The following is a 72,089-nucleotide window of genomic DNA, read 5'->3' on the forward strand; positions in this document are numbered from 1 at the left end:
TACTTGCTGACAAAGTCCTTGCGTCAACAACAAAACTTTCAAAATAATGACTCCAATCGAGATCGTTGACATCATTTTTTATCAACTTCTTCCTCTATGGCATCCTATTACACCTCTGATATTATGCCTAATGGAGGTCAGTGTTTGCTCCTATTTTGTATTGTTTTATGGACTTTTGAACTTGAAAATGTTCACTGTCGCTATATATTGCATTAATCATAAAGCTTTTTTTCGATTACCGTTCATGCATCTTATGTTGAATATATTTCATGGATGAAGAACGCATGCTTAAAATCGAATTTTATGTTAAGGTAGGATTCTTCTCACATTTCTTGTATTTAAAAATTAATGAAATTTTCACAGAATCAAGAGGACAATATTACTAAGTGATGGTATCAGTGAGATTCAATTTGACCGTTTAATATTAGAGGCAAGGTCAGGTCAAGGTCATTACCTTTTTCCTGGACATGATGAATAAAAAATTACTGTTTCCAATCATGTGATCCCTACTTAAAATTCCAAAGATTGGATGGTGTTTTTTGCATAAAAAGATACTACCATATATGGCCTATAAGATGATATTACCAAATTGACATGGATATTTTAAATAAAATGGATATTTGCTAATCCGAACTTCCTCTACTTTTCTTAAATTTTCAGGATTTATTAGTTATTTTTATATGCTTCCTATATTTAACTTTTTCTAATTTTCACATATAGTAAAGTTGTCACATAAAGGTACAAAATGATACAAAAACTAAAAGTTTTGATCGTTTACTAAGAGAGAAATAACACTTTTTACGGATTTTTGGCTCAAATCTGTACTTAGATTTGAAGCATTTAAAAGACAACAAAGTTCTAAAATGTGTGAAAAATCTTATTTATTTGATTTATTTTGAAACTTTAGTCTCTTATTATTAATTTAACTTACATTTAAAAATTTCGTCTAGCCTTTGATTGGGTAAAAATTATAACTAAATTCAATGTTCTATAATAATTTTGAGAGGCAGAAAAGAAGATATTTTCATACACCACCATTCCGCCAAAAATATAGTCTCTGCTAGTTTTCAAACACAGTTTACCATTTCTATTTAAAGTTGTATAATTGTGATGAGGAAAGAAAAATATGGTCTTTTAAATCTCTTACATCTAAATATGTAAGACATATCAACAAATGTACTTTGAATATTCCATCTAGTCAGAAACCAGAGAAGAATCCTACCTTAAGCAAAATTGTGGATGAAATATATGGAAATAACGAACTGTATTCAAGTTCCTTTTTCAAGAATGATATGATTTGTGCTCTTTCGACATCCTAACTGTATCTCACATACATACTAATTGTTATTCCATTATTTTTACACTGAATTAACGACGATATTTTTCGTTATTTCCCGATCATGACAAGGACCACAAGGTCAGCTGGGGGTGCTCACTCCTTTGGTTTAACATGTACATGTAATATGTTCTTACTAGTAATAACATGTAAAAACTGAGAGCAAAGACAGAAAAATTATATACAATATTTTGAATTCATAAATGAATGATTTTGTTTACTTTCGTAACATATGTCATATACGCGCTAAAAAACGAATGAAATAAGATGAACTATAAAGATGTTTCTTTCAGAAGATGGGGATCGAGTTCGGGTCCAGGAATATGGGTTCCGGGCGGAGGAGATTATTTTCATTCTGATAGTGGTAGCTGTGTGGATCGTGGCTATGGTACTTTGCTACAAACAGTGGGACAGCATTAGGATCTTACAACCCATTGAACCGCGATACAAACACAGCCCAAAAAACCTAGAGAGTATACGAATAGTGAAGAGACCACAAGATAGCGTCATCTATAAAAACTACAGCCGAAAGCTGTCTATTACAATGGATGAAAGAGAGAAAAGGAGATTACAGAGAATGAACACCGAGCCCGTACTTCCCAGTGTGTCACGGTTCAGTGCATTACCCACAATTCATATGGAGGAAGCAACGACAGAAATGTGACATTACATGTGCCTACATTACGTCATTCCTCCCACATCATGTCCTTTATATCATGCCAATAATTTATTTTGTTTCCAGATTTCCAATCATATTATTAAGGACTCAAAAAAAACTGTCTTTGTTTTCCATCATCATATAAACATCAATTCGTTTGTACATATTTAACATATTCACTGACTTTTTTGTGTGTAGTTTTTTCTTCAAACAAAGCAATTGCAATATCTTCAAAGTGCTCTTTCTGCAGTAATGCATTTTGCCCGAATCAAGACTCCATCGATCGAATAAATAATTGTGTTAAGATTGAACCTCGCCAAATGCAGGTAGCCAGTGCGGGATTTAATCAGCAGAAAATGTTATATTGTATTGGCAGAAAACTAATTATGCTCCCCACAATCGTAAGTAATTTTATAACGTGAAGTCCCATATATACTATTCAGGCATTTTAAAGCTTGATGCTGTTGCATAACAATCATGTTTTTTCTTTTATATTTTACTACTGTTTGTATGCAATAATGTACATATAAATGTGCACATAGGAACTGATTTACGTTAGATCCGCTGGAGTAGTGACAATAAAACTAAATTACCCTTAACTATCCCGTATGCATGTATTGAAAAGGAAAATGTTTTAAATAATGACCGATACATTGTATTTGCTTTAACAATAACTTGTGAACCACCAGCCTCGATATAATGATATTAGAAATATTGCAAATGAATAGTTTACGTTTACACCTGACAGATGTAAACCTTTAAGAATCCTCGTCGATATAAGGAACAAACTAAAAATTTGTGTTCTTAGGAATACTAGACGTATAGATTTTCTTTTATATACACAAAGTTAAATATATTCTTCGTATGCTAAATATGCCTTTACTACATAAACTACTTGAAAAGATTATAATTAGTTTGTATATGTATAAAGTATATGTTTGGTGAATCCTTTCAACAACCCTTTCTCTATTTCCTCATGGTGCATCTTTACAACCTTGGCATTGTTACATGTGTACTATAATGATTAATTTAAAAAAGGCATATATCTGGAACCTTTCTAGATAAGCCTTATACAATATGTATATGTACCGCCTTCATCAAAATTGAATGTGATGGTACTTATTCTTATTGGCAGTCTTACTGAAAAAAACTAGGTATTGGTATATCGCATTTGCAAATAATTGGAAAATACCTGCGAAACCCTACACGATTTATCATGTAGTGTCTTTTAACACCTTTGCCGGTGTGTAATGGTTTAAATTATAACATTTTATTACATTTTTAAGTGGAATATTATAGCAAATTATAATGTGATTTTTTTATTACCACATTTTCTTTTTTTTTAATGAAACGCATATAGTAAATAATCGTATATAGAAATTCAAGCTCTTACTGTATATTCCATATTTTTTATATGACACAAGTATAATTTTCTGTTTAATATATTTGTAAATCACTGTCCAACAAGACAGTATGTTTCTCTGTTGTTTTGAATATGACAATAAAACTGTTTTAATGCGAAAGTTAAGAAATTTCTTGGTCTTTTTGCATTGGTTTTTTTTTTTTTTTTTGGAGATAAGGATCAGATAAACATTTAAGGATTAATCGTATTTATTATGAACAAAGGTAGCTTCTAACTCAGTATTTCTTTTGATGCTTTACGGGTTACTGTAAAGTATTAACCAAACATGCTCTACATATTGTGTAAGATACCGGTAAAACTAAACAAAGAGAGGTAATACTAGTTACAATAAAAATATTTTTTCTGAACATATCACTTTAAATTCAACTGAAAATCAATATTGATACGTATTGTTTCTTCCTTCCAAGGAAACATTCATAGCGATTGTTTTCAAAACCTTGCTGAACATATCATATAACACATAAGTATTATTTAAAGTAAAAGCTATACAAATTATTAAGTCATTGTCTGAACCTATTTAATTATCTTTCGAATTTTCAATATGCCTATCATAACAAGGAGCTTAAGGTGGATTTGATATATCGATATTATTTTAATGTTTTTTTAACTTAAATACTATTCTTTGATGTAAATTAGATGGGATTTCTTTAAAAGTTTACCGTTCTTTAATGTAAATTAAATGGGCTTTCCTATAAAGCTTTTTATAACTTTCAAAATAAAGAAAATACTTTTAAACCACCATTTTTTTACATTTTTATGGACTTTTATTTTGATTTATAATGACATTTGAGCTTGAATACTGTTAGTGATCTACATATGTTTCATTTAAAGGTGTTTAACCTCAAAAAGTTCAAATTTTCGTAACTATCAATACTTTTCTCAAAATAAATGAATAAGTATAAGTTTTGAAAACATAAGCAATAACTTCGGTAATAAAACGACACTTGCACATTGACGTAATGTTTTTTTTAATTATTTTTCATTGTCAGAATTACTTCTTTCAAACATTTATTCAACACAAAAAGTTGATATTAAAAGGATGATGGGATTTCTCATCGAAAACATTTATATTGTATCCACAGGTAAACTTTTCTGCCGAATAGTTTGAATTTCGATGGACACAAATTGTTATCCTGACCCTTATAAACCTTTTGATTAAATATTTCTATGAAGGAGCATTTAATATAATACTTCGTCCTGAATAAAGATAGAATGAATAAAAGAGAAAACAGTGAAAGTGGTCTGCAACCTAATATTGAACTTTATCCAAGACATTTGTTCTCTTTGGTGATATTTTAATCGAGGCAGTTAAGCTTAATTAAAATAAACATTTCATAAAGCAGATGTTCGTAATTGCATTCGTAGCAGAACAAACCTACTACTGGGTGGAGTTATGTCTGATTGTTTTTTTCAAAACCAAAGTTAGAACTTTGACAATGGAATATTTGGTCTGTTTGTTTAATATATAGGGCTCACGAGAAGTGTAAAATGTCAACGGGAATTCTTCCGACTTTTATACACTTTATCTTACATCTAGAATTCGTTTTTATATTTTTTTTAGATCGATGACTGTATGTTTTTATTTGTTTTTTTTCATCTTAAATTTTGTGTTGCTTTTGAAACATTATAACAATGAAACATATGGAGATAATGAAAAGTTTTCAAGCTCAGAAGTACATAAAAAATACAAAGCAGGAGCAGAGCAAACACGGACCCCAGATCTTCAAAGATGGGATTAGGTACCATAAAGAATTAAGTATCCCCTTCCGACAAGTCACATCCGACGTGTACTTCACGTCATGATTCGGAAATTATGGAAAATCTGTCGAGAATTCAGTGTGTATATACATGTAACTGCCCAGCAATTCGTGTGAAAAACGTCAGTACTAAGCATATGAATATAATATGAATATAAGGCGTAACAAAAAAATATGTTTGTTTACGGTTACCCGACCGACCCTAATTTTAATCGCCGACCCAAACTTTTTTTTCGTCGTAAAAATCCGGAAGTTACTGGCCGGTCAGTATAACTTTTACATTCATCTTTGAAATCGAAATTGAAAGTACAGAAACAAAACCAGTGAGTTCAATTTCTACATCGACGAGTTCGTGGTAATTTGCTTACCATTGCGCGGCAGTTGCAGGGGTGTACGACTAGCATCGCCCGACGCCTGGTGCTACCGTTTTTTGGGGTAGTAAAAAATAAAAATTATGCATATAATACATGAGAAACACAAACGGTATTTTCACTCACTGTTTTGCTATTTAATTTCCAACTAATGAAAATTTTCCAGGCAGCATGCTCCTACTGTTCTTTAATCACTTTAATCTTATCCATTTTGCAGTACTACCTGACTTATTTACTTAAAAAAAACGATCGTTTTTTCCTAATCCGAATTTCCTCCATGCCTCTGTTAGTGGCAAATCCATGCAGATATCTCTTTCAATTATTTACGATCCCCCAATCAACTGATAGCTAAGTGTTATGTGGTTAAAATTGAATATATATCAATTGTATTTAATGGTTTGAAATGAAATTGAAATGATTTTTCCTTCATTTTAGATAAGCAAGACTTGTGTATTTAATATATTCAGACAGAGGTTCAGAAAAGAAAGGATAATTTCTTAAAATTTTTGAACTTCAACTTTAAAAGGAATGGCTTAGGACCCTGACTTTCTCAACAATGAACTTTTTACAATATTAGTTTTTACAATTCTTTGCCCCTACATTTGGACTGGTCACTTTTAACTTCGGGCTAGTAACGTATATTTTATTGCTGTTACACGCCTGTGGGCTAGTACTTGATTTTTTAAAATTGCACACCCATGAGTTGTAAGGCAGTTGTCAAGAAAGATTATATTGTCTACCACTCATATTACAAGCCCAAACAAAAGTAAGGCACCGTACAATGGTAAAACTGTTTTGTAATTCAACCATTTCATGTACATGTAAATTTGTGTATAAAAAAATTCAGTAAAATAAAAAAAAATTCCTACCTACCGACCCTATTTTTTTTCAGCATGTAACAGTAAACGAAGATTTTTTTTGTTTGGCCTAATTATAAATTGTATTTCCTGACAGGGTCAGTGTTTCAAACTCGTCGAACAGTTTGATAACAATTATACTTAATGTAGTCAATTACATCATATAATCAAATAGCAATTTTTATCATTTGATAAAACGTGTACTTTATCAATTATCTTCAAATTAGATTAAACGGTGATTTTGAAAGGCTGTTAAGGCGGTGGACTATTTTAATTGAATCCTCTATAATATACGCTGATTTTTTTTATATCACAAGATCACATTTTCAGCGCCTTATTATCTTCTAAGTATTATTTACAGTATCAAAATCTCTATTCCTAAAGTTTAAGTTCTGTATTTTTGTACATCTCTATGCCAATGTTAAATTTTTTAACAGTTCCATATATTATTTATATTTACTTCCTTCATTTCCGTATTTTTAAATATATGTGTGTGTGTGTGTGTGTGTGTGTGTATGCCAATGTTAAATTTTTTAACAGTTCCATATATTATTTATATTTACTTCCTTCATTTCCGTATTTTTAAATATGTGTGTGTGTGTGTGTGTGTGTGTGTGTGTCTCTACTTCAGTTACTATGGCAACAATTCCTAAAACGTTATTCCCCAAGTGTTTTCCCAAGATTGTCCTACATGTCTCACACAGGGTGTTTCACAATATATGTCACACATCTACATAGGCATACTATGAATACTGAGCATGATACCAAAAATACCAAAACACTATATGTAAGCATATTGATCTAAAATTATGAAATTGCAAAGTATTAGGGGAAATTTTAGTGTACCATGAAGTAACTGATGATATAAGCAGTGATAACATAATTTCAGCTGTTTTAAAAATGGAGTTTAACTTGCAGCAACAATTTGTTGTAAACTTTTATTATACGAACGAAATCCTAAATATTGTAAAGGGTGTGATGATGAAAATTATCCAGACCAGAAATCCCTGTCTAGTTTCAATATATTAAGAATGATTAGAGAGTTTGAACTAAAATTGTAATGTAAAGATGAGAGGCAGTTAAATCCTACCCCCCCCCCCCCAAAATAAAAAAAAAACGGGGAAAATCAAGAAGAGATGAGAACAATATCAAAGTAAGGTCTATCATTGAGAAAACCTCATGAAAGTTAAATCTGAGTTTAGGTAAATGGATTGTAAAAATGCCGATAAGTATTAATTTAGTGTATTTAGAAATCTTAAGTTTGAGTTAAGTGTGTCTGCATACAAGATTTCACCTTTTAAAGCCAATTGACGTTTAGAGCTGGTTGAAGTTTGCAAACGAAAGAATTGAACACTAATTAACACATACTGGTAGTTATGAAACGACACATTTATTTAAACACAACTTTAAATAAAAATAGATATGCACTTTGGGGGTTCTAAAAAGCTAGATATAATGCAAGAAAAATCTCAAGTATCCCGTGAAACTTTAAAAAAAAAAGGGGGTCAGAAATTTCTATGCATTAGTCTCTTAAGTTATTTAGGACAATCTTGGGAAAACACTTGGGGAATAACGTTTTAGGAATTGTTGCCATAGTAACTGAAGTAGAGAATGTTGGATACTCCTGACCCCAAAAAATAATTTTGGATATATGCTGAATAAAATGATATATGAAATGTATGTATAGCTTTTGTTGTTATCTATCTATCTGTCTTTAGATGTGTGACATATATTGTGAAACACCCTGTTTATATATATATATTTGGTTAAGCGAAATATTTAAACTTAGAAACACTGATACCGATGGTAGATTTAAGCATAACATTGAGTAACTTACCCGTTCACGGTTGAAAGATAAACTACATGTAGTACACACGTATAGGTTGACTGGAGAAGGTTAAATGTTATGAATTCAAGGTATTTCCCAGTGATTAATTTCCTTTTTCGTAATGTACAATCTCGGTATTTACCTGTTGATTCTCCTGCTAATTCTTGATATATCAACCTCTGGGATTTTGTTTGATTACCGATTGAGGTGTCCAGATACCGCGGAGAAATGGAGGGAAAACAAAAACAGTTACATCTGTCATGGCGACACGGAGTATCACTGCATGCATGACCAACATGGGCGTTACGTAGTTTTCTGTGCATCCAGTATTTGGATTCAACCAGGTAAAAATATATGTATATTTTCTAAAAATTTGGTATTCATCAGAATGATGTTCTATTGTTCTATTTTTACGTCCTCCGTCCAATTAAATAATTCAACTAAATATTTACACCATGTGTTGTATCTTAAAAAAAACAACATTTTTCTAAATATTTTACAAATATTTCATTGAAAGGCATTCGTTAAAAGGAGGGTTGCAGTTTATCTGCATATACATAAAAATGTAACTCAATACGTAAAAAAAAAAGCACTGATAGGGGTATAAAAGAATCCTGACTGTTTAAATACCTCAAGATTAAAAATAACGTTTTCACAGTGAACATTGTGAATTCATTATCGTTTGAAAGATGTATAGTTGTATCATAAAACTTTGAGTGTCTGTGTTTTATGGAAAAACAAATAAATGTATGATAAAAGTTTTACTTCTTCCTTAATACAGATTACTGTCCAGAATTTAACGCAAAAGCTTCCCTGATTGATGTAATTCTTTGTCAGGGGGCAGTGGACGGATGTCCTGGGAATGTTTACCTGTCCAACACTGTATATCAATGTAGGTCAAACTTTACCTGTTATCCACATCTTCATTGATAGAGAGAATAACTTAAGTTTGTACTAATGAAATACGTGACACAAAATGTTAACGCATAAACTGTTGATAAGAAATAATGAAACCTGCATTGTTTATTTTATCAAATTAATGTATGTGATATCACCGTTCTAAAAAATGTCAAAATAGTAACTGCAAGTAACAAATCACGCACTGTTAACCGTATAACGTTCAACAAACAACAGAAAAATGCTTGTTATTTGTTTCAGTAGTTGTAAAATATTTTTTTTTGTTTCTTGAATTAATAATTGAAATGAACATTTTCTCTTCTTAGACCCAAGCTGCTTTCGGACTGTAATCAGGTATTTTTTTTAACACGAACTTTTCTTTATTGTTTTCACATTTAATTTTGAATGAGAAATCTATAATTTAACAAGGATTTAAATATCTAATTTGAAGCATAGCTTTTTTATTGACTAGATCCAACAATATCTGTTTTTCTTAGATCTACTACAACCACCCCAGTTTCTGATAACCGAACAGTAACAAGACTAACAAAGCTGAGATACACGTAAGTGGTTAAAGAAATTTACAAATGAGCGTATTTATATGTGAAAAGAATGCAATCAATAACATATTCTTTGATTTTAGGACCACGATGCAGACTAAACTCGGTAATGAAGAAAAAAGGTACATATATACGCCACCTATCGCGTATCTTTAAACGTAATTAAATGTTTTTTTAAAATAATGTTAACTTTACTATTTGCCTATCACTCTAGCCGTAACCCAGCTTAAGCAAGATGTCAGTTTAATTCACAGTCAATACAATTGAAATATCTTTCCAAATGATCATGAAAATGACATATTAAGTAAATTATATGTTTCAATTTTTCAATAAAATTTTCTTTTCAAGAGATTTGACGGTTTCGACTGGTGTTATTTTGGGGATAGTCTCTGGAATCATCCTACCGATACTTGTTTTCCTGGTAATTATCTTCCTCCTGAGAAGGAAAAGACAGAAAACATATAAGGAAGGTATTTAACACACATTGTTTATAATTAAGATAAAAATCTTAGTCTATACAGCTTCAAATTTTTTTGTTCGATTAGAAATGGTAACGAATAGTAACAAGGCTCCAAATCTTTATCTAAACCTCTTTTTAAAGTAACATAATTCATGAAATATTATAAGCCACAGTTTTCATCCTAATTTTGTAAGGTCTTTGATTTTTACAACGTTTGACAGCGGATTTTTCCGTTACGAGCGGGGTCATGGATCAACAGAAAATGAGTGCTATCCTAGGTACCTGATGAAACCTTTACATTTGGCGTTGGTCGGAGTATTACGTCAGGAACACATTGTGTGTCTTGAAGACTTTCAGATCCACCACTTTGTTTTCAATTCACCCTTTACATTCTCGAGCTAATTTTAAATAATTTTAAATATCTAAACATATTCTGGGTGTTTACATTTAAATACATGTATTTACATTTGCAAATGTTTCCTTCGGGCGTTATAGAATTTGATCACGTGACCAACTTCATGACATACACCAATGAAACTCTAAAAATGATATCTTATTTCTGAAATAAATATACGGGGTCAAGAGGTCATAGATGTGCGAATGGATAAACGTTCGACGCAATTTTCCAGTGACGTCATAAAGGGTCGACGCGCGTTCAGTGGATTACATACATGTCGTAGATTTTAAAAATAATGCATTTCACGCGTTAAATGTCACAATCAGGCAAATATAAAATATGAATTAGTCACAATTATAAATATAAGTAACAAGGTATCATTTTAAAACATCTATAGGGCTATAAATACGGGTTGGTACGAGATTAAATTCATCATAAAGCCCTTTAATACGGGTAGGTACGAGATTAAATTCATCATAAAGTCCGTATTTATATCCCGATAGATGTTTTAAAATGATACCTTATTTTATATATAACACTACTGAAAGTATAAAAAGTATGGCTGCATCAACAACTAATAGCAGATAATCGGATTCAATCCTTATTAAGTTTTAATGAATACATGTATCAACTTTTTTTTCCTTACAGAAAATAAATCGTACGTAAATTATTCCAAACCAGACTATTTGAAAAAAGAAGGAACTGAAATTTCAGATTCAGGTAATCATCACTCAGCTTATAACTTAAAGAGTGATATTGCTTACAAATATTTAGTTGATTTTATTTCACCTAGGCTCTTCTTAGTAGTTTGAAAATATAGCCCAGATTATTTATTAGACGCTGATCGGCTTTGATATGTTCGTTTTCCTTTGTTGACAAACTAATATTAATACACAGAGAATATTCCATTGAAAATCAAAATTTGTATCACACAAACTAAACCCGACAGTCCAATATCAGGCGAGAGGATCAAAAGTCCGAGAGCTGATATCGGTCGATAGATAATATAGGTTGTGATGTAGAAAGGGTTATAATTTATTATGATAGATACTTTCTTAGTAATAAAATACAACATTGATCAACTTGATAAGAGTACGAACTAAAATGACTCAATATTTATCAAATACAATAAGTAATCAATTACGAGCTTAAATTATTAAATCAAATTAGTAGAGATGAAAAGTACAAAAGCAAGTTATAATATTTTTGCTCACATGGATCAACATTTGAAACATAAGCAGACCACTTTAAGAATAGAGAAAAATAAGACCTTAAATTTTAAATTGTACATAACGTTCCATTTTAAACACTATGTACAATTATGTGTTTAACTTATATGTAACTTGTAGGACATATAAGCGCTTTAATGTTGTATTTTATGGCGGGTGTGACCGGTCGGCACGGGACGCTCACTCCCCCATGGCATTTGACCCCACCTCTGATGTTTTGAAGGTCCGTCTTTCCTCTGCTCCTATTTTATAATGTTAAATGGACTATTGACCTCATATAGTGTTATCTCCAATATTCTATCAAACAGTCCAATATTTTGATACCGCAAAAATATCAGGTCTCTATCTCAATGGTTTATCTTGATATTTTATTTGGATATTTTTCTTTTCTCTACTCAATTATACGTTTATTGTAAAAGTGATACACAGGAATACATGCTTAAAATAAATCCTTCAAAGCACATGAAGGGAAACAAAAGATTTACAGAAGCTTTATTTAAATCATGAAAAAATATTATCATTCGATTCTGGGAGTTAAAGTATAGTACACAGTCGATTTCATTTATTATATGGCACACTGTAGATTGTATATTATGTTCCATTTTAAACACTGTGTAGAATTTAAAAAAATCTTTAAATTTCCAACAATATGAATAAAATTTAATTTTTTTTTCTTGCAAAGAAATGTAAAGAACCGTGTTTAATTGAAATACGAAAGAATAAGATTTATTATATTAAAAAGTTCAAAAGATGGAAAACTTCGACGAAAAAATTTCTTCAAGAAAGATAATTATCATCAATATTCATTTTCTTTTCAAGAGACGACCCCATGTTTAGAAGATTCAACCAAGGAAAATGATGAAGAACCGAGAAAAGAAGGTAATATTTATCAGGTGAAATATAGTTTAAATAATTGTATTTAGGTTTAAAAATCTGCATGAAATACTTTCAAAGTTCATTATGTACATATTTATCTGCATGGGATTGACTATAAAAACGCTTATGCTCATTGAGAAATGAAAAATGGACGTTAAATTTAAACAATCGATAATGATTTACAACAAAATGATATGACTGCCGTCACGAGAAAAGGGCCCTTAAGGTCAAATTTTCATAAATTTTACTTTTTGGTAAATTTTGATACCCGGACTCTTTCTGAATGCAAATATACATAAATTTTGAAAATATCTCACTTTTTCAGTATTTTATAAGCATTTTAGTAAGGCGCACCAAAACAATTTTTTCGTTACTCACTGAAAACGTAATGACGTCGACTGCGTCAAATTCAATTTCCAAAAATTCTAAAAATAACGCTATTTAAATAAACTCAATCGTTTTGAGAATTATAAACTTGAGAAAATATTTATTTTTTTCTTCCAGGCGACTAGTATGTGACTATTCCTAAGGGATTTCGTATGTTATAACTATTTTCACACTATTTTAGAGCAGATCTATTAATATCGAAAAGGGGGGATGTGGGTCTAGACAGAATCTATAGGAACGGTTTATAATATATTCAGTAGGAAAAATTATACTTGTTTACATCCATACGAATTATTCTTTTGATATAAATCAATCTCACTCAATTTATAATATATATAAAGCACTGGTAACTCTTAAACATTAAAAGAGAGAGAGAGAGAGAGAGAGAGAGAGAGAGAGAGAGAGAGAGAGAGAGAGAGAATATTAGAAGGACGCCGCGCGCAAAACGGGACATCCCCTCGCAAAAAAGCACTTCGATCCCGATATTAAAAAGAAAATAATTTTCTTATCAGTTATCAAAATTCATCATTCACTCACCATTACACACACACGTAACTTTTTTTCCTAGAACTGTTACGATAGGATCAAAACAATATATATTTTTGGTATCACCGAAAAATGAGAAATAAATGCTGATACGCCAAGATATGTAAACTTAAAAATGTTTATTCCGTTTATAAAAAAAATATGAATGCATGAATTGATGTTCGCTACTTCCATGCAAGCGGATTATCAATTGTTTATTCAACTCATTTTCTTCGCCTGTCTTAGTTATGGTGTAAAAATATAATAAAAAGGCAAATGATGTCAAAGGATTGTCTTATGAATGGTTCATATACTTTACCTAAAATTGAAACTTTCTTTGAACTTCTTTTTTTTTAAAGTAAATCACGATTAAAATCGGTCACAAATATTTCAGCACATTCACCCTTTTTTTTTTTTTTTTAAATTTTGAGGCACCTTTACCCTGTTTCACTTGAACATAACATTTGTATATTTTTCTACGGCCAGTAAAGGTCATCTTTTCATCTTCCTCAGTGACATTGGTAATCTGACACCTAATAAAAGCTTTTCACATTTCGATGCGACTGTTTTAACCAATAATGAAATATTACGTCCAACACACGTTTATGTATTTTGTATGAGGCGATGCGGTTAAGTTATAATCCACCACTCTAATCCATTTCTTCTTAGTTATTAGTTCAAAACATACATGTACTACTTTCTCGATGTATCGAATTAAAATATATATGTATGACTCGATTTCGCCTGTTCCCTACAACTCAGTGACGTAGCATCGTTTGAAAAGGGGGGGGGGAGGGGCAGCCAGAATTAAACTTCAATTTACCATTAAAAAAAAAAAAAAAAAAAAAAAAAACGTGGAGATTTCCAAACACGAATCAAATTTAGCCGTTGGGGGGGGTTGATTTAGATCAGACTTTTTGCAGTATCATTTTTTAAATCAAGCGTAATACACTGCCTTTTGTCCTATTGTGCACTAATTTTACTATGCTGCAACAAAAAGTGGGGGGGGGGGGGCAACCGGACTTTCAATGAACCCCCCTTCCCCGATGCTACTAGCGTGTGACTGTAATATAGACAGTATTTTTCTTTCAATGCAGAAATATTTGAGTATGTTTATTAATTTCTTTCCTTAGAGTATTTCGATTTCAACGGAAATTTAATAAATGTCCAGATATGTGGGATATTTAGATACATGTACATTTATCAGAGTTGCAGATTTCAACGTAAAACAAGACTTATTTACTTCATGTCATGAATTCAGTAGTCAGTGACATATATCTCACGCTCCTTAAAGTTTTGCACGAACGTCCTTTTTTCTGCAATAAACATCATCAGTGCTAAAATTTATTTTTTCATCATTCGTAAATTTAGACTTCTTTGTTGTCTAGGGTTTGAAGTGGTTTATGATTTTAAACATTTTCATAAAATTCATAAAAAACTGTATATTTATTGCACACAAAAAGAGCGCTGTTTCTTTAATTTATTTCTCCATGTTTTAAAATGCCAGCTCAAAATATTACGAACTGTGTGTTCCTAGCATATTGTTTCACTGTTTTCACAATAAAACATCCCTTATAATTGTTGTTAATAGGCCTCCTGGCCCTGATATTGAGATCATCGAAAATTTCGTTTATTTATACTGCCATTTTGGTTTGAAAGATATTCCGTCCGACACACTTCGTGCAGATGCCAACTACAAGAGTACCTTATAGAGGATTAAGGTATTTTTTTTTTTTATAAATCTATCTTTTTCGCCATTGAGGTAAGAATTTGGAAGAATTAATCCAGAACTAAGCGCAACTTTTTGTGCGCAATAAATATACAGTTTTTACCATGGGTGGCACTGTAGCTCTCCGTTCTGCCGGTTTTTTCGGAAAGCTACACTTCTTCAGCTATCTTTTCGCTTAATCTATAGTGGGTTTTTTTTTCTGGTTTATAAATATCCCCATTCATAAATATCACTGTCGATGTAATATGTTGATATTTCTTCAAAATTGGGTATAATGTTTTCGGAAAAAGTCTACAATAGCTGTATATAATTCCTAAACATATTGCAATTCAGTTTCGAGTGGGATTTCATTCATTCATTTCATCGGAACAATTTTAAAAAATTGAAACATGTATTTATTGGATCATTTTAAATTAGTTTTTGAAACAAAATTTATTTTTAGCAAAATTTTCGTGGCATCCCCATCCACCGTAACGTATTTTTCCTTAGCATATTCTAGATCTCTTACTGTTGATTTAGTATAAAATTATTTATTGTTGATGTAGAAGGTTTAATTGGATCTCCCATGTTACCGGAATATATATCCAGTTAAAGAGGGGTTATGTTTTTTAACTTGAACTTTAACCGGTTGTCTTTTTATTCGGAGATTTGTTTTGGCTTGTCTACTTATCCCCCCTTTTTACACACATTTTAAAATCGACAGTTCACAATGGGCTGGATATTGGGGTACATGAGTATGATTCACTATGTATTAGAATTAAAATGGGTAAATACTTTTTAAATTAGGGTATATATTTTTCAGAAAAAAAGCGCTTATTAGAACGGTAATACTTTAAGTGCATAGACCTCTCGCTCTTTCTCTTCTCTCTCTCTCTCTCTCTCTGGAAAAAAAGTACAAGGACGTGTATGGAATAAACCTTTTGATATTAAGACTTCTTCACATGAATTCAAATTTAAGCATTTGGAAATTTCTCAAAAACCAATATGCAGCATCTTTAATTTAGTCATGAATAGACATCGTTTTAATCACTGTTCCTGGCAAGGTGCATGTCCAATGTCGCGTATCAATCAACATCAAGTGAAATACATGTACTTAAAGAGAATTGTGAATAAATTCACGTATTATATAGTAATAATATCATACAATATATACCTATTAAAAATGTCCGCATCAAATTTCAAATTTTTGTTGCACTTTGAAATCTAATTTTATTTCTAGATCACGAAACGCAGTTTACAATTTTTTTAACTTCTGTTTTTACAATACCGCGACTTTGACGTCGTTTTCTGAGTATTGTGACGTCAAAAGATAAGGACCCTTTTCTCATGACGGCAGTCATATATATTTTACTAGCATGAAATATAAAACAGAAACAAGAATTTCCAGTGTATGATAATAAATGACTATAAAATAACTGTTGGAGTTTGTTTTAGTACATAATAAGTGGATAAATTTAAGTCATAAATTGAACTTTATGATATTTTCTACGGAATATAAAAAGCACATTTAAGCATTATGATCTACTTTTCAGAAACATTTGTTGTTCCGAGATTATACGATGATGGAGTTGAAATATTAAGAGAAAAGGGGTTTATAATTATCGTTGGTGGATCAGGAAGCGGTAAGACTACATTGGCAAACCACATACTGAAAGACAAATTCAAGGGCTCTCATGTACTTCATATGAAACCAAAACAGACAACAATACCTGAAATCAAGAGTGACAAGGATGTCATTGTGGTATGGGATAATTGCTTTGGAATATGGAAGGATTGTGAATTAGAGGAAAATGTTAAGACTGACGTTAGAAATACAATCATCAGTTTGATTGATAGATGTAAAGACAGGAAAAATCACAAAGCCATTATATGTATGGATTTACCCTCTTATGAAAAATATTTTATTGATAAATTTAAAGACTGCATTGTCAATCTTTCGGAAAACTACGAATTTGTCATTGAAAGAGAACGTTTTAAAAACATGTTTGACAGAGGAATATACGTTGGACACATTTCTAATGACGTAGGATTTCCTCTTTTAGTTAAATTGATTGTTGAACATCATATGCCGAACGAACAAACCAAAGATTTCATGAAAAAACCTATAACCAAACTAATTGAAAATTTTGATGACCTTTCCAAAAATGAAAGAGATGTGTATGTAACACTTGTTTATGCGCTATGTAACACTCCCTCTCTGAATCAAAAACACATGAATTGGAAAAATTGGACAAAATTAAAAGTCGAATGTCAGAGTAAAGATAAAAACAAAAACAATCCACAACAAGAATGTAAAGACATAAACAACCCACATCAGGAAACTAAGGATAAAGACAACAGCAATCAACAGCAGGAAAATAGTGATAAAGACAACATCGACCCACAACAGGAGAGTACTGATAGGGGAAGGACTGGTGAATACGGTCAATTAGAGGAAGCCAAGCACCCTTCAAAGGATTCTAATGCAATTTACAAAAAATCTAACTGTATTGAAATGAATTCATCCTTAATAAAATATCTGGAGAAAACTGAAAATCCAAATGTTTTTAGATTTCGGCACCATTTTCTAGCGCGTCTTCTTTTGCGTTATCACCTGGAAAATGTAGGAAGTAAAGGGATATTAGAGGTGGGAAACGAGGAAATTAGGTCGGTTGTCGAGAAATTACAGTCGTCCCTTAGTAAACTGAAACCTGATCAACTTGGTGCATCCTGATTTTCTACCTTTTTCAAAAATACTAAGAGACAGTTCTTTTATTTCAGTAAAGCATGGATATATATGATTTTTACTTCCGACAAATTATACGCATGTATATGTGTTATATAAATTAATCACATTGTTAGTTTTTGTGTTTGAATATGCCCCAGACTTACATAATACTTATATCTTGTACACATACCCTCCTATGTCTAGACAACTGACCCAATCTCTTGTCTTCATACCCAAATGTCGAATTGAGAAACAGTTCAATAAACATTCAATATCTTGATTTAAGAAGTAAAATTAACTCTTATCTAACAAAAATCGGACCAGCTATACTTCATATTTGAGTGATAAAAGAATTAATGATTCTGCATTGAAATTTCAATGATGACAAGGAGCATACGGTGTGTTTGTGACTGGTCGGCAGGGGATGTTCATTTCTCCTCGGCACCTGATACACTTTGGATGTTTTGGTAGTCCTTGTTTGCTATGAACATGATTGGAATTATTTTATTGACTTTTGAGCTGGAACATATGTTGATCCTGTTTGTTATCACCATATATCACATTTATTGATGGTAAAAGTTTCCAAAGAAGAAGCTGATGTTTTAGAGGTTGTATCTGTTCCTTATTTATTTTGTTTATTGGAATTTTGAGCTCAATACCGTTCGTTTATTTCAATATATTTCATTTATGTACTTTAGTAAATATTTGATACATAATTAACTATTTTACAATTTTTGATACATAATAAACTATATAACTTTGATGTATAATTAACTGTAGCAAAATTTGAAATTATTTTTTACCGTGGGAAAAACGATAAGCACTGAATTATGATCTGAATTCCATGTTTTACAGATTAAGATATTTCAATGTTTAAATTTAAAGGCTTTGGAGAACTCTTTATAAGTCCTACCTCTCTTATGAAAATAAAAGAAATTAGAAACTATTGTTGCTACAGCAACAAAAACGGTCTTCTGTTCTTTTCTATTTTATCTGTATAAATGATCTTTTATCTATGTTAAAAAAGGCTTGTAATATTTACAATGATTACAGGAAAACAAACGGCCGGAGGTGTATTTTACTAAGAGTCTCGACGTTACTTTATTATAGTCTTAAGAACATTTATTAAAATCATTTTCAATTTTATTTACCACTTCCTGTGACGACCGGAAGTGACGGCGGACGCATTTTACCTTATATCTGTTGCCCAATCGTCATGGTTTATTATTCTTATAAGTTTTGTGTCTTAATATGTTACAGAGATCCCGTAATATTAACCTCTCATTTTGAGGACAAGAAATCACGTGATCTGAGGTTAATTTAAAAAAAAGATATTTAAGGTTATTTTAGACATTTGCAGTCTGAATAACATGTCCTAAAATTATTCCAAATACTCTTTTTATATAAGATATCTCTGGGATAGTATGATACTCAATTTTTGCAGTTTTTCTCTCATAACGGGAAGTTGTCGTTTTTGTTTCCGGTCGGGCTGACATATTTCGAAACTACAAATAAGAAGCTAAAATGTAATAATGCAAAAAAAATCCGTAATGAAAAGTTGAATTTTTTAATTTATTTGATCACTTCCTGTGACAAGCGGAAGTGACGGCAGACAATCTTAACCGAAATGGATTTGCCAACTCATCAAGAGCTACCAATCCTATACGTTTGGTGCCTTAATCTCTTACCGTATACGAGATTTAGCAATGATAACTTCTCATTTTAAGGACAGGAAATCATTCGACCGGAAGTGAAGTGAAAAGATATTTGACGATACTGTAGACATATGCAGTCTATATAACATATCTAAAAATCATTCCAAATACTTTCTCAATAAAAAATATTTATGAGAAAGAAAAATACTCAAATTGTGTAGTTTTTCTCTTATAACCGGAAGTTGTCCTTTTTGTTTCCGATGGTACTGATAAATTTTGAAACTACAAATAAGATGCTATGATGTGATGCAAAATAAGTTTCATAAAAGAAAAGTTGAATTTTTCGATTTCTTTGATCACTTCCTGTGACGACCGGAAGTGACGGCAGACAATGTTATCCCAACTGGTTTTGCCTACTCATCAAGACCTACCTCTTATATAAATTATGTGTCTTAATCTCTTACAGCGTTTGAGATCTAGCTATGATAACTTTTCATTTTAAGGATAGGAAATCACGCGACCGGAAGTGAATTTTATAAAGATATTTGACGTTACTGTAGACATTTGCATTCTAAATAACATATCAAAAAATCATTACAAATACTTTATGCATAAAAAATATTCATAGGAAAGAAAAATACTCAAAATATGCAGTTTTTCCCTTATAACCGGAAGTTGTCGTTCTTGTTTCCGGTGGGACTGATATATTTTGAAACTACAAATCAGATGCTAAATTGTGATGCAAAAAAAGTTTTATGAAAGAAAAGTTGAAACACTTCCTGGGACGACTGGAAGTGACGGCGGACGATCTTAACCCAATTAGGCTTAACTACTAATCAAGATCTATTACTCATATAAGTTTGGTGTCTTAATCTCTTACCGTTTCTGAGATATGAATCAGACAAAATATTTTTGAAAGAACGGAATTCGGACATATCTCCCGACGGGAAGTAAATTTTGAGAAAATGAAAAAAAAAATCTCTGAGCGTATTCTTGTTATCTATCATCCCAGAAAATTTCAAGAAAATTCGTTTAGCCATCTCTGAGAAATCCGTCTGACCAAAAAAGGACAAAAAAAATAATAAAAAGAAACAGAAGAATCACTATAAGGTTTTCCGTCTGAAACGAAAGACCTTACTAAATTTTAATATGATGTTGTCTTGCCTTGCGAAACTAAGTAAACTTATAAAGTTACTTTATTAAAAGTTAATGCTGATGTTGTGTATGTTTTATATGTACGAGACATACATATACTATTAAATGAAATCAAGTTATTTAGAATAAAACATCTCCTCCATCAACTTCACTATACTTGTATGTATTCTCTTAATAGCGTTATGGACTTCGTGTGTCACCCTCACGAATATACATTCCATGAACATTTACTTCAATCACAGATCGCTAAAAGAATCTATCAAATATTTGAGTAGCCATCAGACTATAATTTACATATCCACGAACAAGCAAAAGTTGGTTTAAATTAAAAAATTAAAGTAATTCCACAGTATTTAAATGAAAACTTATATTTGAAATTTATTTTTTAAGATAAGTTTAATTTAAAATTAAATGAAAGAGAAAAAGATATAGAAATGAATAAGAATGTTTAAATAACAATATGTTTTGAACATTTGTGCGAACGTAAACTTTAATTATTTCAGTATTTGCACGTTTCTGAGGTACATTGTGATCAATTGATCTGGCAACTAAGGAAATGTTTTCACCTGGGTGCGACACAGTGTTTATGATTAAAATTACTATTGTAGATTACTAATTATATGCTAGGAATTAATTGTTACGTAATTTCGCGAGAAGCATCGCTCGCAAATTAAAGTTACTCGCTTTTATTTTTAAAGAGCTATAATCCAGGTAAATTTTCTTAATCAACCGTCCATTTGCAAATTATAATTCTCGCGATTTGACGTTAAGGAACCATCTCGCGATAATAAGTACGCGCGAGAAAATAAGGAATCTAAAATAATTTGTACTTTAATTAATGTTTGTGACAAAAATAATCTATACAAATTATTATAAGGAAGATATTTTCCTTCTTTCCATATAAAACTCAATCCTTACTGACCCTGCCTCTTAATACATGTACATAAAATGTTGTCGAAATATGTACCGGTAATTGTCAGTTGGAGGCTACAGAAGATTATTATTTTCCTCATGTGAAAGATTTTTAAATAAAATCCGCTTGAATTTATTACATTCGACACCCTTGGAAATTAAACAGATTGTTAGGATTTCCAAAACTCGCACCGTCAATCAGTCAATCAATCAAAAATATCATTTTTTTTTTAAATATCAACTTCAAAGTACTTGTGTAAACAATTAAATTTTATCGAACTCATAATATTATACTGTAAACGTGGAAATTTTGACGATGTGCTAATTTTGACTATATTGACGATTCTTCTTTTCTCGTCAAAATTTACACTCGTCAAACTTCTTATCATATACATAGAGACACAACAGACATTTACCATTGTACAACTTCACCGCTAAATTTTTAACGGCTTTTTCGTTTGACAACGAGATCAAAGTCACTGTTAATTTCTTTTGTAATTAGTTATGAAAACATAGCGATATAAAATCACATTTTTAAAAACAATGAATCTAAATAAGTGTATCAAATACTGCTAGCTTAATTTAGCGTAATTATCACGCCGTGCTTGACCTTGTTTGTCACCTCAGGCATTTGACCGCTTATAATGAAATCAAATAACAAGAGGGCAATTTATTTAATCAAATCTTATATACAAAGATAGTTTGTACAAAAATTAAATTTTAGTTATTCCGACGCTGCCTTTGTATCCCTGTGAATTCAAAGATTTGAAACTCTAGATTAAATATTTCGTCAAAATTAACACTCGTCAATTTTCGTAAACAAAAAATCGTCAATTTTTCAACTCGTCAATATAACGACGTTTACAGTATACGACCAAGGTATGTTTATTTACATGTATATTACGAGATCAATTTTGATTTGTCAATCAGGACTGTTAAGATGTTAACATTTGACTGACTTTATAAGTTTAACGTGGATTCAGCTGCTTCAATTTTACGGACCCTCTTCCTTTGGGCAAGTGGATTTTTTTTTTGTTCAGTTAGGGCTTTCTTGCAGGATAATATATACTCATCAAAACATGCTTGCTTTAATAGTCTTAGTCTGACTCACATACAGTCAATCAATCAGAATGAAAAGATTGTTTTGTAAAAAATATCAAATGCCTTTATGATAATTTTTTTATGAACAAATAATTTTAGATTTTCCATAAAATGAAGACTGAAATTATTACTTTTAAATATTATGTTTTTCAAAGATAAAACAGATAAATAACATAATTCTGTTGATATGTAAATGTGCACCTTAAAATAATCATGTACAACCACCAATATGACTTTATGTTTTATTGATTATCAATAAATCGATTAATGTACACATTTTATTTTTTGATTTGATGACAGGTAATTCATACTGACACACTACCGACACTCTTGCTTCATTATTGAGAAAAAAAATATCAGAGTTTATTTTGTGATATCCAATTTGTGCACATTGAAAAAAAATATCTAGTATAATTCATGTCAAATGTCATTGATAGTTTTGTAAAATCTCCACTTGTTAACTGCATGATGGATCATCACTTTTCACACACGTCTGCTAGAGTGTTGTGTTACTTTGTTGCCTGTATCATCTTAGCCTAAATTTGATGTATGAATATAGGCACCAAAGCATTTTAATTAAATATACCACCATATACCAATGCAGATACCAAAATATTTATATTATACTGATTTGACTACTCTGCTCTTAAAAATCCACATATGTACTTTAATCTCAGAACAGTTGGTTTTTAAACAAATTATATAAATAACATTATCAGATAATTTATATCTTTCTGTTCCTGTGCCGTAACACTATAATTGGATATCTAATGATAAAAATTTCTGCAGCATGGCCGGTTCTTGACAGGGAGTTAAGGTTGAAATTAATCACCAATGAAATGTTTATGTGCATAGGTGTAACGACGAAAAGTGACCCCCGAAGAATATTGACCTGGGGGACATTTTTCTAAATAGAAAAATGACCCCCCGGTCAATATTCTACGACAAGTAGGGTCATTTTTCGACTGTAGAAAAACATTCCAGACCAGTAATTCTACGACTTCACACACGTTGAAAAATGACCCCCATAGAAATTTGACCCCCTACTTTTTTATACTATAACACCTAACTGCTATTTTTTCATACTTTCAAATGCAACTAGGGGCAATTTTTTATGTACTTTAATCCTATCCAACATATATTTGATTGCATATCTTAATAGAAGCATCACAATCAATCTATCTGGTATGGATTTATTTTTGACTCGCAGAATCCCAATGAAATACTTCAAGAGTACTGTGCAGCAATATATTCAAGAAGTGGTGTGAATCAGATGTGGATACTCAAAAATTCCAAAGAACTTTTGGAAAATTGTGAAATCTTAAGATTTTTTCAAAATCAACAGCTTAAAAACTTAACACTGTTCAAGTTTATACACAGTCATTCCCCACGACAAATTAAAGTTCAGGCTTTTTGATATCAGTGACAGCTGTTTTTCAATAAAAATGGAACTCGAAAATTTACTTACCTGGTCATTGGTCATTTTGAAAATTATTTTGTTAAACCCATTCTGATTGCACACACTAGTACTCTGAAGTTGACATCAAAGATGCTTGAGTTTCTGATTGACAATATCTACCTGGTTTTTTGAGACCAGGTCGTCCAACAATCTATTGGAATTCCCAGGGGTACCATTTGCGCTCCTTATCACCATACCTAATTTTGTATTCGTTTGTAGCAAAATTTCTGCAAAATCGCATGCGTGGAAAGAAGAAAACAATTGCTGTGGCCTTCAAATCATTTAGATATATCGACGAAGTATTGTCAATTAGCAGTGGTTATTTACTACGTCGATAAGATATATCCTGGTATGCTAGAGATAAAATATACCACCGATTCTGACATATTTGTTTCATACTTGGATATTTTACTTGAAGAAAGACGTTAATTGTAATCTAACAACCAAGCTATATGATAAACGTGATGACTTGAACTTTTCTATCGTCAACTTCCCTTACTTATGCAGCAATATACCTTTATCACCTGTATACGGAGTTTATATATCTCAGTTTTTTCGATACACAAGAACATGCTCTACGTATTTAACAATTTCTAAAACGAGGTAAATTATTGACAAGCAAGTTGATGAAACAAGAATATCAACAGTCTCGTTTAAAGTCATCAATTAGTAAGATCTATGGCTGATACAATGACCTTGTCAGCAAATACAATTTATCATTGAGTCAAATGCTGACTGACGTTTTTCATACTAATTGTTAGTCCATTATTTATACACTGAATTGAGAACGGATTTTTCCGTAATTTCCCGATCATGACAAGGAGCACAAGGCGGGTAGGAACGATCAGTAAGGGAGGCTCACTCCTCCATTGTACCTGATCCCACCTCTGATGTTTCGGAGGTCCGTGTTTTCTCTGCTCCTATTTTGTATTGTTTAATGGTCTTTGATATTGAATACTGTTCGTGATCTCCATATCCCTTCTTCATTGAGAAGCATACATTTATGATTATATTTTTTGATGATTTTGTTATCATTCAAAAGTTTTGTTTCGAAAACGGCATGATATGTTTCTGATAACCATAAACATTTTACAAATCAAAAAGCACTGCATAGAAGCCAGAAAACGTAATTTAACTATATAAATTCAATTCCCTTAGCTTTTACATTTCAGCTTAGATATACATCTGTAAGCATTCTGCTTAAAATACTTACTTTTTAACTACCTCATGTAAAGCACTATACTTTTTCCTGTATATAGGGAAAACGGGAAATACCATACACATCGAGAACGTTCTTATAATGATATTAAAAGTTCCTCCAAAACATGCAAAAATTTACATCTGAGTGAATAACAGTTCCACCTTCAGAGATATCTGTAAATTCAAAAAAATAACTTTCCTTTTCAACACTTTTTAGCCCACAGACACCTGTCAAATGGTTGCTGTAACATACCCTTTCTTCTGAGATTTTATAGACACTAAATTTTCATATACATGTAACTTCGATATCTAAAGCATGTAAAGTCCTGGTACAAACCGTCCAAAAGTTAATGTTAAAGTAAAAGTTACTTTACAAGGAATATTTGTGTAAAAGTGTGTCAAACTCCAAGGTCATGTCAAAAGGTCAAAATTGGTTGTACACAAAAAAGGTCTTGTCACAAAAATACAACTGAAATATGAAAGTCATAGTCCCATCTAGTCTAAAGTTATGGGCAAGGTTTAAGTATTTGCGGACAAATAGACATACAGACAGACGGACGGGCAGGTAAAAAAACTATACACCCCCGAAACCGTATAATATATAAAGTAACAACTTTTTCATAATCCAACATTTGTTGTTGTTTTTTTTCTATTGGTAAAAAAAACTCTTAAAATTATCACATGAAAGTACATGTAGAACGGGGAAAGCGATACAACACGTGCCAATTTTTGGAAAAACGAGCACCTCTTTTTACAGTTATTCATGTTTTATGCTACAACCCTCATTTTGCTACGGTTTTGTTGACACTAGCAAACGACAAGACTTTTAACAGGTTTTGAGCTAACCACTTTTTATTTCCTTTGTATCACAGGTCAGAGGCAATTTAATTTCGTACTTATTTTTACAAATTAAATCATCCCTATTTTTTATGAGAAGCTTGAAACTTCAACATAGAAAACGAATTTGTTTTATAAGATCTAATTTTATAAGCTAGCGCCCTTTTTCGCACCAGTTTTAATAGTCTTGTCCCATGATCCCTTGCACAATAACGAAGCCATGGGACAAGACTACAGTTTTTAAAGTATAGGGATCAAAAACGTTAAACTTTTGAAAAATAAAACTTTATTTTTAGTTTTACCAATTATTTATTCAGGGTAAAATCAAAGAGATTTATAATTAATTAATAATGGACACTTTTAAAACCCTTTTTCAGACACCAGCGAGAAAATAACATTTTTTAAAGAATAAATTGACAACTGTGGAAACTTACTATATAAAATGTAATAAACGATTCTATGAATGTGCGTATCTTTGCTCTAATAGCCTTTAGTTAGAACATTTTAATAGATATTGTTTTTCTTTAATGGGGATAAAACGGTTTGTATTGTTATTTAATGTTAGGTATTGTATAGCTTTAATTTCGTTATTTAAGCTTAAAAGCTTTCAGAAATTAACACTTCAAAGCATAAGCCCGTGTCACACTGTCACGATTTATAGCTAAGATTCATTACGAATTCAAAAATCGCAGTAAATCGGGATTTATCGTAGAAGTACTCGTAGGATATCTTCCTTAATCATGTTGGATCGCAGCAAATCGACAAACTTGGCGATTGTTTTGAGCATGTTCAAAACAATCGTGGACACAGCACGATTTTTAATTATTCGTAGACAATCGCACAGCATCCGTACTGCACTCGTACTCATATTCGTAGTAAATCTTCGAAGTTCGTGCGACATTCGCGGAACTTCGTAGTACTTCCGACAGTACGAGAGTCCTACGAGTTATTTCGAGTGTCCTTCGAGTATGTGCGAGTTTCTCTCGAGTTACCGCGAGTGTCCTACGAGATATTGCGAGTGTTCTTCGAATTGATAAGAACATAGTACGACTTTCCAGCGAATATGATACGAAAAAGGACGATTGATGGCAAGTGCTGTACGAAAACTGTGCGATTGACCTACGAGTTAATACGATGTAGGCAGACGGTGTCTGATGTTAACACTGTCGAAATCAAAATACGGCTTAAAATAAAAGGAAAGAAGTTTAGAAAAGTGAAATAAACTGAAAATACCACGTGTAACAGAATCTATAAACACCGTGTACAAAAAACACTCGAAGAGATTGAACATAATCAAAAGTTCCACACTGTAGTTTTTACCATGATCAAATAACATTACTATGATGTTTAATGATTTCAGACAAATCTCCTTTACTCAGTATATGCATTCCATTACATGTATATTCGTAAAAAATCGCCATTAGTCGTGGGCATATCTCGTATGTAACGTGGCATATCGTAGTCCTTCGTACGAGTATCGTGTGTAACCGCGTTTAATCCTTCATAATCGTAGAAATATCGTTACCAGTTCGTAACGCTGTCGCCTCAGTTCGTACTTAAATCGTACAAACCTCGTACTTTGTCGCACAGACATCGCAGACACACCATTCTAGCAGCAAAATATTCCACACGCTGTAGAAAAATCGCAAGACAAACCTGGCGATGAATGGAGATTTTCAACTTTTTTCAATTCGTTGGTAATCGTAGGATAAATCGTGACAGTGTGACACGGCCTTTAGGCAGCTTAATATTACCCGTATTCATTCGCCTAACAAGTATATTCTACCAAAAACGAGTGTTTTTGCATCTCAAAATGACAGGGGGTCATTATTCTACGGGGTCATTTTTCTACAATGCACACGGAGAAAAACGACCCCAAGGCCATAATTTCTACAGAAAAGTGGGTCATTTTTTTACGTAGAATATTGACCAGGGGGTCAAATTTCTACGTAGAAAAATGACCCCCGGTTAATATTCACTTCTCGTCGTTACATAGGCTGTAAAGCCACCCATGATTTAATTGTAAAGAATTTCCTGCTACAACTTTCACTACCTGCAATTATCAAAACAAAAGTTGAGTTTGATTATAGTTTATTAACATTTGTGCTGTAAAACAATTGCATCCTATCAATCAGACCATTAGAACCCTTTCATATACAATGTGGCCAATTACTTGCATATCATAGTATTGAAACTTTTTCTAAAGCACATTTACTAAATCCTTAAGGTAGCATCTTATTGAAGGTAGGGCTATATGCTGTGTGTTACAGTCTTAAGAATTGCAACTGATCAATAGAAAATCAATACAAAATAAATCAGATTGGTAATACATGTAGCATATTATTATTTTAATGTTCACGTTTATATACCAATAGAAATATATTATTTACCTGCGTAATCTTTGAAAAAATTAAACCAATAAAAAATCAATCAAATCCATCAAATTCTACAAAAGAAATTATTTTGAACGAGGCCAAAATTGAGGCAAAATGTTTTACAGAAGCCAAATTTGAGGCCAGGCCAACTTTTGAGGCCGGGCCAAAATTTGGTATGAAACCAAATTAGAGGCGAAAATGGAGGCCAGGCCAACTTAGAGGCCAGGCCAGGCCAGGCCAGGCCGAAGGGGCCAGGCCAGGTTTTATAGTATGCCGGAGAAAACAGGGAGAATGTTAATATATGTAAACATATCTTCAGTTCATTCGTCTTTGTTAACACAGCCATATATTCATTTGTATTTTCTTTTCAATTTCTTATATATTATATGATTTGTGTTTAAATTAAAAATTGACTTATATTTTAGTGTTTCCTTAACTCTGTAAATTTATTTTAACATATTTTATTTCTAAATATACATGAACAAACAATGTTGTCGAAGGTATTGTACATTATTATCGCATAGAGAACATAACCATTGGAAGATAAATGTGGCAACAATGTGTGTTATACAGATATGCCCCATTTATCAACTTCCTGTTTCGATCTGTACAGTATGTGCATGCACCTGTTGATTCTCCTTTTAAATCTAGAAACGTTAACTGGTATTTTGTTTGAGTACCGATTGAGATGTCCGGGTACCGCTGAGAAATGGAGACAGAATTCAGATAAATACGTATGTCATGGCGACACAGTGTATCACTGCATGCAGGACCAAGATGGCCGTTACGTAGTTTTCTGTGCATCCCCTTTTTGGATTCAACCAGGTAAGATTTTCTAAATTTATGATATAAAGAGTACGTATGACTTCTTTTCCCATGCCTTTTCATTGTCATAAAAAGTTGTTTCAATAAAATATTTACCCTCTACTTGTGGTTTTAAATATCTTTAATATTTCATTGTGGTATTTTTCGTTCTGACAAGTGTAGGTCCAAAATTCCTACACAAATGAATTGGCAACAGAATACTTATACATGTAATATATTGACTATGTTAATACAAAAAATATGTATTACAGGTTCACCAATACAATATCACAGACATCTTTTAAGTTCAACCTCGGTAAAAAACTATTTAGAAAATTTTATATATTTCACGTAAATATGTTCATTCCTCGCAGATTATTGTCCAGAATTTAGCGTGAAATCTTTCCTGATTGACGTCATATTGTGTCGAGGGGAAACAGAGAAATGTCCAGACAGTGAATATCTATCCAACACTGTATATCAATGTAGGTCATACTACCTGTTATCAACATATTCATATATACAGGGAAAAGGTTAATGTAGATGAAGTGTTATAATCTATTGATAGGACATAAATAAATGATATCTTAAACTAATGTTGATTTTACGAATAAATCAAATCTATTTTTTTTATTAATATGTGAGGAACGAATTCGTGGAGAGAGATAATGAAATACTAACCCCAAATGATAAAAAATAATTAGAATTGTTTAATGTATGTTTTGAAAAAGAACGAATAACTCGAGGTTTTTTGGTAATTTTAAACATAAAAAGTATCCTTGAAATTAATTTTAACATGTTTTTATAATTTTTTAAAAATAAAGATCCAAGCTGCTTTTGTACTGGGAGCAGGTAAAAGTTTATTTATAATTAGAGATAAGAAATTTGGAATTATATATATTTTTTTATTTCGAATCAAAGCTTTTATCGGTTAATTAAACAATAACTTTTTTTCTTAGATCTACGAACACGAACTTTTCTTTTTTGTTTTAACATTTAATTTTGAATGAAAAATTTGTAATTTAACAAGGATTTAAATATCTAATTTAAATCATAGATTTTTTATTGATAAAAGTCAGCAATATCTTTTTCTTAGACCTACTGCACCCACCCCAGTTTCTGATAACGGAAAAGTAACAACAGTAACAAAGCTGAGATACACGTAAGTGGTAAGGAAATTTACGAATGAGCGTATTTATAGGTGAAAAGAATGCAATCAATAACATATTCGTCTTGAATTTCAGTATCACGGGGCAAACTGATTCGGGTAATGAAGAAAAAAGGTATATGTACATTGTATCCGATACATTTCCAATATCTTTAAAAAGTATTTTTTTTTCATAATATAAACTTTTCCATTGGTTTTTCACTCTTGCCCTAACACAGCTTAAACAAGATTTAGTTTTAATTCACAGTCAATAAAATATAAGAATGTTCCAAATGATAATGGCATATTAGGTAAATAATATGTTTTCAATTATTCAATAAAAGTTTCTTTACAAGAGATTTGACGGTTTCGAGTGGTGTTATATTGGGGATAGTCTCTGGAATCATTCTGCCAATACTTGTTTTACTGGCCATTATCTTCCTCCTGAGAAAGAAAAGACAGAAAACAAACGAGAAAGGTATTCAACACACATTGTTTATAACTAAGATAAAAATAAATCTTAGTCTTCACGGCTTCAATTTTTTTTTGTTTGATGAGAAAAACTAACGAACAGTATCCAGGCTTTCAATCATTATCTAGTTCTCCTTTTAAAGTAACATAATTCATGAGATATTATAAGGACGCAATTTCATCCTACTTTTGTAACATTTGCTTTTTACATCATTTGACAGCAGATTTCTCCGTTCCTAGCCGGGTAATGGGTCAACAGTGCTTTCTTAGGTACCTGATGAAACCTTTACATTTTGCGTTGGTCGGTGTATTATGTCAGGAACACATTGTTTTTCTTGAAGACTTTTAGATCCACCACTTTGTTTTACATTCACCCTTTACATTCTCGAGCTGACCTTAAACATTTAAATATATGCTGGGTGTTGACATTTAAAAAAATTGAGAAAAACTGACATAATATGAAGAAATGATTTAAAACAATGTACATATTCAGAATACGTAGTTTGAAATTTGAATCGTATCTGACATTCAATGCAGATAAAGAAGTTTAAAATTTAATGACGTTTTGATGAAAAATTCTAAACATAAAAAGTAAATTATTTAAGAGTATTAAAAGTATGGCAACATCAACAACCTAATAGCAGATAATCGGATTCAATCCTTACAAAGATTTTATGAATACATGTATCAAGTATTTTTTTTTTTTTTGCTTACAGAAAATAAATCGTGCGTAAATTATTCCAAACCAGATTATTTGAAAAAAGAAGAAACCGAAATTTCAGATTCAGGTAATCATCACTCAGCTTATAACTTGAAGAATGGCCTTGCTTACAATTATTGACAGAGTCGCATTTTATTACACCTGTGGTCTTCTTTGCAGCTTGAAAATATAGCCCAGCTTATTAAATAGACGCTGATCGGCTTTAATATGCTCGTTTTCCTTTGGTGACAAACTAATATTAATACACAGTGAATAATCAATTGAAAATCAAAATCTGTATCAAACAAACTAAATCCAAGAATCCAATATCAGGCGAGAGGTTAAAAGTTTCGAGGGCTGATATCGGTCGATGTATAATAAAGGTCGTGGTGTGGAAAAGGGTATGATTTATTATGATAGATACTTTCTTAGTAATAAAATACAACATTGGTCAACTTGAAAAAAAAACAACTAAAATCACTCACTACTTAGCAAATAGAATAAGTAATCAATTACGGGGTTAAATTATTACATATATGTCAAATAAATAGAGATGAAGGGTACAGAGGCCAATTGTAATATTTTTGCTCACATGGATCAAAATGTGAAACATAAGCAGACCACTTTATGAATAAAGAAAAATAAGACATTAAATCTAAAATTGTACATTATGTTTCATCTTACAAACTATGTACCATTATGCGTTCAACTTATATGCTAATTATAGGACAAATAAGCGTATGTGACCGGTCGGTAAGGGATGCTCACTCCCCCATGGCATATGACACCACCTCTAATATTTTGAAGGTCCGTGTTTCCTCCGCCGCCAATATTTCACCAAACAGTATAATATTGTGATACCGTAAAAATATTAGGTCTCTACTTTAATAATTCATCTTGATATTGTCGCCCGCGTGGCGCAGTGGTTAGAGCGTCTGCTCTAGAGTCGCGAAGTAAGTAGTCAATCCTTTCGTCGCGGGTTCAAATCCCACTGTGGGACGTGAAGGCCGGTCCTTCGGAGGACACCGTATAAACCGAGGCCCCGTGTTGCAGTAGGTGCTGGCACGAAAAAGATCCATCACTGCTCCAAGGCCCTGAGTGCCGAGCATAGGACAAAATTTGTAGCCCTCCATCGGCAAGTGGTGGCGTCTCCATATGAGTGAAAAATTCTCGAGAGGGACGTTAAACAACATACAATCAATCAATCAATCATTAATATTTTATTTGCATCTTTTTTCTTTCCTCTACTCAATTATACATTTATTGTAAAAGTTATATACAGGAATACATGCTTACAATATATTCTTCAAAGCACATGAAGGGAAACAAAAAAATTACAGAAGCTGGATTTAAACCGTAAAAAATTTTAATCGTTCGATTCTGGGAATCTTAGTATCTAACACAGACGCTTTATATTTTATATTGAAAGACTTCAGGACTTAAACACTAGTGTCGGAAAATCAAATTTAATCATTGAATATGTTTTATTTTTGAAGAGTCATCTTTCTTTATTTTAATTGAAATCATCAATTGAGTGAAAATGAAAGAAATATAAAATAAACAATCTATTACTTTGATTAACATAAAATATGAAAAACGATCAATAAAGATCCGAGGTACTTATGCGTATGTTCAAACTGGAGATAATATCATTTTATTTTATAAATACGCGATAAATGTGTTCACATTTTATCTGAAATTGTTGAAGTGGCAAGGTAATACTCTGCTGGTTATGACACGATATATTTTTGAGAGAGAGAAAAAAAATCTTTAAATATCCAACACAATGAAAATAAAAATAAAGTTTTTTTTTCTTCAAGGACATGTAGAGAACCGTGTTTTAATGAAATACGAAAGAATAAGAAAAATTATATTCCAAAATTCAAAAAGATGGAAAAATTTGCCGAAAAAACTCTTCAAGAAAAATAATTATCATCAATATTCATTTTTGTTTTCAAGAGACGACCCCATGCTTAGAAGATTCAACCAAGGATAATGATGAAGAACCGAGAAAAGAAGGTAATATTTATCAGGTGAAATATGGTTTAAATGATTGTGTTTAGGTTTAAAAATCTACGAAAGCCCAGAAAGCTCATTCGAGATTCAAATTTCGAAATACGAGATTCGAAATTCGAGTTTCGAAATTCAAAATCCAAACTAACCAATTAAAAGCGGGTTCAACATTTGATTACTCCCCTTTGTTATGTTTTACTATCAAGAAATCGTTGAATATATTTATAACAAATGGGTCATTTGCTAAAATGATAATGCAAAAAAAAAATTATGTATCAAAAGGAAATAAAAATAAAATTTGGATTACATTTTGAAAAAATACATATATAATTTTTTTTTTTTCATTTAACAAAATAGTAAATACATGTACGTATATATGGAATATTATATGGTCTTATCGATGACTTGCGGAACACGTAGGTCGATTTTTTTTTTTTTTATCAGATCATTGTTGAGGGAGAATATTATATTTGATTATAATTAGATATGAAATACTAGTATTATGAATCGTCTCTACATTGCACAGTTATTCAAGGGTATATATTTCATTACATTTATAAAGGGTAAATTTGTGCAGTGAGACTTGGCTGCTGAATCGAATTTGATTCCCATGGTTACAAATTGCGCTCCGTTATTAGCAGACTTATTTTTATATTTATATGAAGAAGAATTTATGCAAAATCTTATGCGTGAAAAGAAGAAAACTCTTGCTGTAGCCTTCAACGCCACATTTAGATATATCGACGACATATTGTCAATTAATAATGATAATTTCCATTCCTACGTCGACACGATATATCCTGGTGAGCTTGAGATAAAAGATACCACAGAGTCCGACCCTTCTGCTTCATTCTTGGATATTTTACTTGAAAAAGACACTAATGGTAATCTAATAACCAAGCTATATGATAAACGTGATGACTTTAGCTTTTCTATCGTTAACTTCCCTTACTTATGCAGCAATATACATTCATCACCTGCATACGGAGTATACTGTACATCACTAAATTTTCGCGACACCTTATTTTCGCGAGATAGTCATTGACTCTTGATTAGCGAGACAAAATTTTCACGAATTGTGGTTCTTGCTCTATATAATCTTAAGAAATGCTATTAAACGCGAGAATTAAATTTTCGCGAGCACATTGTCTCAAGTAATTACGCGAAAATAAAGTTCTCGCGAATAAAAAGTGATTTACAGTATATTTCTCAGTTGATTCGATACGCAAGAGCATGCTCTATGTATGAACAATTTCTTAAAGGGGGTAAATTATTGACAAGCAAGTTGATAAAACAAGAATATCATCAGTCTCGTTTAAAGTCATCATTTCGTAAATTCTATGGTCGATACAATGGCCTTGTCAGCGAATACAATTTATCATTGAGTCAAATGCTGACTGACGTTTTTCATACCAATTGTTAGTCCATTATTTATACACTGAATTGACGACGTTTTTTTTCCGTTATTTCCTGATCATGACAACGAGCACACGGCAGGTGTGACCGGTCGGCAGGGGATGCTCACTCCTCCATGGCACCTGATCCAACCTCTTATGTTTCGGAGGTCCGTGTTTGCTCTGCTCTTATTTTGTATATTGTTTAATTGACGTTGAGATTGAATACTGTTCGTTATTTCCATATCCTTCCTGTAGCGTTATAAGGATTCACGAGTATATTTTAATCTTTGGTCATAACGGTATGGTCAGAAACTAAAATTTGAAACCAAAACGCTAAAGTTCTGAATCTAATTTAGACTCATCTACTCTTGATTTAAGATAGAATAAATGCCGCATTTACTTAAATTCGTATTGTCAATCTGTATTGAATATATAATTTTTAATGAATTGAAGAAATCAAAGCCTTAGATGAAGATAAGTAATTAAACACTTAATTTTTATGTATTTCCTCTGTCAGGAAAACGAACACCATTTTTGTTTTTCAATACTACGTCGCCTTTCTAGTTTTACAAAGTAAAATTTTCAGTGCGTTTGGAAAAATACGAACGAGAGTTGGGTAGGGATGGGGTTATTGTTAATATTTAGACACTTGACACTTATTTAAAACTTTATTTATATTTCATCAATCCCGGAAACAAAGTAAACAAAACCAAAATATATATACTCCTGATATAATTATGTATTCTATTTAATATTTAAAAAGCCATAGTATAAATTGAAGTATATCTTGCTGATCAAAAATACAATGATCATTTATATTTCCTTGTAATATATATAATACTCTTTCTTGCATTGTAATTTAATGACATTATTCATTTGTTATAAATATATTAAACGATTTCTTGATATAAAATCATTATAAAGGGGAGTAATCAAATGTTGAACCCGCTTTTGATTAGTTAATCTGGATCTTGAATCTCGAAACTCGAATTTCGATTCTCGAATGCCGAATCTCGTAATTCGAAAATCGAATTTCGTATTTCGAACCTCGAGTCTCGGATGAGCCTTCTGGGCTTTCGTAAATATCTGCATGAAATACTTTCAAAGTACATTATGTACATATGTATTTGCATGGGATTGACTATTAAACGCTTATGCTCATTAAGAAATGAATCTGAAAAATGAACGGTAACTTTATATAATCAATAATGATTTACAACAAAATGATATATATTTTACTAGCTTAACTCACTTTTACTGAATATAAAGCAAAAACAAGAATTTCCAGTGTATGTTAATAAAAGACTACAAAATAACTTATGGAGTTTGTTTTACTACATTATAGGTGGATAAATTTATGTCAATAATTGAACTTTATGATATTTTCTACTGTATGTGCAAAGCACATTGAAACATTATGATATGCTTTTCAGAAACATTTGTTGTTCCGAGATTATACGAAGATGCAGTTAAAATATTAAGAGAAAATGGGTTTATAATTATCGTTGGTGGATCAGGAGGTGGTAAGACTACATTGGCAAACCACATACTAAAGGAGAAATTCAAGGGCTCTCATGTACTTCATATGAAACCAAAACAGACAGCATTACCTGAAATCAAGAGTGACATGGATGTAATTGTTGTATGGCATGATTGCTTTGGAATATGGAAGGATTGTGAATTAGAGGAAAATGTTAAGACTAACGTTAGAGATACAATCATCAGTTTGATTGATAAATGTAAAGACAGGACAAATCACAAAGCCATTATATGTATGGATTTATCCTCTGATGAAAAATATTTTATTGATAAATTTAAAGAGAGCATTGTCAATCTTTCGGAAAACTACGAAATTTATATTGAAAGAGAACGTTTTATATACATGTTTGACAGAGGAATATACGTTGGACACATTTCCAAGGACGTAGGATTTCCTCTTTTAGTTAAATTGATTGTTGAACATCATATTCCGAACGAACAAACCGAAGATTTCATGAAAAAACCTATAAACAAACTAACTGAAAATTTTGATGAACTTTCTAAAAATGAAAAAGATGTGTATGTAACTCTTGTTTACGCGCTTTGTAACACTCCCTCTGTGAATCAAAAACACATAAATTGGAAGAATTGGTCAAAATTAAAAGTCGAATGTCAAAGTAAAGATAACGTCGAAAACAATCCACAACAAGAATGTAAAGACATGAACAACCCACAACAGGAAAGTAAGGATAAAGACAACAGCAACAATCCACAACAGGAGAGTATAGATAAAGACAACAGCAATCAACAACAGGAAAGTCGTGATAAAGACAACATCGACCCACAACAGGAGAGTACAGATAATAACAGCATCAATCCACAACAGGGAAGGACTGGCGGATACAGTCAACTAGAGGAAGACAAACACCCTTCTAAGGATTCTAATGCTATTTACAAAAACTCTAACTGTATTGAAATGAATTCATCCTTAACGAAATATCTTGAGAAAACTGAAAATCGTGATGTGTTTAGATTTCGGCACCAATTTCTAGCGCGTCTTCTTTTGCGTTATCACCTAGAGAGGGTTGGAAGTAAAGGAATATTAGAGGTGGGCAACGAGGAAATTAAGTCGGTTGTCGAGAAATTACAGTCGTCCCTTAGTAAACTGAAATCTGATCAAGTTGATGCATCCTGATGCTCTGCCTTTTCCAAAAATACTTAGAGAGAGTTCTTTTCTGTCAAAGAAGCATAGATATATATGATTTTTACTTCCAACAAATTATATGCTTGTATATGTGTTATATAAATTGATCACATGTATGGTTTTTGTGTTTCTATATGCCCCAAACTTACATAATACTTCTTTTTTGTAAACATACACTCCTATAGCTAGACACCTGATTCAAACTCTTGTCTTTATGCCCGAATGTCGAATTAAGAAACATTTCGATAAACATTCAATATTTTGATTCAAGAAGTAAAATTAACTCTAATCTAACAAAAATCGGACCAGGTATACAGCTCAACAAACTTTTTAAGCTCACATCGTTTTTCGCACAAATTAAGGTCACATTGTTATAATGTAATATTGTGTATTGAGACATCAAAATACATTTTAAAAGCATTTGTTTACATTATTTGAGTTTCATTTCATTTACCAAAACATAATTTATACAAATCAATTGCTAGAACTTTGATATATTCTTGGCTGAAAAATAACAACTATTTCCATTTGATTTTTTGTGGTTTCTTGCCAATTGCAGCTGTCTTTTTGTCCGTTCTTTTGAAAGCAGTAGCTCTTTGCAGAAACATAGATACGGGTACAGTACAGCTACTGTATCTTGTATTTTCCGTACATTCCGACTCTTTAGCACAGGGTGATAATAGTATTTTTCATATGTTTTACTGCTTTGTATATCAATAAGGTGGCATTTTTCAGAGTCACCTTCTAAAATCTAGAATCGTGAAAGATTCACCCCACACCAAAATTTTAACGTTTCAGACGGTAAATGCATAAGAATTTTCCTTTTCATAGAAAAAAGTTACTATCTAAAAAAATAAACAATACTTAATAATCCTACCCTGTAGTATGGTTTCTTTCTGCAATGTTATCTCTTTTCGGTACTACATTTCGACAAAACCCAGATGAGTATGGTAAATGAGCAAAGAATTTTAAAAAATTACTCACCTTTAAGATGAAATTTTTAAAATTTTCAACTACATTGTATCAAAGAAAGCACGTTTTATATTATTTGTAAATAATCTATGGTAGAGGCCTATAGTAGAAACATCGTACCATTTATTGATAAATTCCCCTCTGAAACATCCACTTTGGAAACTTAAGATAATAATTTCAAAGGACATTTATACTTGACATTATATATGTAGTATAACGTAGGGCCATGTCATCGTTCTGAGGTTCGAAAATAGTAATTTATATTATAAAAATGTGACCTTAATTTGTGCGAAAAACCACGTGAGCTTAAAAAGTTTGTTGAGCTGTACTTCATTTATTAAGTGATGAAAGAATTAAAGATTTTGTATTGAAATTTTAATGATGACAAGGAGCATACCGTGTGTGTGACTGGTCGGCAGGGGATGCTCATTCCTCCTCGGCACCTGATACCACTTAAGATGTTTTGGTAGTCCTTGTTTGCTCTGCTCTTGATTTGAATTATTTGCATTTACTTTTGGGCTTGAACATGTGTTGATCCTGTTTGTCATCATCATATATCACATTTATTGATGGTAAAAGTTTTCAAAGAAAAGGCTGACGTTTTAGAGGTTGGCTCTGTTCCTGATTTCTTTTGTTTATTGGACTTTTGAGCTCAATACTGTTCGTTATTTCAATATATTTCATTTATTTACAAAATTTGATACATAATTACGAGGGTTGTTCGAAAAGTTCGTGGACGATGTCAATCTTCGTTATATTACTCACTGGAAATTCAAAACAAGCACATTATAATATGTAAAAATATTTGTTTTGTTGATGTGTGAAGTTTCATTTCATTCGATTTAACACAAATAAATTTATTTCATTTTAAAATCAACATGTTTTGTACCCGTGGAGCACCCATAACGGCAATGTAACGTCAACACATAGCGTCGAGAATTTATAAGAGAAACTATACCTATACATTTCACACAGAATATTCCAATGCCCAGTCATTAAATTCTATTTTTAATACTTGACATTTAGTTTTTAAGAATTGATCTCATTGTGAAATTTCCTTTGTAAAGGTTTTAATTTCTTTTAGTACTCAACTCTGCTATCACAGGATAAGCAACTCTGAAGCGCTTTTGTCTTTCATTTACGTTTCAAATTTTAAAGTTTTGTTCAGATGTTTACAGTAAAACCATTTCTTCACAGGCCATTCTCATCCGATACAGAGTCTCTGTCACTCAAATATTGCCTGCACTATTTGTACACACATGCACAAATCGCTTGTGACATATTTTCCTGATTCCTTTAACATTTTTTAAGTTTATTCAGAATTTTACCTGAGAAAAACACAAAATTGCTTCGGTATCTGGTGCTCCGTGACGCTCTAAAACGTCATCGTTTTTGTCGTTTTTAATAAGGACTACTTATCTTCTCAAGTTGATTTCTTTTCAACAAACCAAAATATAAAACCATAATTTTGTACACGTATCGATGTAACAATTCTTAATTTGAATTTCTAGGTAGTTTTTCATTTTTCCTCCATTTTACAGAGAATATGACTATAGTCATTATTTATTGTATTGTCTATAAATGACTAAATTTTGACCTGCTCCGCGATCCGATTTTTGCATTTTTAAAATCTGGATAAGTTTTTAATCAATCGTAATATTTTGTCAAAATTAATACATATCATTTGGATTTATTGTTAAAATATGTCTACCAAATTTGGATAACATATGACGTCTAATAAAAAAGATATGACAGTTGTCCACGAACTTTTCGAACAACCCTCGTAACTATATAACTTTGATGTATAATCAACTGTATCAAAATATGAAATTATGATTTACCTGGGAAAAACGATAAACACTGAATTATGATCTGAATTCCATACTTTACAGATTTAGATATTTCAAGGTTTAAATTGAAAGGCTTTGGAGAACTCTTTATAAGCCCCACACTTCTTATGAAAATAAAACAAATATATTTTAATATTATGTTGTCTTGCCTTGCGAAACTAAGCAAACTTATAAAGTTACTTTATTAAAATTTAATGCTGATGTTATGTAAGTTTTACATTTATACTAGTCAAAATTTCTAAGTCCCCAGGCAAGTTTTTGCTTTACACCGCTCTTATATTAAATGATTTTAACAGTTTCATTTAATACGTGTACAGGATAAAAAAGTAGCAAAACAATTTTTCGAACTTAATTTATTTCATTGAATCACTTTTATACAATATGCAGAAACATTAAGGCACCCTAGAATAAAAAATTCACAACGTTAAATACTGCATTATCCTCCATTCAAACGAATACACTTCAAGACAACCGTTCCTCGAAGAGTTCACACCATTTAAGAAAAACTCTTTTATTGAATGTTTTTTTTCCATGTGGAGACCAGGTCGTCCTCTAGTTCCGTTGGATTCTGCTGCTGGAAAAGCTGTCTCCCACTCCGGTCTATCTTCTTCCATACATGTAAGTTAGGGTTGATATTAGGATGACAAGGGGGCTTACCGAACGTGCCATTTCCTTGCTGACAGCAGTTACATAATGACTCATTACATGAATTCCCAACTCCTTCAGTTTAACATTGATGGGAGGGCACTTCCAGTTCCGGTTCCATTGATTTTTCCAGATAAATTCTAGGATGATATTGTTGTGTTTGTTGAAAATGAAATCTAGCGATTTCTAATGATAAAAAGGAATTCAGGTATGCTTTGTAGGTTTTTGGGCATTAATTATAAAGGTTTGAAGTAAAATAAGTCATACAGTGAAAGGAAACAGAACTCTCGTTAACTACGACCAGCTTGGCCATTTCAACTTCACTTTCACATTGTTGTGTGGACAAACGCCGCATTTTAATCAAACTTTTTTCTGTTTTTAATCATCAATTAAAGACTTCATTCACAGATCGCTGAAAGAATCTATCAAATATTTGAGTATCCGTCAGACTCAGATTTACATTCTCACGAACAAGCAAAAGTTTGTTTATCTAGCCACAAACAATGATCTCCAAAAATTAAAGGAATTGCACACACTACTGGACGAAAAAAGTGCTGAGAATCCCAAATTTTACTGATAATGTTTGATAATTACTGATATGGTGCTGTTCTTGCTGATAATTACTGATATTTACTGTTAATATTACTGTTGTTGCTGATAATTTTAGATGTTGCTGATAAATACTGATAATTACTGTCGTCTTTTACTGTGGAGTCTGATAAATACTGATAAATACTGTTGAGGTACTGTCGCTGCTGAGAATTACTGATAATTACTGTTGAGGTACTGTCGATGCTGAGATTTACTGATAATTACTGTGGTCATTGTTTTTAACCTGGGAATGGATTGAAATAGCCTGAGAAATGATTATTTGTTTGTATTTTTTTAAGTATTTTAACAAATTCATTACAGTAACAGTCAATTACAAAATGAATTATTCTAAATAAAAAACTCACATTTTATTAATTTGTTTTCAGTTTTCATCTATTAATTTCATTACATGTATAATTATTTTTAGACCATAATGTTAACATAAGCTTTCATAAATGTTTATGTTTTTTCTTTAAATTTCTCCTTACACGTAGATGACATTATCTGAGGAAAATTAGTCTGTTGTATTTGCGGTGGTTTTTCTTCGCAAGTACTTTTTTAAAAAGTTTAATTTTTGTTCATAAAGGTTAAAAAAAATCTCATCTAATATTTTTTTCAAATGTATTTCTACTATCATTAAAAGCTTTTAGTGGACATCTTTAATACAGTCAATGGTTGTAAATATCAATGTATTTTACCGTGTAGAGAACTGAAAATGCACGAGCACATTTAGTTGAAAACATCCCCCCCCCTTTTCCATTTACTTTTAAATTAAGCTCTCATTTTAACAAGACAGTATTAAATATTTGTCATAAAATCTAGTCTTTAAGCGTACACTTTGTTATTTTATAGAAGAATGTGACAGGGTTAAATAATTAAATTGAAGCATCTTTAATTATTTATTTTTTTATAGCTCTCTCTCTATATATCTCTGTAGACTCTCTCTCTCTTTTAAATTAGTTCTCCGATGTCCTCCCTGCGAATTTTATATCGTGTCGCTTTCTAGCTCTCTCTCTCTCTCTCTCTCTCTCTCTCTCTCTCTCTTTTTAAATTATTTGTTAAGGCTTAAGTATTGTACACTACATGACATAAATCTTATGCAGTGTGATTTTCAGTAAATGAAATACACGTCTTTCTTTAGGCTAATTCTTTTTTCATTGTATACAGTTTTAAGTCTTTGGGCATATGGCTTCTAATATTATGCGCCACTCCTTAAACATGTTATATGCGGTCAGTCTGTTAAAAAACAAAATAAAATAAATCATAACTTGAATTAACTTCTTCCATTAATGCAAACTTTGTGCTTGTTGTTCTGGAAATACATGTCAACCATGTGTAAAAGTTCTACTTTCGTTTTAGAATCGGGTCAATTATTAGTACATTCTGACATAGGGATATCGTTACGGCTTGCGTTTTTATAAAATTAGAATTTTTTGCAGAGATTATAATTTTTTTAATTCCATTTTTGTCCGAGACCTTTGTATAAACGAACAGTACAGACTTGGTGCTTATTTATATGATTTTACTTGATTGTAACACAAAAAGGAGGGGGGTGAAATACTGTTTACAATTAAGTGATAGCCGATAGGGCAAGGTCTGTTCTGTAGTTGTGTGTTTTAAAAGTAATGCAAGTTATGATATTATACTTATCGAATTTTTTATATGCATGAATAAAATTATTTCAGAGAATCAATTGCAATGAACCATACAAATTTCAGAACTGAAGTAATTATTTATAACATTTATTCATGAGTGCGATACACAACGTCATTTTTCTGACATTCAAAATCCATACATTTAAGGTTTGTTTTTTTTTTCTCGGATTAAGGGAAGTGGAGTTTCCCTGCATCTGAATTGTGAACAATTCATGCTAATATTATTTCAAAAAAGTGCTTCACTAAACAATCTTTCTCTTTATATCTATATATATATATATTGCACACTTTTTTTTTTAAAGTGAAGTCAATTTCTCGTCTACGTATTTACCGGTCCCAAACCATCGTTAGCAGAGATTCAGAATTGAAAATACATGTGACCACCTCCCCCGGGATATTCTTTTATCTGATAAACAAAATATACTCCCCGGCCTAAATTCCCTTACTTCGCATTTACAGCAACCTACAAATTTTTTTTGTTTCGTTTCTTATTCACGCATGCCTTTTAGACCTACTGTTATGTATAAAATCACCTACATTTTATATGCTTTTGTGGTCTATGTATACTAATGTAAAATGGTAAAAAAAAAAAAGATTCAAATAAATGACTGATTGATTGAAAAAATATGCGTAAAACTAAAAAATGAAATAATTATTAAATACTGAAGAAAGGTAGATCTTTGAGAATTGAAATAATAATGAAAATAAGTCTGTACAACGTACATGATGTACATGTATAAAGTATATCTTTTTTTTTCATTATAGTACCAAAGTGTTCTATTCTAAATATTTTTTCTATCAATTTTATTTGTCATCAAATTCAATATTACGGAATTTTTTTTTCGTGCGACCATAAACTTTAAGATTGTTCCAAAGTAGCGAGTACATGTACAGTGTAGGTAGTTTGTTTATTGAAAACACCGGTAGCCGCAGACGAAGAACAATAGGTAATACGTTATATTTCCATTAGTGAACTCTTCAGAATTAGAGGCGCGTTTGGTCGTCTGACTGGGACAGCATTGCGTTGTGGATAATACAAAACATTCCAGTTTCAATACAATTTTAAATGTTTAGTGCATTTGTCATTCTTACCAAAGAATAGAAGAACTAAAAGACATATGAAAGAGAGCAAAAACCCTAACTTTCTCTTCCATTAATAAAAGAAATACGACATTTCCGAGGTATGTGTATTGTCTTTAAATGTACCATTACGATAAATAGATACATACGATCACCAATAGATGTAAATTAATATCCTTGTCATCTCTACTCTTGATTTAAATAAAGTCCACAACAATAAAATATTACATATGCATTTTTTTAGCATCTGTTCATTGACATTCAACATGTTGTTTACATGTTTATGATGCGGTTGTCCCAGAAATCCCGCGAGATTTGTACATTCTCCGACTTTTTCACAAAAGAGCGCACTAAGAACTATAACTCTTCAATAGTGGAAATACAACGTATTAGTGCCCATTGTTACGCTGACCACTACAATTTGCATGGAATATACAAGTTGTACCCCGTTCTACCCCGGGGCTGAAGACATGTACACAATACAGCCAAATCACAGGTCGATCACCGATTTCTTATCAATTGAAATCAATTTAAAGGTGTTTTCCTTTCCACTTTTTACCATGCAAAATTAAAATCGATCAATTTGATCATATACTAATTGTAACATATTAAATTAAGTCTCATTTCAGTTCTTATTTCCCATTCCATAAAATCAAATAAAAAAAAATTAATGAGATTTCAAAACTGATTAAATAAAAATGATTTTGTATTTAAATTTTAAGAGACAAACTAAACACATGTACCTTTGTACTAGGGATTCTTAACCTCTAATTTTAAATCAGCTCGCCCCATTTGCCGGTTGCACATGCATACAGGGTGTACTTGTACATATGTACATGTGGAGGAGTTTAATTCTTGGACGATCTACAAACGTCTACATTACATCAAAATAAATGAATAAATAAATAAATTATTAATTAAAATCAGTGCCCACAGATCGAACATATTCAAACCTGTTTTCACCTCTTAGTTACTTTTTAAAAGGGATAAAATTTCTAATTTTCGAGCAAATTTTCAAATATTTCGACAAAAAGAGACCAGAAAACTGAACATTTAACAAGATAGATATAATTCTTTTCGAGAAAAAAAGGCCTTCAAAAAAAAATGTTGTCCGAACTCGACCAGTTGACCTAGTGAAAACGGAACAAATCCAACTTTTCTAACCTGCAGGAAACTTTTTTTATCCCGATTTTTTTTTCCATCCATTAAGAACTTTTTTCTTATTACTGAAAAAAAGATTACCGATCTCCCTACATAATTTTCTTGGAGTCGGGAAAGGCGGCGATAGATCTTTTTTAAGATAGCGTAATTTTCTTTTTATTTACAGTTTATTTTTCAATAAGATCTGATGCAAAAGTAAAATTCCATTTTTTTTCTGCAGTTAATTTTTTTTTTATTAATTCTATTTCTATATATTCATTCTATTAATAATTCATTTGATTATTGTCAAAATTTTCACAAAGTTAACGTAATCTAGAAATTGAGATCAGCATACATACATGCAGTCATGTAATTTTGTCACAAGCAGAACATTTAAAGAAATATGAAAATTTTGTCATGATAATTCAAGTAAAAGAAAGTAATAATTGAAGGTTTTCATAGCCCACTGTTTTATTTTAAACCAATTACCAGGTTAAAAACAATGACCACAGTAATTATCAGTAAATCTCAGCATCGACAGTACCTCAACAGTAATTATCAGTAATTCTCAGCAACGACAGTACCTCAACAGTATTTATCAGTATTTATCAGACTCAACAGTAAAAGGCAACAGTAATTATCAGTATTTATCAGAAACAACAAAAAATATCAACAACAACAGTAATAATAACAGTAAATATCAGTATTTATCAGCAACAACAGCACAGTATCAGTAATTATCAAACTTTATCAGTAAAATTTGGGATTCTCAGCACTTTTTTCGTCCAGTAGTGACAGTATTTAAATGAAAACATATTTGAAATTTATTTTTTAAAGATTTTTTTTAAAGATAAGTTTAATTTAAAATCAAATAAAAGGGAAAAACTATATACAAATAAATAAGAAATTTATTTTGTTTTAAAGATAAGTAATTTACAATTAAATGAAAGAGAAAAAGATATAGAAATGAATAAGAATGTTTAACAATATGTTTTGAACATTTGTGCGAACGTAAACTTTAATTATTTCAGTATTTGCACGTTTTTGAGGTACATTGTAATCAATTGATCTGGCAACTAAGGAAATGTTTTCACCTGGGTATGACACAGTGTTTATGATTGAAATCACTATTGTAGATTACTAATTATACACGAGGAATTAATAATCACGTAATTTCGCAAGAAGCATCACTTGCGAATTAAAGTTACTCGCTTTTATTTTTATTGTGCTATAATCCATGTAAATTTTCTGAATCAACCGTCCATTCGCGAATCATAATTCTCGCGATTTGACGTTCAAAACCATCTCGCGATAATAAGTACTCGCGAGAAAATAAGGAATCTAAAGTATTTTGTACTTTAATTGATGTCTGTGACAAAAATAATCTATACACATTATTTAACGAAGATATTTTCCTTCTGTCCATATAAAACTAAATCCTTACTGACACTGCCTCTTAATACATATACATAAAATATTGTCGAAATATGTACCGGTAATTGTCAGTTGCAGGCTACAGAACTTGATTATTTTCCTGATGTGGAAGATTTTTAAATAAAATCCGCTTGAATTTAATACATTTGACACCCTTGGGAATTGGACAGATTGTTGAGATTTCCAAAACCCGCATCGTCAATCAGTCAATCAATCAAAAATATCTTTTTGATATCAATTTCATACCGTATAAGTAGATATTTTAGCGAGACGCAAATTTAGCGATTTTATCTAAAATCTGGTAAATTATTTTTTAGCAGGAAATAATTTTAGCGACTTTAAAATGCAAACTAAAGAAGCTATTACAAATAATACGTAATTTATTTTTAGCGATATTCAATTTTAACGATGTCAGAACCCTTGCTAATAATGCCAAAATGAAATCCTCGCTATAAATTCTACTTATACGGTAGTATTTGTGTAAACAATGAAATGTTATCGAACTCATAATTTTGTAAACGACCACGGTGTATTTACATGTATATTACGATATCCAATTTGATTTGTCAATCAGGACTGTTAAGATGTCAACATTTCGATAACTTTACAAGTTAAACGTGGTGCAGCACAGTTAAGGTTAAAGTAAGGACGCGGGGCCTAATTTGTACGGGAAATGTTTACTATGACGTCACACATAATATAAGGTCTTCAAAATACCACAAAATGAAATTATTTGCTATTTCAAACAGCTGGATATCTTTAAATAACATACATTCTTACTATACCATGCAGTTTTGACATTTGCTAAAATCCCACAAAACAGTATATAAACCATGCATCGATCGCAATGCACTTGTCAATGTGACGTCATCTCGCAAAAATGATGCAGTTTTTACACTGTGAGAGGCTGATCAAGTGCCATTTTATACAATGAAAAATGTCTTTTGTTCTCAAATAAAATATTATTTGAAATTAAGTAAAAGGCCGTTAACTTGGAAGCGATGTCTATTTAAGTATTTTATTTATAAACTGTCTGTACATTCTCCAGACAAGTGGTACTGTCGTGTGTTTGTATGCAGATTCATTAAAAAAGTAATTGAAGGGCCCTAATAAATCGATTAATTGCAAGGGCATACCCTCAATGTCTCTTGTCAAGTTTTTACTCATAAACCAAAGAAGCATTAAAATATTTGAAAAGTGCTGCGACCTCATAAAATTTTGCTACAGCTATATTTAATCTAGTTGACCAACAAAATATTCAACATTCCGTCCAACAAATTAAATTTTAGCAATTAAAAAAGGGAATCTATATAGGTTCGCAGCATTTTTCACAAACTACATATAGTGTTGAAAAGGATTATAAATTAAACTATGATTTTTAGCTTGATTATGCCTTTGCAATATTGGAATTTATAGATGACCTCTAAACTGCAAGTATAATAAAAAAAATTGCTAAAATCATGTGACGTCGACATCACGTGACACGTCTAAATAAAAAAGCTAAATGTCCCAAACATGTAGATTTATACCACATTACATTTTTTTTATTTAAGTTAAGTCCTTAAAAAAATCGCCCGTCTTAAAGAAGTATGCATTTTTTATCTTAAAAAATCGCCGATTTTTCCATTTGTAACCTTAACTGTGCTACGGGGTTCAACTGCTTCAATTATACGGACCCTCTTCCTTTGGGCAGATGGGTTTTTTCGTTTAGTTGGAGCTTTCTTGCTGGTTGATATATACTCATAAAAATATACTTGTTTAAATAGTCTTTGTCTGACTTACATACAATTAATCAATCATAAGGAAAAGATTGTTTTGTATATCATATCAAAAGTCTTTCTTATAATGTTTATCAACAAATAATTTTGATTTTCCATCAAATAAAGACTGAAATTATTACTTTTGAATATAATTTCATATATATACTTCTGAACGCTGTTTAATAGTGTAGTGTAGCTTCTATTAGAATAGCTTGTACTTCGCTATTAACAGTGCGACATTTAACTCCGGACACGACATTTGTCCGGACTTTCGCCAACCACTTTTCCAAAGGTATGTGGAAACAATTTATGTCATCTGATGGGATTTTTTAAAACTTAACACATGAACCAAACTTTACACCTGATTATCTTCTAGGTAAAAAGATATTACACCTGAAATCAAGAAATCCCATGGGATAATGGTGGGATTTTTTCTCCTAACCAATATCCCACCATTATTCTGTGGGAGAAAAAGGTATTCTGTGGGATTTTTTCTCCCATAGAAGTTTGAAAATCCCATAAATGCTTTATAATGGGACAAAATCTCCCATATATTTGTATACAGAAAATAATCTCCCATCTCTTTGTAAATGTGGGATTTATCCCATATTTATTTCAAAATAGAAAAAAATTCTCCCATGGGATTAAGAAACAAGTTTTAAACCAAATAAAGAAAATATTGAACAGTTTAACTACCATTATTTATTTATTTTCATTTAATTTTCTGTGTTTCCTACACCATTTTTTTTATTTCTTAAAATTAACCAATTTGGGGGGCAGTGGGGTAATGTTTTATTAATCAAATGATTATATATTTTACATGAAATAGCACTAAAAATCAAAAGTGGTTTATCTCTATAACTTTCAGTTTTTTTAATTCAAACTAAAAAGACAATTTCCTTGTAATGTAGATTACCTTCTTTTATTCCTTGTATGTAAATTTTGAATGAGAAAAAAATGCAATTAAGAAAGAACAAATCTTTTTTGTTTATTTTCCTCCTAATCATTAAGGTTAATTTATTGCGTAAGTGTCATTTGTCAAGCTTTACAACAAGATCAGATCCATATACGTTGTTAGATCTTTGCCTGTTTGCTGCACTAAACTGATGGGTTTCCAATTAAAAAATCACATGAAATTGGGGCGTGTCATTCACTCTGAGATTCTCAAAGAGTTTTAAAACTTATTCAGATGAACAAACTGTAATAATTTACCTATTTTTTACTCTAAATTTTCTTTGTATGATCCTGATCATGCCTTGTTTTTGTTCCAATGACAGCTGGAAATTATTTTACACATAACGAACCCGATCTGACAAATGAACAAGAAATAATGTTGAAAAAAAAAAATCAACCGTCTTCATTATGCACATTTACTGGTAGTTTGCATTAAAAATATTTAAAAATTTTACCTTTTCACTAATTTCAAAACATTTTACCTACACCTTAATTAGAAACATTTCCATAATTTTTGACAGTTCATTGAACCCGTTCAAAAATAAACATGATGAAAGAGCATGTATCCAAAAATTGCGGTGGTACTCTACTCAGTGTTTCTTATCATCCAGTAGAAGACATGTTTTCCTTAGTTCTGTTACTTCTTTAATAAAAGCACACTGCTGATCTTTTACTTATTATTTTTGGTACATAAAATAACTATATGCACCCTTGACATGGATTCAACTGATAAGTCACCTTAGGCCATTGCAAGTTTCTTCTTTGTTTAACAACTGTATGCACCTTGATTTTTGACACCCCAAAACACATAAAATAAGAGATTCAGACCACAGTTAGTTAAAGCTCACTGTTAATACTAGCACGGATGCAAATATAGCAGAATGATATTGGGTATTAAACTTTTACTTCAGCAATCTACATGTAATTTAAATAAGATGTTAGACCCGCACGCATACTCGCTAAACTGACTGTAGTGACTATGTGAGCAGATCTAACATCGAATTTTAACTAGATTGGTACTTCAGTGGCTTAAATTTATTCAACTTCTTTCAGGAATTCAATTTTCTTGTCATAAATGCATATTGTCAATTATTATGCTTCCTGTCAGTTTGTCTCTGTGACATAACCCATATACCCTACTATTCTTGCATTATGTTCTTAGGATTTAAATACACTGTAGCATAAACATACTATGCCGAAATAGTGCTCGACTATGGGTGGCACTGCACATGTAGCTCTCCCGTCTGTCAATATATATTATTTCGGAGAGCTACAGTGCAGTACTTAACACTTCAGATGAAAAATTAACATTCAAAATAATTCTTTTAAAATAGTTTCTTGCAACCCCCCCCCCCCCCTTCAGTCAATTACTATTCTCTAAAACTATCTGTACATTATACCTAAAGCATGGAAAGTTCAAAATTAAAGAAAAAGATTATGACGCACGTTGCACAAGGTGACATTATAATAGGGATGCATGATAATAACATTAGTGTAGTATTTTGCATGTACTATATGCCTACATGTATTATAGTAGTCAGGGGTTGACACATAGTGCACTCGCACCATGTGTCAAACCCTGACTACATTTTTCTTTTTAATGAAATATAGTTAATTAACAAGGCTTTCTTTTCATTCAATTCATGGAATCCTGGGGGTGAATGAAACATTAAGTCTTATTTGGTCGTTAGACTTGTTACTGGAGTATTTATTTTTTTAATTAACACATACTTTAACGTCTAAAATAATCTTTGTTGTAATATTTGAGTTTATAGTATGATATCATCATAATTGTTTTAAATGGGTAGGGGTGTTTTCAAACATTGACATAAATAAATCAATATAGATTATAGAGAAAGTTTGTATTACTTCTATTAATTCAAATTAAATTGTCTCAAAACCCCAACACAGGTAAAGTTTGACATCTGGGTATTTCACTGTGTATTAAACCACTTCCTGTGTATAGGAATTAGGTGACAGATGGCCACAGGTAGACTGGTAGCTCCCACGGCATTCACACCTGTACAAAATAAGCCCCTCCCTCACCTGGAATTTACCACCCGGTAAAAAATCTGTGCCTTTAGGCATAGTGCATGCAAAATAAAACACTATTAAATAAATATGCACACATTAATGAATTCCCTAGTTCATTTAATAAAGGTACACATCCCTTCATTTTACATTTAAGGAAATATGCAAGGTATCTTACCTACTGATAATTTTTCAAGAAATTCTATATTTAAACTTATATAATACATGTACCATATGACATATTTTTAGACAAAAAATCAGCATGCATTTCCAGGGATTTTTGAAAAGATATTAAAGTTTGAAAATTTTTGCATTATTCAAAGAAAAATGTACAAAAATTACAAAACATAAATTCCAGATTTTTTTTTTCATCAAAACTGTTTTAGAGGAGATTTACAAATCCATATATAGACAATAAAAATATTGCACACAGGTCCTTCCTTTAGTGGAACTATTGAACTCCAGGGAAGAACCCAATAAAGTGCAAACTACATTGCGCATATGACCTTAAATGCCTGTTTATCAATTATGTAAGAGAAAAATAAATTAAAGAACTTGTTCTAATTAAAATAATGAAAAAAATCCTTATTTAAGCCTTTAAGTTTTATTTCTAATTAAGAAATTTGACAGATGAATAAAAAGAGTAATATACAATATAATACTTATTAAATTAATTCTCTAACTTAGTTCCATTTAGATATTCAATATTCAAGTCAACACTCTTTACATGAATGAATTATCAACAGTTTTGTCCTTAAAGTTTTCAATGGATCCACAGATCATGAGATGATGTCTCCTTTTATGTGTATGTATATATCTGTGTATACTGAAAAAAAGAAAGTTGCTGTGTGATGAAAAGGATAATAAAGTCTCTGATGAGACTGTAGCTCTACTGGTCTGTATGCATAACAAAGAAAAAGAAGCACTTGGATTTGAAACTTTGCAACAGACAGCATTAAATAGAATTATGTATCTAAGTGTAGTCTATTTGTGTGCCACATTAAATTGAAATCATACCAAAATTGTAGGTGGAGTAGTGTTTTAAAGGAATTTTTATACAGAAATTTCTATTTTTAGTAACCATGGCAGCACCGTTCATTGAAATTTAAAAAAAAAACAATGCACTATGTACCTTAGTGCAGTCTACTTGTTTGCCAAGTTATATTGAAATTAGAATAAAACAGAGGAGTAGTGTTTTGAAAAATTACAGACAGATGGACAGCTAGACAACTAGATGCTACGGACAGACAACAGATGGACAGCTCGACGGACGGACAAAGTGACACCTTCCTATCGCATAAGCTCTTAAGAGGCCCATGGGCCACATCGCTCACCTGAGAAGCTTTGACTGGGTGATGCAATTCTTAAGCATGGGTCTTAATTTGGACAATTTAAATTCCCTATTGTAGCCCCGCCCAACTCCCAGGGGTCATGATTTTGATACAATGTATGTTCTATTTTACTTAATAATTTACCCAAATTTTCCAATAATTTAGAATCTACACTACCTCAGGATGCTTCCACATAAGTTTCAGCTTTTCTGGCCCAGTGGTTCTCTTGAAGAAGATTTTTAAAGACTTTTCCTATAGTGTTGTTACGATAGTCGCCGACTATCGAAAAATCGTCGTTTAAAGGCCCAGATCGGCGACAATCGATTGTAAATATTATCTTCGATAGATCACTATATTTTTCATGCCGTATTTTTTAAGCCGATCAGGTTTAACTTTTATATTCACCAAAGGGACATCACTCTAATCGGCGGTAAACAAAATGGCGAACGTGCATGGTGAAGAGGTTGACGCCTAATTATATCAATATCCTGGTGCAACACGATCTCAAGTTTGAAGTTTTTTGGCTTTCTGAAACAGGGCGATGGGCCTCCATGCAAAAATAATTTACAGATGGACTCGGTTATTTGTAAATTGTGTAAAATGTCGTATGCCAATAAAGATAAGTTGAAGTTCGCGGTCAAATGTCATGGAATTCTACTTCTCGCTGAATTAATAAATCTAACATTTTTAATAGTTCAAATTATCGATTATATAATCGATTGTGTTCGTCCGATTCAATTTGATAATCGATAGTAAAATTTGTCCGATTTTACAACACTATTTTCCTATATATTTCTATGTAAAACTTTGATTCCGTATGTGGCCCCGCCCAGCCCCTAGGGTCATAATTTGAACAATTTAGAACAATTTAGAATCTACACTACCCCAGGATGCTTCCACATAAGTGTCAGGTTTTCTGGCCCAGTGGTTCTTGAGAAGATTTTTTTTAATGACCCCACCCTATTTTTGTCTTTCTTAATTATCTCCCCTTGTGAGAGGACCTGGCCCAACAATTTAAATTCCCCTTCACCCAAGGATGCTTTGTACCAAGTTTGGTTAAAATTGGCCCATCGGTTCTTAAGAAGGAGTCGAAAATGTGAAAAGTTGACAGACGGACAAAATGTGATCAGAAAAGCTCACTTGAGCCTTCAGCTCAGGTGAGCTAAAAATTATCAAATTTGATTTTTTTCAATATTAAAGAAATAAAACTGCAGAATTCAATTGTAAATGGTTGGTTGCGTATTAATTATTCAAAGTAGTTTTTGTTGTATGGTTTGAAAAATTTTATTATATTGTATTCCTTAATTCTTTCTATTCTCACAAAGAATTACCTTTGCATTTCTTGTATTTACAAGGGGGACAAATCTTCAAGGTACATGTACACTATATGTCAGTATATATATCTTCATTTTCTGTTAAAGGAAAAAATAGAATAAATCATACAATATCAATTACATGTATAATAATTAAGCATGGATTAAATTTTCACCAAATTTAGAAAATGAATTGAACATGTTGAGTATCAAACTATCAATTTATCAAATTTCTCAATCCAGCCAAAATGACTGACACTAAAATTCACCCTAAGAGGACAAAGTACAAAATATTAATTATTTTCATCTCTAAATATACAATAAATGAAACTTTGTGCATGTTCTGCATACAGTTAGCAGTATCTGTACTATAGTAGTTTTATGCCCTTGAGAATTTTTCATGATGTCAGATGATGCCATATTTCCATGTCTGTTTTTATACGCCTGTCTTAAGACGGGATGTATTATGTTATACATGTATATAGGATTCATGTTCGTCCGTCCATCTGTTCATTCGTGTCCGGCTCATAAATTGAATACTATTAGGCCTAGGATTGTCAACTAATACTTCTTGGTAGACGGTGTGACACACACAAAAAGTCGGTTGCTCTGATCTTTAATAAAAATGCTATGGCCAAATATGAAAAACCCTGTACAGCCTATTTCAAGGTCACTGTGACCTCATAGTTGCTTGTGTTAATTAAGAGTTCTTGATGGCTATATTCCAGATAAAGATCTTTCATTTGAATTAATGTAATTAAAAGAAATTAATGTTTTAGTGTATGATGAAAACTATATTAGTATTGTATAATATAATTAAAGCTATTTATACATGATTGTGTTCATTGAAAAAAAAAATTACATTTCAATTTTTATATATTTGCAACAAGTTGCAGTCATATCTCACTTAGAATTTTATAGTCTAAAGAATGATTTATTTTTTATTTTTTTATTAGACTGTAGCATTTCCATTATTTCACAAAATATTCAATATTTTAAAACAATTTATAGCTGCAGACAGATATTTGTTAAGCTCTAACACAGCCAGTTTATAATTATATGATGTATTATTAGTTATAATTAATCCCTACACTGTAAGTCTCTTGGAGATGTATGTACATGTACAATATTTTCAACATGATAAGAAATGGAAATTAGATCATTGAAATCTGTGTCAATCTGTTAATCAAGGTTACCTGATTTTCTTTCACACTAACCAATTTATGATTATTGAACAATATTTGACAGACATATCATGCTGTGGCTGGGCACTCTATTTTAAATTTCTCTGTGGTAACTCTTTGAAAGTTAGGAGAGTTGATTTCTTAATAATTCTATGGGAATGTAAATTAGGCAGGTCGATAGGTCAGGAGCTAAGAAGGCCTAATATTCATGAAAATCTCATGTGCACCCATCTCTGTGTCTGACGCGTAGGAGGCCAAATATGCATGTAATTCTTGTGTGGCTACCTTTGTGTTTGAAGTCAGTGGGCGATGACTATTGAAATTGGCATGGGAGTCCTTGTGTAATTTAAATCTATGCTACATTAACAATGCAGGTTATACTGCAACATTCATGAAAAAAGTGAACTTTATTTCTTAAATATCCAATTCCCTATCAATTCTAATAAAAAATCATATTATTAGTAATAAAGCTAGAATGTTTTTTATTTCATTTCAAAGTAATAAAAAATATTTTTACAAATAAATATGTAAAATAAAAAAGTCTTAGCATTTGTGTCTTTTATTATTTACTTACACATAAGGATCAACATGCACACAGATGTACAATTTTCCCCTCAAAAGTACATGAAGATAACTTAATAATGATATTCCTAAGTATGTATTCATGGTATAAAAATGAGTTTAGCAGTTTGGAGATTGATTTTCACTCAAAGTTTTAAGACTGTTCTTCAGAGATTAAAAAAAAAAATTTAATAATTGATTATATCAATAATCATGTGGGTACATGTCTTATGTAAACTTCAGAGGATCAACAAACTTTCTAACAGAGATTAAGTAATTTGATATTTGGATACTTCCAAACAATATAAGTAAGAGTTTTTGGGGTTATTAGTTATGTCCATCATGACATGTAATAATCATTAAAACACTGACCCCCATATTATATCTCAAAAATTATCTTGACAGCAAAAAAAAAAAAAAAAAGAAGAAGAAGAAGAAAGAAAAAGAAATAATATTTGCAACACACGCAATGTTTGTTAATCCCTATAGTACACTACAGTAGTGGGATACTTTTAACCATGTCTGAGAGAAGATAAGAATTAATTTTCTAATCAGTAATGCTAATGACTGTAATCAACAATGATCAAGATACTTATAAACTGTAACTTGCAAATTACAAAGTTAGACATGACAATATATTTCTAAGTACAATCATCAGCTTGTGTACACATTCAAGTCATTGAGAATATTCGAACGAACGAGTACTACAACGTAAACATGGTAAATTGTCATTGAGGAAATTCGAACGAAAGAATAATATTCGGATGTGTATACTATTTTCTGACGATTATTTACTTTGTTAACTTGTATGATGTACTACTGAATATCCCCATCGACTAGACTGCTAGCTTTGCAAACACTTTACAGTGACAGAAATTCATAACATCTGAAGACACTGCAAGTCTGTTTATAAAATCAGAGGAAACGGGATGATCTTATACTAGATCTTTAGACTAAAAAAAATCTATGATCCACGCAGTAACATGTTTTTAATGAAATAAATAACAAATTCAATAATTTTAAATCTACTTACAAAAATAGAGCAGGTCTTTGTCAACATCATGTGGAAATTTCCTCTATATCTCTTGTCGCCGTTTTTTATTTTCCTTGGTTGGCATTGGGTAATTCTAGGGATTTAATTAAAAATGCATCCTTCTGCACGGAATTTTTAAGAAGTGAATCCATAGATAGAATATTGCTGCTTCTTTTTATTTATTGGTTTATCTTTTTTTTAATTTAAACAATGCACAGTTCACGAGCAAAAAAAAAAAAAAAAAAGAAATGAAATAAATTATCAGGCCTATTTTTCAGATTTTTGTTACCATGGCCATGGGTAATACCCATGGTAGTATTTACAACAAAAATTTAAATAATGGTAATTAAAATGTCCAATACCAAAAATATTAACATTTTAATATAAATGGGACATCGATCATGATCATTGAGAACATGATAAGGAGGAGGTTAGTGTGTGTGTGTGGGGGGGGGGGGTTAGTCTCTGTGTATCTCTAAAATAAAATGTTTCCCTTGAAACGTCAAGAAAACTTTATTTGCATGGTCAGCGTTTGAAAGTCCAGTCAGCAGTACATAGCCTCAATAAAGCCCCGTCTTCTTTTTCTTCACGGCATTTTGATATATTCATGATCATATTGTTAACCTTCTACATGTATGATGTTCAAAATTGTATCATTCACCAAATATCCTTCATGTGATAATCAATAGCAAGTAACCTATAAAATTTTGTCTCTTCAAATCCCATTTTTGTGAAACGTAGAATGAAAAATTAAAAGCTATTATACGAATATTCATTTTACTTTCATAAACATGATTCAAGAATGAAGTTTATATTTTTAAGGGGGAAAATATACAATTTTATATTTATTGTTTGCTATCAATTATGAATGGTGTAAAAATGTTGGATTTAATTTTTAAATTGAAAATGAAAAAAAAGTTATGACTTAATCAATCCGGAGGTTTAGTAAAGCATGGAGTTTGGTTTTCATGAGATTCAGTTGTTAATTCGACTCTCTGAGTGTTAATATCCCCTGTGTATGTTTTGTTAGTTCCAAGCAAATTGTGACAGTTTTGCTACCTGGGGAAAACAAAAGACTCTTAATTGCCTCTAGGTATATACATACATGTATCATACCCTATCGAGATCTGGGGTGAAGATATTGGATTCTTGGAAGTTAGCAAGGGGAGGGGGGTAGGTTTAACATCAGACTTAAGTTGCTTTATTAGTATTCAAACATTTACCATGTTTATTGCAAAATTAAGAAAAACAGGTTATACTACAGAAGTTGATAATTTTTTCTTTGAAATAAAACTCAGATGACAAATATCAAAAAAAAAAAAAAAATCACATTGAGCTTAACTTAGGATCGACACCCCCGTCCAAAAATATAGTCCCGTCCAAAGCTAAAGCGTTTAGAAGTCAACAGAGTCAATATCTCGAAGTGGGGTCTTGTGACGCGTTTATAAATATGTCCTATTTTTGTTTTTATCAATAATATAAAAATGTATCATTTATAAAATTTCATAGCTTGAACTTTAGTTAAAAGAATATATATGTCCGATCTGGGACACTAATCATAATACGACACTCTCTACAGAGTTATGTCCCTTTCTAGTACGTTAGTTATAGATTTAAAATACTTATGGTCTTTATGTTTACCTGATTTATTTTTTCATCTAAACAATTATAGCCAATGTAACTTTTAATTTAAGAAACTTTGGACGAAAAAAATTTTTTTTGAAAGTTTTATAGAGAAAAATGACAATTTATAGATCATTGATTTAAATTATAGTAAATACACAAAGAGGTCTCCTTAGAACTGTTGGTATATAAAGAAAATAATGTGTACATTATATCATACAACAGCAGTGAACATGTTTTAATGTTATCTTAGAAATCACAATCTCACACTGAAATCGTTCAAACTGAAATAAATGGAATCAAAAATAAATTAAAAACTGCATGTAAAAGATATCACGGCGGAGAATCTACGTCATCGGACGGGATTAGGACACACAAAAATGGAGGACAAATGCTCCGCTTCGACGTAAGAAGTTGATATTTTTGCATTTATAAAGAATGAATATTAAATCAGTATCCTGCCTAAAGTATGCCAAAGAACGTCAACTACAATAGACAATGTACGTTTGCTCGTGATAGAATCTTATTGTTCCAAACACTTCGACACAGTTTGAAAACAAGTGAGAAAAACCCGGGATGTGGGGTACACATTTTTAAAATTCGACCAATTATTCGCATGTCCAGATGTACTAGACATTTTATTCTTCCGCGTTTACACTAGAACTAATATTTTTAAAAAATCCTGATTTTTTAAATAGTTTATTATGCTTTAATTATCCAAGAAAAAAGTATAAATCATTTTGTTTTCAGAAATGATGTAGGGCACACCAACACTAAAACGGATATGGGACACACAATAAGTTACTTTCAAATTGAAACATCGAGCATTCATATCTTAAAGTTTCCATTTAAATGACTGCCGTTTGATAGTATATGAACAATAACCTGTATAACTCATCTTTGTAATACTCATCCAAATACTTGATTCCCTTGGTTTGCTTGTATCCATACAAAAATTATAAGTTGAAAACGCTGGTCTGATCTCCAACAAAAGCTTCCAACATGAATTTTAAATTTTGACCTTTTATTAAATTCCATGTAGAAATTTACCGGTTTTCACTTCTGCAGATCCATAGAAAGAGGGGGGGGTTCGAAGTCCGGAGATTGTGTTTATTTTATGATATTTCTATTTAAAGTTACACGACATCCGCCCCCCCTTGGAAAAAAAACACCCCCCCCCCAAAAAAAAAAAAAACAACACACACACACCTGTACAAACTCACGAAATAAGTTTTTTTTTTAGCTTTGTTGCTTACTTTCCTGATTGTCAAAATAGTTTGGAGTCAGAAAATTCTTTAATTGGAATTCCCTTGGTTTGCTTGTATCCAAACAAAAATTCAAATATTATAAGTTGAAATGGCCGGTCTGATCCTCAACAAAAGCTCATTAGCTGCCAAAATGAATTTTAAATTTTGACTTTTATTAAATATCATATTGAAAGATACTAGTATTTACATGTGCGGATCTAAAAGGAGGGTTGAAGTCCGGAGTCTATGTATATGATTTTACGTACTCTACGATATTTTTGTGTTAAGTAACACGACCCAGACCCAATTAAACACATATAAAATAGCTTTTTGAGGTTGATTGTTTAATTTCTTTGCTTGTAAAAATATTTTGGAGTCAGAACTTCTTTTTCTGAGTTTGTGTGGACACCCCCCCCCCCTTCGAAAAGTTTCTGTATTTGCATATTCAATGTTTGTTTTTATTAGATCTTTGTCGGTAAGAATAGGAAGCGGAGATTAGGGAATTTTTCTTATGCTCAAATATTTGCAACAGCTGACAAACTTCTTTCAAAATTCTAATAGTTAATTACCGACTCCATATATTTGAGAAAAAAAGACAAAATTGAATATTGTACTTCGAAGATAACATCATCGTATTAATTGAAAAAAAAATTATTGTTTTATCATGTGTCTTTCCTGATATACTTTATTTTATCAAATAAAATATACAACATGACTATATGAAGATAGTCATGTTGTATATTTTATTTGATAAAATAAAGTATATCAGGAAAGACACATGTATGAATCAGTGATTAAATATTACGTACTCATAAAGCAGTTCATGTCATCTTATTTACATTCGCTGGAATATTAGCCAAAAGCAATGATAGGAGCCGGCTTAAATAAACATTACCAGCCGTATAAATTGGGATTTTTTTGTTGTAAAAAGTACTTTCGTAGCTATACATAAAAAAGAAATAATGTCAAGCTCTTTTATATGATAAGGTTTGAAAAGGGGGGGGTCATTATCAGAGAAAAATGACAGCTAAAAACCTTTGATTGGCACCCACGAAAAGACAATTTTTAACTTCAAGTTTTGTTTTGGCCCTGCCCATCACTGACAACCACTTTCATACATTCGATTACTAATATTATGTTCACCTGAGTGCAAGCTAGGAGCAAATAAAATAGTTTTCCAAAACTATTTGTTGCAATTTGGAATTTCCCGATCAATTTTTAGACCACTGTGTAGGGAAAATAAATTCTTATTATCACCTGGAAGGTCAGTTGTTGCAAATATTTGAGCATAAGAAACGTTCTTGATCTCTTTCCCATATTAAAAGACATGCTAGTGTCAAAGATCTTATTAATACCAATTTGCAGATTTAAGAACTTTTTCGGGGGGGGGGGGGGGGGGGGGGGAGTCCACACAAAGTCCAAAGAATTTTCTGACTCCAAACTATTTTGACAAGCAATAAAGTAAGCAACAAAGCTAAAAAAACTTATTTCATGAGTTTGTATGTGTGTGTGTGTGTGTGTTTTTCGTGTTTTTTTTCGGGGGGGGGGGGGGGGGGGGGGCGGATGTCGTGTAACTTAAAATGGATATATCAATAAACACAATCTCCGGACTTCGACCCCCCCCCCCCCCTTCCCTCTTTCTATGGATCTGCAGAAGTGAACACCGGTAAATTTCTACATGAAATTTAATAAAAGTCAAAATTTAAAATTCATGTTGGAAGCTTTTGTTGGAGATCAGACCAGCGTTTTCAACTTATAATTTTTGTATGGATACAAGCAAACCAGGGGAATCAAGTATTTGGATGAGTATTACAAAGATGAGTTGTACAGGTTATTGTTCATATACTATCAAACGGCAGTCATTTAAATGGAAACTTTAAGATATGAATGCTCAATGTTTCAATTTGAAAGTAACTTATTGTGTGTCCCATATCCGTTTTAGTGTTGGTGTGCCCTACATCATTTCTGAAAACAAAATGATTTATACTTTTTTCTTGGATAATTAAAGCATAATAAACTATTTAAAAAATCAGGATTTTTTAAAAATATTAGTTCTAGTGTAAACGCGGAAGAATAAAATGTCTAGTACATCTGGACATGCGAATAATTGGTCGAATTTTAAAAATGTGTACCCCACATCCCGGGTTTTTCTCACTTGTTTTCAAACTGTGTCGAAGTGTTTGGAACAATAAGATTCTATCACGAGCAAACGTACATTGTCTATTGTAGTTGACGTTCTTTGGCATACTTTAGGCAGGATACTGATTTAATATTCATTCTTTATAAATGCAAAAATATCAACTTCTTACATCGAAGCGGAGCATTTGTCCTCCATTTTTGTGTGTCCTAATCCCGTCCGATGACGTAGATTCTCCGCCGTGGATATGTTAAATGTAAAGTCTGTGTGAAATGTATACACATGTACTTAACTTTCCTACCAATAAACTCGTATTCGAAGTGTACAAACAGTACATTTCAGATAGATACAGAACTTGTGAAATAAACTAAATAGGGAAACTAGCACTATTGTTTAAAATCAAGCATCTCAGTTTTTTTTTTTTTTTTTTTTTTTTTTTTTTTTTTTTTTATAAATATGTATTGAAATCTTTCGAGATAGTTCAAACTTAGCACTGCACATCAACAAAAATACAGAATAAGAGCAATAGCATGTACTTTCTAAATGTAAAATGATAAATTGTAAGAGGACTGAAATTTTCATAGGGAGAATCCATCATCATGTTAAACTCTGTCAATCGGACTGGTGTGTTCTCTTGAAAGAGCATAACTTTTTTATTCCTCAATGAAGTTTTGCCAGTTTGGTATTATTTTGCTTGCAATAGCATGTACTTTCTAAATGTAAAATGATAAATTGTAAGAGGACTTAAATTTTCATAGGGAGAATCCATCATCATGTAATACTCTGTCAATCGGACTGGTGTGTTCTCTTGAATGAGCATAACTTTTTTATTTCTCAATGAAATTTTGCCAGTTTGGTATTATTTTGCTTGCAATAGCAGGTACTTTTTAAATGTAAAATGATAAATTGTAAGAAGACTGAAATTTTCATAGGGAGAATCCATCATCATGTTAAACTTTGTCAATCGGACTGGTGTGTTCTCTTGAATGAGCATAACTTTTTTTATTTCTCAATGAAATTTTGCCAGTTTGGTATTATTTTGCTTGCAATAGCATGTACTTTGTTAATGTAAAATGATAAATTGTAAGAGGACTAAAATTTTCATAGGGAGAATCCATCATCATGTTAAACTCTGTCAATCGGAATGGTTTGTTCTCTTGAATAAGCATAACTTTTTTTATTTTTCAGTAAAATTTTGCCAATTTGATATTATTTTGCTTGCAATAGCATGTACTTTCTAAATGTAAAATGATAAATTGTAAGAGGACTAAAATTTTCATAGGGAGAATCCATCATCATGTAATACTCTGTCAATCAGACTGGTGTGTTCTCTTGAATGAGCATAACTTTTTTTATTTCTCAATGAAATTTTGCCAGTTTGGTATTTTTTTGCTAGTAATGGCATGTAGTTTTTAAATGTAAATTGATAAATTGTAAGAGGACTGAAAATTTCATAGGGAGAATCCATCATTTTGTTAAACTCTGTCAATTGGAATGGTGTGTTCTCTTGAATGAGCATAACTTTTTTATTTTTCAGTGAAATTTTGCCAATTTGGTATTATTTTGCTTGCAATAGCATGTACTTTCTAAATGTAAAATGATAAATTGTAAGAGGACTAAAATTTTCATAGGGAGAATCCATCATCATGTAATACTCTGTCAATCGGACTGGTGTGTTCTCTTGAATGAGCATAACTTTTTTATTTCTCAATGAAATTTTGCCAGTTTGGTATTATTTTGCTCGCAATGGCATGTACTTTTTAAATGTAAAATGATAAATTGTAAGAGGACTGAAATTTTCATAGGGAGAATCCATCATCATGTTAAACTCTGTCAATCGGACTGGTGTGTTCTCTTGAATGAGCATAACTTTTTTATTTTTCAGTGAAATTTTGACAATTTGATATTATTTTGCTTGCAATAGCATGTACTTTGTAAATGTAAAATGATAAATTGTAAGAGGACTAAAATTTTCATAGGGAGAATCCATCATCATGTAATACTCTGTCAATCGGACTGGTGTGTTCTCTTAAATGAGCATACCTTTTTTATTTTTCAATGAGATTTTGCCAATTTGATATCATTTTGCTTGCAATAGCATGTACTTTGTAAATGTAAAATGATAAATTGTAAGAGGACTGAAATTTTCATAGGGAGAATCCATCATCATGTTAAACTCTGTCAATCGGACTGGTTTGTTCTCTTGAATGAGCATAACTTTTTTATTTCTCAATGAAATTTTGCCAGTTTGGTATTATTTTGCTTGCAATAGCATGTACTTTCTAAATGTAAAATGATAAATTGTAAGAGGACTGAAATTTCATAGGGAGAATCCATCATCATGTTATACTCTGTCAATCGGAATGGTGTGTTCTCTTGAATGAGCATAACTTTTTTATTTTTCAATGAAATTTTGCCAATTTGATATCATTTTGCTTGCAATTGCATGTACTTTGTAAATGTAAAATGATAAATTGTAAGAGGACTGAAATTTTCATAGGGAGAATCCATCATCAAGCCAAATTTCTCTGTTAATCGTAATGCTGTGTTCTCTTGAATGGTCATAACTTTTTTATTTCTCAATGAAATTTTGCCAATTTGGTATTATTTTGCTTGCAATAGCATGTACTTTCTAAATGTAAAATGATTAATGGAAATGACTGAAATTTTCAAAGGGAAAGAATTAAAGAGATAAAAACAATTTCCATTCTCCTGTAGGATAATATATTCTATAAAACATTATGATAGAGAACTTTTTATCCTATTTGTGATAATTATGGAACTTCTTGTCCCATTTCATAACTTATGGGATAAAAAATCCCATGTAAGGTTAAAAATGGGAATTTTGATTCTATAGGAGAAAAAATCCCACAGAACTCATTTTTCTCCCACAGAATAATGGTGGGATATTGGTTAGGAGAGAAAATCCCACCATAATCCCATGGGATTTCTTGATTTCAGGTGTAATATCTTTTAAACTGGAAGATATTCAGGTGTAAAGGTTAGTCCATGTTGTGCGATTAAAAAAATCCCACCAGATGACATAATTTTTTTCTATGTATCTTTGGAAAAGTGGTTGGCGAAAGTCCGGACAAATGTCGTGTCCGGAGTTAAATGTCGCACTGTTTATTGTAAAAAAAAAAAAAACGAAATGTGCTCATAAACAAAAGTTGCTTTTATAGCCCCATAAAAGAAACTGCTGAGTGCATGTTAATAGTGAGAGAAAACAGGGAGAATGTAAATATATGTAAACATATCTTCAGTTCTTTCATCTTTATTAACACAGCTCTTTTTCATATGTATTTTCTTTTCAATTTCTAATATATTATATGTGTCTTAATTAAAAATTGACTTATATTTTGATGTAATATAGTTCCCTTAACTCTGTAAATTTATTTTAACGTATTTCATTTCTAAATATATATGAACAAATAATGTTGTCGAAGGTATTATACATCATTATTGCATAGAGTAGATAACCATTGGAAGATAAATTTGGCAACAATGTGTGTTATACAGATATGCCCCATTAATCAACTTCCTGTTTCGATCTGTACAGTATGTGGATGCACCTGTTGATTCTCCTTTTAAATCTAGAAACGTTAACTTCTAGTATTTTGTTTGAGTACCGATTGCGATGTCCGGATACCGCGGAGAAATGGAGACAGAACTCAGAAAAATATGTCTGTCATGGCGACAAGGTGTATCACTGCATGCAGGACCAAGATGGCCGTTACGTAGTTTTCTGTGCATCCCCTTTTTGGATTCAACCAGGTAGGAATTTGAAAATTAATGATGCAAAGAGTATGTATGACTTCTTTTCCCATGCCTTTTCACTGTCATAAAAAGTTGTTTCAATAAAATATTTACCCTATACTTGTGGTTTTAAATATCTTAAATATTTCATTGTGGTATTTTTCGTTCTGACAAGTGTAGGTCCAAAATTCCTACACAAATGAATTGGCAACAGAATACTAATACATGTAATATATTGACTATGTTAATACAAGAAATATGTATTACAGTTTCACCAATACAATATCACAGACATTTTAAGTTCAACCTCTCGGTAAAAAAACTATTTAGAAAATTTTATATATTTCACGTAAATATGTTCATTCCTCGCAGATTATTGTCCAGAATTTAACGTGAAATCTTCCCAAATTGAAGTCATATTGTGTCCAGGAGAAACAGAAAAATGTCCAGACAGTGATTATCTATCCAACACTGTATATCAATGTAGGTTACACTACCTGTTATCAACATATTCATATATACAGGGAAAAAGTTAATATAGGTCATAAATAAATGATATCTTCAACTAATGTTGATTTTCCGAATAAATATAATTTTTTTTATTAATAAGAAAGCCGCAAATTCGTGGAAAGAGATAATGAAATACTAACCACAAATAGCAAAAATTAATTGAAATTGTTAAATGTATGTGTTTTTTAAAGAACTAAATTCGAGGATTTTTTGTAATTTTAAACATTAAAATTATCCTTGAAAATAATTTTATCATGATTTTATACTTATTTTTTAAAATAAGATCCAAGCTGTTTTCGGACTGTGAGCAGGTAAACCTTTATTCATAATTAGAGATAAGAAATTTGACATGGAATCATATATTATGTTTTTCGAAGTAAAGCTTTTATTGGTTGAATTGAACAACTTTTTTTTCTTAGATCTACGAACACAAACTTTTCTTTATTGTTTTATCATTTAATTTTGAATAAGAAATTTGTTATTCAATAGGGATTTAAATATCTAATTTGAATCATATAAAATTTTTTATTGATAAAAGTCAGCAATATAGTTTTTTTTTCTTCACTGTGCTTAGGTCTACTACACCCACTCCAGTTTCTGATAACGGAACAATAACAAGAGTAACAAAGCTGAGATACACGTAAGTTGTAAAGATTTTTACGAATGAGCGCATTGTTATGTAAAAATAATGCAATCAATAACATTCTTCTTGAATTTCAGTACCACGGGGCAAAGTAATTCGGGTAATGAAGAAAAAAGGTACATGCATTTCCAATATCTATAAAAAGAATTTTTTTTAATAATGTAAACTTTTCCATTGGCTTTTCACTCTAACCCTAACACACCTTAATCAAGATTTAGTTTAAATTCACAGTCAATAAAATAGAAAAATGTTCCAAATGATAATTGCATATAAGGTAAATAATATGTTTTCAATTTTTCAATAAAATTTTCTTTTTCAGAGATTTTACGGTTTCGAGTGGTGTTATTTTGGGGATAGTCTCTGGAATAATTCTACCGATACTTGTTTTCCACCTTTTAATCATCTTCATCCTGAGAAGGAAAAGACAGAAAACATATAAGAAAGGTATTCAACACACATTGTTAATAATTAAGATAAAAATAAATCTTATTTTGTACGGCTTCAATGATTTTTTGGTTTGATTAGAAAAACTAACGAATTGTAATCAGGCTGCAAATCTTTATCTTATTCTGTTTTTAAAGTAACACAATTCATGCAATATAACAAGGCCGCAATTCATCCTAATTTTGTAAGGTCTTTGCAACAACCTTTGACAACGAATTTGTCCGTTCTTAGCGGGGTCATTGGTCAGCAGAATGTGATTGCTTTCCTAGGTACCTGATGAAACCTTTACATTTCGCGTATTATATCAGGAACAAATTTTGTTTTCTTGAAGAGTTTAAGATCCACTACTTCGTTTTACATTCACCCTTTACATTCTCGAGCTATTCTTAAACATTCAAACACATGCTGGGTGTTCACATTTAAAAAAAATTGGGAAAAACTGACATTATATGAAGAATTGATTTAAAACAATGTACATAATCAGAACTACGTAGTTTGTTATTTGAATCGGTGTTGACATTCAATGCAGACAAAAAATTTCAATGCAGACAAAAGGTTAAAAATTGAAAGACTTTTTGATGAAAAAATGAAACATCAAAAGTAAATGATTTAATGGTATAAAAAGTATGGCTGCATCAACAACTAATAGCAGATAATTGGATTCAATCCTTATTACATTTTTATAATTACATGTATAATTATATCAAGTTTTTTTTCCTTACAGAAAATAAATCGTGTGTAAATTATTCAAAACCAGACTATTTGAAAAAAGAAGAAACTGAAATTTCAGATTCAGGTAATCATTACTCAGCTCATAACATAAAGAATGACCATGCTTATAAATATTCAGTCGATTATATTTCACCTAGGCTCTTCTTAGCAGTTTGAAAATATAGCCCAGCTTATTTAATAAACACTGATCGGCTTTGATATGCTCGTTTTCCTTTGTTGACAAACTAATATTAATACACAGAGAATAATCCATTCAAAATCAAAATTTGTATCACACAAACTTAACCCGAGAGTCCAATATCAGGCGAGAGGATCAAAGTTCCGAGGGCTGATATCGGTCGATGGATAATAAAGGATATGATGTAGAAAGAAATATGATTTATTATGATAGATACTTTCTTATTAATAAAATACAACATTGATCAACTTGCGAAGAGCAAGAACTAAAATCATGCACTACTAAGCAAATAGAATAAGTAATCAATTATGAGCTTAATTTATAATATGGAATTAGTAGAGATGAAGAGTACAAAAGCCAGTTATAATAATTTTAGCTCACATGGATCAAAATTTGAAACATAAGCAGACCACTTTAAGAATAAAGAAAAATAAGACATTAAATTTTAAATTGTACATAACGTTCCATTTTAAACACTATGTACAATTATGTATTTAATTATATGGTACTTGTAGGACATATAAGCGCTTTATTGTTGTATTTTATGGCGGGTGTTATCGGTCGGCACAGGACGCTCACTCCCCCATGGCATATGACCCCACCTCTGATGTTTTGAAGGTCCGTGTTTCCTCCGCTCCTATTTTATACTGTTAAATGGACTATTGAGCTCGTATAGTGTAATCTCCAATATTTCATCAATCTGTCCAATATTTTGATACCGTAAAATATCAGGTCTCTACCTTAATGATTTATCTTAATATTTTATTTGGATATTTTTCTTTTCTCTACTCAATTATACTTTTATTGTAAAAGTTATACACATGAATACGAGCTTAAAATATATCCTTCAAAGCACATGAAGGGAAACAAAAGAGTTACAGAAGCTGTATTCAATTCATAAAAAATATATGCATTTAATTCTGGGAGTTAAAGTATATTACACAGTCGATTTCATTTATTATATTGCAAGACATTATATACTTCTTTACAATGTCATATTCCTTGCCTTGCTCTACATTACTCATTGGTAACAATTACGTCGCCCAATAATTTATTTAATATATATTTCTTTTCTGCACTCAACAAGAATTTTTTTTATTGTGAAAGTTAAACATAGAAATACATTATCAAAATATTACCTTCAAAGCATATTATGAGAAACATGAGATTTACAGAAGCGGAATTTAAATCAAAATGCGAATATAATCATTCGATTCTGGGAATTTTAGTTTCTAAGAAAGCCGTTTGTCGCTTTCCTATTTTATTTTGAAAGACTTCAGGACTTAAAACACTTGTATCGGGTAATCAAATTTAGCAATTGAATATGTTTAGTTTTAAAAGAGTTATCTTTCTTTTTTTCATTGAAATAATAAATTGAGTAGAAATGAAAAAAATATAAAATAAACAAACTATTACTTTGTATAACATAAAATATGAAAAACAATAAATAAAGATCCAAGGTACTTATGCGTATGTTCAAACTAGAGAAAATATTATATTTTTTTTACAGATACGCAATAAATGTGTTTATTTTTTCTCTGATATTGTTTAAGGGGCAAGATAATACTCTGCTGGTTATGACACGATATATTTTAGAGAGAGAAAAAAACTTTGAGTTTCTAAAACAATGAATGAAATTTGATTTTTTTTCTTGCAAGGACATGTAAAGCATCGTGTTTTAATAAAAGAATAAGAACAATTATGTTCAAAAGTTCAAAAGATGGAAAAATTCGCCGAACAATATTTCTTCAAGAAAAAATAATTATCATCAATGTTCATTTTTTGTTCAAGAGACAACCCCATGTTTAGAAGATTCAACTAAGGGTACTGATGAAGAACCGAGAAAAGAAGGTAATATTTATCAGGTGAAATATAGTTTAAATAATTGTGTTTAGATTTAAAAATCTGCATGAAATGCGTTCAAAGTACATTATGTACATATTAATCTGCATGGGATTGACTATAAAAACGCTAATGCTCATTGAGAAATGAATCTGAAAAATGGACGGTAAATTTATACAATCTAAAATGATTAACAAAAAATGATATATATTTTACTAGCATGAAATTATAAAACAGGAACAAGAATTTCCAGTGCATAATAATAAAAGACATTAAATAACTATTGAAGTTTGTCAAAGTACATAATATGAGAATAAATTTACATAATAAATTGAACTTTATGATATTTTCTACGGTATGTGCAAAGCACATTGAAACATTATGATCTTCCTTTCAGAAACATTTGTTGTTCCGAGATTATACGAAGATGCAGTTAAAATATTAAGGGATAAGGGGTTTTTAATTATTGTTGGTGGATCAGGAAGTGGTAAGACTACATTGGCAAATCATATACTGAAGGAAAAATTCAAGGGCTCTCATGTACTTCATATGAAACCAAAACAGACAACAATACCTGAAATCAAGAGTGACAGGGATGTAATTGTTGTATGGGATGATTGCTTTGGAATATGGAAGGATTGTGAATTAGAGGAAAATGTTAAGACTAACGTAAGAAATACAATAATCAGTTTGATTGATAGATGTAAAGACGGGAAAAATCACAAAGCCATATTTTGTATCGATTTATCCTTTGATGAAAAATTTTTTATTGACAAATTTGAAAAGAACATTGTCAATCTTTCCGAAAACTACGAAAGTTGTTTTGAAAGAGATCGTTTTAAAAGCATGTTTAACAGAGGAATATACATTGGACACATTTCTAGGGACGTAGGATTTCCTCTTTTAGTTAAATTGATTGTTGAACATCATATTCCGAACGAACAAACCGAAGATTTCGTGAAAATACCTATAACCAAACTAACTAAAAATTTTCATGACCTTTCTAAAAATGAAAGAGATGTGTATGTAACACTTGTTTATGCGCTTTGTAACACTCCCTCTGTGAATCAAAAACACATCAATTGGAAAAATTGGACAAAATTAAAAGTCGAATGTCAGAGTAAAGACACAGACGAAAGCAATCCACAACAAGAATGTAAAGACATAAACAACCTACAACAGGAAAGTCAGGATAAAGACAACATCAACAATCCACAACAGGAGAGTATAGATAAAGACAACAGCCATCAACAACAGGAAAGTAGTGATAAAGACAACATCGACCCACAACAGGAGAGTACTGATAGGGGATTGACTGGCGAATACGGCCAATTAGAGGAAACCAAACACCCTTCTAAGGATTCTAATGCTATTTACAAAAAACTCTGACTGTATTGCAATGAATTCATCCTTAACAAAATATCTAGAGAAAACTGAAAATCGTGATGTTTTTAGATTCCGGCACCATTTTCTAGCGCGTCTTCTTTTGCGTTATCACCTGGAAAAGGTAGGAAGTAAAGGAATAATAGAGGTGGGC

General features: G+C 31.3%; 3 protein-coding genes and 1 long non-coding RNA gene across 6 annotated transcripts in view; 3 read left to right on the top strand and 1 right to left on the bottom strand.

The window, feature by feature from the left end:
* Positions 1-1,601: 1,601 nt before the first annotated feature.
* On the top strand, positions 1,602-3,248 carry LOC134254329 (uncharacterized). The gene has a single exon (XM_062736852.1). The coding sequence runs from the start codon at positions 1,617-1,619 to the stop codon at positions 1,998-2,000; it is 384 nt and encodes a 127-aa protein (XP_062592836.1). The 5' UTR covers positions 1,602-1,616; the 3' UTR covers positions 2,001-3,248.
* Positions 3,249-8,274: 5,026 nt separating this feature from the next.
* Positions 8,275-38,215, top strand: LOC134254325 (uncharacterized). Of its 3 annotated transcripts, none has more exons than XM_062736847.1 (9): positions 8,275-8,574; positions 9,012-9,122; positions 9,454-9,481; positions 9,625-9,690; positions 9,771-9,809; positions 10,036-10,157; positions 31,830-31,901; positions 33,773-33,832; positions 36,657-38,215. In XM_062736847.1, exons 1-9 carry the CDS (start codon positions 8,352-8,354, stop codon positions 37,895-37,897), a joined length of 1,962 nt encoding a protein of 653 aa, XP_062592831.1. In that variant the 5' UTR covers positions 8,275-8,351; the 3' UTR covers positions 37,898-38,215. The 3 variants fall into 3 exon arrangements, with proteins under 3 accessions (XP_062592831.1, XP_062592832.1, XP_062592833.1); XM_062736848.1 differs by lacking the exons at positions 31,830-31,901; positions 33,773-33,832; positions 36,657-38,215 and adding exons at positions 11,193-11,264; positions 12,593-12,652; positions 16,823-18,130; XM_062736849.1 differs by lacking the exons at positions 31,830-31,901; positions 33,773-33,832; positions 36,657-38,215 and adding exons at positions 12,593-12,652; positions 16,823-18,130.
* Positions 38,216-52,624: 14,409 nt separating this feature from the next.
* Positions 52,625-57,508, bottom strand: LOC134254324 (uncharacterized). Its single transcript, XR_009989300.1, has 3 exons — positions 57,441-57,508; positions 54,681-54,761; positions 52,625-52,844 (listed from the first exon to the last, which is right to left on the bottom strand). It is a non-coding gene; the product is annotated as an uncharacterized LOC134254324 (long non-coding RNA).
* Positions 57,509-65,901: 8,393 nt separating this feature from the next.
* The window catches only part of LOC134254326 (uncharacterized), a 6,283-nt gene continuing 95 nt past the window's right edge, over positions 65,902-72,089 (top strand). Inside the window, exons 1-9 of the mRNA XM_062736850.1 lie at positions 65,902-66,221; positions 66,576-66,686; positions 66,997-67,024; positions 67,288-67,353; positions 67,434-67,472; positions 67,676-67,800; positions 68,525-68,596; positions 70,502-70,561; positions 70,950-72,089. The exon at positions 70,950-72,089 is cut by the window's right edge and continues 95 nt beyond it. Of these exons, the coding sequence (XP_062592834.1) occupies positions 66,008-66,221; positions 66,576-66,686; positions 66,997-67,024; positions 67,288-67,353; positions 67,434-67,472; positions 67,676-67,800; positions 68,525-68,596; positions 70,502-70,561; positions 70,950-71,941 (1,707 nt within the window). The 5' untranslated portion in view covers positions 65,902-66,007 and the 3' untranslated portion in view covers positions 71,942-72,089. The remainder of the gene's footprint in view (positions 66,222-66,575; positions 66,687-66,996; positions 67,025-67,287; positions 67,354-67,433; positions 67,473-67,675; positions 67,801-68,524; positions 68,597-70,501; positions 70,562-70,949) is intronic.

This window comes from Saccostrea cucullata, unplaced genomic scaffold (genome assembly GCF_032062105.1).
Source record: "Saccostrea cucullata isolate Sc308-1 unplaced genomic scaffold, CSIRO_AGI_Scuc_v1 ctg1388, whole genome shotgun sequence".
Taxonomy (NCBI): domain Eukaryota; kingdom Metazoa; phylum Mollusca; class Bivalvia; order Ostreida; family Ostreidae; genus Saccostrea; species Saccostrea cuccullata.

What these genes read in the sequence shown, in the direction of transcription:
- LOC134254325 (XM_062736847.1), top strand. Translation starts at nt 8,352, where the DNA reads ATGTACAATCTCGGTATTTACCTGTTGATTCTCCTGCTAATTCTTGAT. An exon ending in GTCCAACACTGTATATCAAT is followed by an intron (nt 9,123 to 9,453) that starts GTAGGTCAAACT and finishes TTCTCTTCTTAG; the next exon opens with ACCCAAGCTGCTTTCGGACT. An exon ending in CTAACAAAGCTGAGATACAC is followed by an intron (nt 9,691 to 9,770) that starts GTAAGTGGTTAA and finishes CTTTGATTTTAG; the next exon opens with GACCACGATGCAGACTAAAC.
- LOC134254329 (XM_062736852.1), top strand. Translation starts at nt 1,617, where the DNA reads ATGTTTCTTTCAGAAGATGGGGATCGAGTTCGGGTCCAGGAATATGGG.